Here is a 70,000-nt window from a genome sequence, read left to right as displayed (position 1 = left end):
CTGTAGACCAGGCTGGCCTCAAACCTCCTGATTATTGGGATTAAAGGTGTATGCCACCACAGTTGGGTGTCTGAAACACAAAGACATGAAATTTTTACAGACAGTATTTCTCCAGATCAAACATGCATTTGATAGGAGGAGCTAGAACTTAGCCCCTAGACTTTGGGCCCCCTGCCCCGGCCTTTCATACATATGCTGTTTTGTATTTGTGAAACTGCTCCCTACTCTCTTTGATATGACTGTGTCCTGTATTGACAGTTTGGGTGCCCCAAGAACAATCAGCATTCACCAGAGGAGTCACCCAGATACTAGCATGAGTGTTTGCCCAAGCATCCATCCATGTCACCTCGACATAAGAATGCTTCTCTCCGGGTTGGGGATTTAGCTCAGTGGTAGACCACTTGCCTAGCAAGCTCAAGGCCCTGGGTTCAGTCCCCAGCTCTGAAAAAAAGAAAAAAAAAGTGCTTCTCTCACATGGTTGCTGACAACCTGGCATTTGCCTCAGAACATTTGTTTACTTCAGTGCCTTTGGTCTGGACATTTCTTTGATAGTGTTGGCCTTTTTTTTTTTTTTTTTTTTTTTTTTTTTTTTTTTGGTTTTCCTCATGCCGAGCCTGCAATATCTAACTACATGGTTTTCCTGCATCCTTTCATACTCATTAAAAATGCCTCTTAGTTTAAAAGTTCTACGAGTGAAGAATCATGAAGAGGAGCATGTTGAGAGGTAGAGGTAGGGTGAAGGTGTCAGGGGGAGCTCCTCAGGACATGCAGTGGCTGTGTAGGGAAATCCAAGACAGCATATCTATTCCATTTACATTGAAAGAAACCTTATTTCCTTACCTTGGAAGATATAAGAGTTGCTTACCCAGTGTCCTGACCGTTTGTGTTCTCAGAACTGTGTGGAATAAATCCAAAATGCAACAGGAGAAACCAACCTTGCAGTGACCCTGATGGCAGTTACATAAGCAGTATATAAATCTGATCCAAAACACGGATCTTAGCTAACACAGAAGGTTGCGATTTTCAGGACAAAAGAGAAAAGAGAAAAACATTAAAATAGGGACTGGAGAGATGACTCAGCGGTTAAGAGCACTGACTGCTCTTCCAGAGGTCCTGAGTTCAATTCCCAGCAACCACGTGGTGAGTCACAACCATCTGTAATGGGATCCGATGCCCTCTTCTGGTGTGTCTGAAGACAGGGACAGTGTACTCACATACATTAAATAAATAAATAAATAAATCTTTTTAAAAAATTACACTAGGAAACCAAAATTCAGGGAAGAATGAAATGTTTGGAGAATAACTGCCATTTGGTTTCCCAGGTTTTTTTTATTCCTAATAACTATGATAATTTAACTTGTATTTTTTAAAAGTTGTGAACATTCCCAGATAGTGTACGTGTACACATGTGCATGCATGTGTGTGTATGTACGTGTGTGTATGCATGTGTGTATGCATATGTGTATGTGTGTGTGTGTGTGTATATTCACACACCCTTGCACTAAGCTAGATGTCCTGAGCAATAGAATTAAATACTGTAGAAGAGTAGTCTACTTCAGTTGCATGTAAGAAAAAAGTAATAAAGTTTCTAATTTTCAAGGAATTTTGAGAGTCAGAGAGAAGAGTCTTGCCATGTGTTCCAGGGCCTCAAAGACTGCATGCTGTGGCCTTCCCTCAAAAACAATACAAAATGAACAGAGGCTAATTTGGAGATTGTGGCAAGTGTTTTGAAGAGATCTGTTAAAGAAAAGCAAATTCGGGCTGGGGATTTAGCTCAGTGGTAGAGCGCTTACCTAGGAAGCGCAAGGCCCTGGGTTCGGTCCCCAGCTCCGGAAAAAAAAAAAAAAAGAAAAGAAAAGCAAATTCATTTATAAATTTAGAGAGTGTGTCAGAACTAAAACTGAATTCTGAGCAACCTAAGTTACTCTCATCTCCTTCAGTCTTGCTCCTCCTCTCCTCCTGCTCTCTGCTCCTGGGGATAAACGCTGGGTCAGAGTGCAAAGCTGTGGGGCTGGAGAAATGGCTTTGCCAGTAAAGGCTCCTCGACCAAGCCTGATGACCTCAGTCCAGTTCCCAGGGTCCACATGGTGGAAGGCAAGATCTCACCTCTACATGCACACCATGACATGTGCATGTTCCGTTCACACATGCAATCGTTAAACAAACAAACAAACATCATTTTTAAAAGAGAAGGATATTGGTGTAGCCTTTTTTATAGTTCAGTCATGAAGGGGCTAGAGAAATGACTCGTTGGTTAAGAGCATCACTGCTCTTCCAAAGAACTCAGGTTCAATTCCCAGCACCCACTCAATTCCCTGTAACCAGATCCAGAGTATCAGGTGTCAGTCTTCTGGCCTCTGTGGGTATCAGGCACACACATGGTACTCACACATACATGACACATGCATGTAGGCAAAGTGCCTGTCTCAGGGTTACTATACTGTGCTGAAGCATCATGACCAAGAGCTAGCTGGGGAGAAAGACTTTATTTTGCTCACACTTCTGGGTAACAATTTGCTTGTGGGTAATCAGGACAAGAACTCAAATGGGGCAGGAACTCGGAGGAGGCATTTCTACTAAATTACATAAGTATGGAACTCATTTTGCTGGGCAAAAGAAAAAAATTGGGGCTATTGTACAATATTCTTGTGTCCACAGTGATCTTTAGTTCTCTAGATTGGTGGTTAAGTGAACATATAGTAGCTTAAAAAATCAGTTGCTCTGTGCCATGGCTGGTTGACATCCATGGGAGGCCTGCCCTTTTCTGAAGAGAAATGGAGGAGAAGTGGAGAGGTGGGGGGAGGCAGGAGAAAAAACTGTGGTAAGGATGTTAAAAAAAAAATCAGTTGCTAAAATTAATTAAAGCTCTCGTCTTCCTTAGCCAAAAACGCCCATTAATTCTAAATCTAATAATTACTTCTTTTGGAAAACATCAATTATCTCCTTGTAAAATAATTAATGCATGTACTGGTTAGTTTTTATTGTCAATTTGACATGAGGTAAAAAACACCTGGAGGAGGTGTTCATTCTCAAATGAAGAATTACATGGATCAGAATGGCCTGTGGATTGGTCTATGGAATATTTTCCTGCTAGCTGATGGATGTAGAAGAGCCCATCCCTACACTTTGGGTGGCACCATCCCTAGGCACGTAGTTTTGACAAGTATTCAGCCAGTCAGCAACAGTCCTCTGTGGTTTCTGCTTCAGTGCCTGTCTGGCCCTCCCTGGTTGTAATCTGGAAGCGTAAGATGAAATAAATCCCTTTCTATCTGAAGTTGCTTTTGGTCATGGTGTTTATCCATAGAAACAGAAACTATTGCCCAAAGGGAACCATTGCACATTAGAAGGGACTGTTAAAATAATACCTATGGGCTGGAGAAATGGCTCAGCAGTTAAGAGTCCTGGGTGGTCTTCCAGAGGTCCTGAGTGATTCCCATCAACCACATGGTGGCTGATGACCAACTATAACAGGTCCAGTGTACTCTTCTGGCATATAGATAGATAGATAGATAGATAGATAGATAGATAGAGTTTTATGTGTATGAATGTGTGCCTGTGCACCATGTACTTGTATGCCTTTGAAGGCTATAATTGTATTAGATATCCTGGAACTGGAGTTACAGGAAGTTGTGAACCACCATGTGGATATTAGAAATGGAACCCAGGTCCTCCAGAAGGGCATCAATTGCTCTTAGTCACTGAGCCATTTCTTTAGCCTTCTAGAGTGCCTGTATTTTAACTGGCACTCCTAGAACCAAAAATAAACTTCTCTCTCCACACCTCTGCAGAAAAACAAAACAACAAAACAAAAACCCTTACAAACAGAAAAGAATATTAGCTAGATCTGACCAGTTGGATCATTATGCTAGTATTGATTTGGGAAATGTTAAGATACAACAAATTCTTTTTGGTCAGTGTGTTATAGCTGCCTGTATTTCCTGTCACAGCATGATTTATCCTGATTATCACCTGCATGATAAATGTGGCTACACCCGCCACGGTCTGGGTGCTAACCTTACCTATCAAACACACAAGCTCTAATTTATATGAGTGACTTAGTGAACTCAAATCCTAGATGCTATACAGGTCTGGATGCGAATCAAGACCGGAATGTTGAGGAAGCCCTCTGGCATATTAAGACTTTGCATTGGGGTTGGAGATTTGGCTCAGTGGTAGAGCGCCTGCCTAGCAAGTGCAAGGCCCTGTGTTTGGTCCCCAGCTCTGAAAAAAAAGAAAAAAAAAAAAAAAAAAGACTTTGCGTTGGTTCAGATGCCTGCTTCCTTCATCTGCTACCTTTATTCCCTTAGGACATGGAACATTCCTGATTATTTAACTTCAGATATAATAGCTCCTATCATATATTCATGTACACGTTATGTTGGATACAAAGGACAGAAAATGAGACCCAGATCACAGCAATTAACTATGTTAAAACAATTCATCAACTTCTTCCACAAGGCTGTTTCCCTTCCTAAAGACTGCCTTCTTGCCCATCTGTGTGATTTTTATGACAGCCTAGGAGTGAGCCATCCCGCTCTGCAAAGTGTAAAAAAAAACCAAAACCAACAAACAACAAAACCCCAATGCTTTTGCAGGTACAAGATGTGAAGCAACACCAAAAACTGACTAACCAGCCCTCCTCCCCCACAACTTCTCCAACTCCCAAAGCAGGAACTATGTTAAAAATTCCACAAGGTAGACTGGCTGATTAGAACTTTGTTACAGATAGCGAAAATGTTACAGAGCCGATTTGTCTTGAACTACTTTTAGTTCCCTAAGCCTTGATGTAACTCTCAACATTCAGGTGCAGCCTATCAGGTGAAACCTGTAACAAATACCTTAAGAGACCGCTGACTTGCACCAACCCAAAAGCTAACAACATCATCAGGTAGCATCTGAGCCCATTCCTAGCACCTATGTCAGACCGCCCACAGCTGCATGTAACTCAGCTCCAGGGCGTTCAAGACCCCCTTCTGGACTTAGCAGGCTCTGCCTCCCATGTGCAATGCCTTGCCTCTCCCCGCCAGCACCTCTCTCCTAATTTAAAACAATGTACATGTAACTACTTTCACCATGAAGCCTGCTTTTCAAGGCAACCTAAATCTGAGTCCCCAGTCAGTGAGTAGAATCTCATATTTAGCTGAGAGTAAACTACCTCTTCTTCCCTTTGGGGTTGTAGCTGTGTTTTCGCTATATTCAGAATTGAGCTCTCTCTCTCTCTCTCTCTCTCTCTCTCTCTCTCTCTCTCTCTCTCTCTCTCTCTCTCTCTCTCTCTCTGGAAGTGCAACAGTTTTTGTCACCTCTTGCTACTATCCCTAATGCCTTCCTTGTGGTTGTAACACAAGTGTCAGCATGCCTTTCATCAAGGAGGTTGAGTTGGAGGCATCCAAAGAAGACATGGGCAGATTCTGGACTACTAGAAATATGAGGTAACGTCTGTTGTTTTAAACACTTACGTTTTTATCTGACTTCTTACACCAAAAGCTAGGGTGCTGCCCAGGGTATGCTGGGTGGTGGGCACACAGCCGAGCTTCTCTCCAGCACTGCTGTTGCACACTGCCATGAGTATCTAGCAGTCTTTCTCCAGTTATTGCCTGTAGTAAAGAAGCTACCTGACCCCTCCTCCAAGGACTTCTGCCAAGCACTAGTCCATGCAGGAGTATAAAGGCCCCCACTTAGCTTCTGTTGTGGGCAGATCTGAGGGTTATTTCATTGCAACTGTGTCATGGTTTTGGCACACCTTTCCTCCACTGTTAAATCTTTCTCACTTCCCTGGGTACTACTACCAAGGACAATCCCAACACACCAGCTAAACACAGATGACTGCCTGTGAGCCTCTGTGAGCTCTCTCTGGGAAACGTGGCCCAAGTCAGCATCGGAAAAGTGAACAAACACTCCATATCTTAGTTACTTCTGTCTACAAAAGAAGTGCCTTTGTTGTGAAGACTAAGTGAATTTAGGTCCTTGACAGCGTGCCTACCAGACTGACAGCCCACATCAATATTTACCATTGTTATTAGTAATATCTACAGAAATGGTAAGTCAAGCCTTCCTGGACAGCCATCCCCTAAAAGACAGTATGTGCAACCCAGTAAGAATGGCCTGGGAGAGAGTGGTTATGGCCCAAGGAGCACACTGAGAGAGCTGACAAATGCCAGCAGAGCCTGTGAGACCCGCAGATCCGCTGAGATCACTGGGAGAGTGATTGGCAGATTAGATACAAAGGGGGAAGAACAGAGAAGTTAAGGAGGCAGTAGGCTTGGGTTTAAGAAAAATAGGTTATTTGGCAACATTATTTGTTGAAATAAGGAAGGGAAGGTTTGATATGTGAGGTAGAGCTCACTTAGTAACAAGCCACATTTGAAATATCCATGACATCTGAGAGACCAAGTCAGCCACTGGATGTGTATGTTGGTCCTCTTGACTACTTCCTGTTGCATAAAAAAGTTGGGAGGCTCTGACGCAGTCTGACCCAAGTTAGGGAGTTAGCTGAGTGGACAGAGTGCTTACGTAGCATGCCAGAAGCGCTGGTTCAACTCTCAGTACTGCATAAAACAGGTATGGTGGCACACGTCTTTAATCCCAGCACTTGTGAGGTAGAGGAAGGGAGGTCAAAAGTTCAAGGCCAGCCTCAGCTGTATAGCAAATTTATCTAATTAAAATAGTATTACTCTTTTATTCTTCTTATAGATACTACTGTAATGGATTGCATGTACCACCAAGAGAGTACGGGGCCAGATCCATAGGTTCTCCATGGCTCGTGACTTGTATTGAGCATTTCAGTGTGCACAAACATCTTAGCCAGGGCATAGGAAGGAAACTGCCACAAACAAGCTTACTCTGTCCATGAGCTCAGGCATCGGTGGCTTCAGAGCACATTGTCCAGCACCTGATACCCCATACATACATAGCCCAGGCCAATGTCCTTCTACAGAGCTCAAATGGGACAACCACTGGATTTGCACAGCTTCCAAGATGCTGTGAGGGTTCAGCTATCAACTTTTGCCTCCACCAGAATCCTGGACCAGGATTTCCAGGAGGTGGGAAAGCTTTCTGTCCTAGGCATCCTTTCTTCAGAATAGTCATCACTCTCCCATTTACAAACAATGTCAGCCATGTTTAGAATGACTCCATAGATCTGTCTGATTTGATCCATAGCTTCAGAAGGTGTATGTGACTGCCCTCACTTTTCAGACCAGGCAGAAAGAGAAATACCTGGAGATACCTCTGCAGCTCCTGTTCTCCTCTAGGTCGGCCCTTTCTGGAAGCTTCCTTAGAAGTTTGCGACATGAGCTCTATAGCTGTACTGCGACTCCTGGCTGGAATTCTTAGGCCATTTGTATTAGTCTCTTTTTTGATGCTAAAAGCACCGCTGGCTAAGTTATAAAGAAAATGAGTGAGCTTGTCTCAAGGGTCTTTCTGGCTGGGTACCCCATGGCAAGAAACATGTTACCAAAGCACCATCCAAGAGCTGAGTAGGGTAGTTGATGTAGGCACTTGGAAGGCTGAGGCAGGAGGATTAACACAATGCCAAAGCTAGCCTGGCCTACATAGTGTTTTCTGGGCCAGCCTGGAGTAAGAACCAGTTTAAAACAAACAAGCATTCATGTTAATCTTAAATTCAAATGCTAGAAGCTTCTTTGTACTCTAGCTTGCATATGCTTCATTTGGCTACTTTATTTCTATTTCTCAAATTAGTTCTGCCCTTACTTTGTGGCATGGAGAATATCCTGCCTACAACATAGCATGCAAAATCTCCAATTTTCTTAGGCTCCATATTAGTAAGAAGAGAATTATTGAACCAGAATCTAAGTACACGACAGTAGTGTCACAGAGTAGATTCAGAATCTGCTGTTCTGACTGATAACTGAAACAGTCAAGCACGTTTCAAGGTTTAAGATGTTTTTCCCCATTGATAGAATTTATGGCAGCTTGGTCTTAGAAGCTGACCAAGAAAGTGAGGTCATTTGTGTGATTTACTGCATCTGTCTATCTGTCTGTCTGTCTGTCTGTCTGTCTGTCTGTCTGTCTGTCTATCTATCCATCCAGTGAGAAGTCTCCAGATCAGTGATTCTCAATCTTACTAATACTGTGATGAACCTTTAGTACAGAGTCAGGGACAGCCCGCCACCTCCTTCCCCCATTTAGGATTCGAACAAGAACAGCAAGCTACTCAGCCGTAACATATATGTAGAGGACCTAGGTCAGACCCCTACAAGTGCCCCGATCTTGGCCAGCCCCCTTGAGTCCCATTCAGTTGGCTCTGTGGCTGTGTTCTGGTATCCCTGATGCCTGGCTCCTCTGATCCTTCCTCGACTTCCCCTTGGGCAGGACTCCCCAAGCTCCCCCTAATGTTTGGCTGTAGAACTCTGCATCTACTCCTATTAGCTGCTGAAGTCTCTCTGGACTCTCGTTCCAATCCCTCCACTTGAGGCCTTGCCCATTGCAGAAGGTTGCTGACCCGTTTAGGCCCCGACATCACAGGAACTTTAAGAGACTTCAGCCTGCCGTGAGGAGCAGCAGAGATGTAGCACTGGAGAGACAAAGATGGATAAGGTGCCTGTGAGGGTTTTACTGCATAGCAACAGGTGACAGCAACCGGTAAATATCAGCCAGTTCCTCTAGACATGTAATGGCCACCTCAGTGTGACTTTTCCCCTGAACCTGTTCTTTCTCTTCTGCCTTCCTTACTTGATAAAGTAATATGACCATCTACCCAGCTGCTTCGAGCAGATATCTAGGACTTCTCATTCTATTGGCAAATCCAGCCAACTCTGTTGTCATAGTTTCACTTCTGTTGCTGGGATAAAGCACCTGACAAAGATACTTTCAAGGGGACATCAGGTGTATTTGGGTCACAGCTCTAAGCTATAATCCATTATTTCAAGGAAGTTGAGGCAGGAATGTAAAACCACTAGCCCACCTCAATCTCAAACAGAGAAAGAACCAGTGTATGCATGTGTTACTTGGCTCCCTTTCAAGTCTTACACAGTTCATGACTCAGACCCAGGGAATGGTGTCAACTCTTTTTAAGTCAGGTCAGTCCTCCCATAGACTTACCCATGGGTCAGTTTTGATCTAGACAATTTCTAATTGAAAATCTCTTCCCAAGGTGATTCTAAATTGTGTCAAGTTGACAATTAAAGCTAACCACGGTATTACCTACACAAGATAGAAATAACCATTTCAAGCCAGCATTCCATCCTGGTACAATTGCCCTCACCCTCACCTCCACCATGTCCTACCATCACCCACTCCTGAAATGCCTCTGGTTCTTTTTCCCAAAGCAGCCAGATTGAGTTGCAAGTATCAGACCATGATGTTGGCTTAGTTAACACTTAGAATAAAATGAAAGGCCAGCCCTTGAAGGCCATGTGTTTGTAGTCTCTATATTTCTGAGTTCCATGAGAACCTCCGAGCTACTGAGCTTAGCTGGTCCCTCTATACACGTTCACTTCCTGGATCTTGGCAGAGCTCTCCTATAATCTTGCAGAATGCCTCCAAAATTTCATGCTTGGGCCTGCCTTCCCGGGGCAGTCTACCCTGATCCATAGCCACACAGTGCTATCTTCTCATCCCTTACACTTCTTTTTTTTCTGATTAAAAAAACCTTTCTCCATGGGGCCTAGGGAGATGGCTCAGCAGTTAAGAGCACTGGCTATTCTTCCAGAGGTCCTGAGTTCAATTCCCAGCAACTACATGGTGGTTCACAACCATCTGTAATGGGATCTGATACGCTCTTCTGGTGCACAGGAGTGCATGCAGACACACCATTCGTATACATAAAACAATTCTTTAAAAAAAATCTCTCCCCTTTAAGCAAAACTTTATTCAGTGTGATAGTTAATCTTGATTGTCAACCTGACTACATCTGGAATCAACTAAAACCCAAGCAGCTGGGCACACCTGTAAGGGACTTTTCTTAACTACTTTTGATCATTTGTTTTTGTTTTTGTTTTTTCAGAAGGGCTCTCTTCACTGTCTTGGCTGTCATGAAGCTTGCTATGTAGACTAGGCTGTCCTCAAACTGATAGAGATTCCCCTGCCTCTGCCTCCTTAGTGCTGTAATTAAAGGTGTGCCCCACTGTCTTAGGGTTTCCAGTGCTGGGAAGAGACACCATGGCCAAGAACTCTTAAAAAGATAACATGCAATTGGGGCTGGCGTACAGGTTCAGAGGTTCAATACATTATCATCAAGGCAGGAGCACGACAGCATCCAGGCAGGCATGGTGCAGAAGGAACTGAGTTCTACATCTTCATCTGAAGGCCACTGGAAGACTAGCTTCCATGTGGAGAGAAGGACGGTCTCTTAAAGCCCATGCCCAGTGACACACTTCCTCCAACAAGGCCACAACTCCTAATACTACCACTCCCTGGGCCAAGTATATTCAAACCACCACAACCACCATTTCTGAGATTTGATTGGATCATCTGAGGTGATATGACCCATCCTAAATCTGGACCTTCTGTTAGCAGCCCACATAAAAGAACATAGAGGAAGGAAACTTCTTTGCCTGCTTGCCTTTACTCTTTGTGGAAAATTCATCTATCCTGTTCTTGGGACATTCCTTCAATGATGTTAGAACCTACTTTTGGGGATTCCAACATATTCTGAAGACTGGCAGCTTTCTAGGACATCCCTGGGACTCCAGCACCAGAGTGGGACTACTGAGACATTCAGCCTCAGGGACTGAACAATTACTGGATCCTTGGTCTTTCCATCAGGAGACAGCCATTGTTGGTGTACTCAGACCACAGCCTGTAAGCCCCTCTATACACCTCCTTTTAATATACGCAAGCTCACTGGCTAACCCCAGAACCTTCCACTCTTTCCTCCTTAGTCCAATCTGAGGAGCCCGATAAATGTTTTAGTTTCTTTGTATTTTTTAGGACTTTGGAATTCATGCTTTTTTAATGCATAGAGTTGGTGCGTTTTCAGTCAGTGGCTGTTACTAGAAGCAAGGGATGCACAGTTACATTGGCAGTTATATTTAGAGGGCACACCCTAGGGGATGTTATGCAGTAGGTATAAAGCTAGAAAAAGTAGCAAATGCAATAGAAATATTAAGACAAGAGCTGCTACAGGACAGATGAACAATCTGATTAAGGTAACCAAAGCTATGCCTGTGTATGCCCCATTTAGAATAACAATGCATGCAGAAAGGTTTTGCCCGTGAGACCTCCAGGAAATAAGTTGGACTGTTTGACACAAAAAAGGTATATAACTTAGTTTAATTATCTCCTCTACACGCTTTTGGTATGTGTATCTGTGTGTTGTGTAGTGTATGTATCAGTGTGGGTATGTGCACATGCGTGCACAAGTATGTATGCACATGTGTTGCTCATGCAAGTTGGAGGCCAGAAATCAGTGTCATGCCTCCCTCTCTTGGTACCCACTTTTACCTTTTGGGACAGAGTCTCTGACTGAAGCTGAAGGCCATTGATCTGGCCAGGCTGGCCGGCTAAGGAGCTTCCTACATCCATTTGTTGCTCTTGGCCCCGGTTCTGAAGTTACAGGTCCACGCTGGCATGGCAGGACTTTTTCCTTTTCTAATGTGGATGCTAGGGATTCAAATTCAGGTCCTCAAACTTCACAGCAGGGACCATCTGTCTGCTCCATCTTCCCATCCTTTTTCTCTTTTCTCTTTCTTTTTGATACAGTTTTATGTAGCCCAAGGTGGCCAATAAGCTATGTAGCTGAGGGTGAATTCTTTTTTTTTTTTTTCTTTTTTCTTTTTTTCGGAGCTGGGGACCGAATTTCGGAGCTGGGGACCGAGAGGGTGAATTCTTAACTCTTGATCCCCCTGCTTCTACCTCCTGTGTGCCAACATACCTGGTTTATTGTAGTTCTTCAATGTATGCTGCTTGCAATAGAATTCTAAAATTAAGGAATGCCTTGCTGGGCATTGGGACCTGGACATGTGATCCTAGTAATTTGAAGGTGGAAGCAGCAGGTCAGGAGTTCAAGCACAGCCTCAAGCACTGTATCAAGTTCAAGACCAACATGGACCATATGAGACCCTGTCTCCAAAAAAATGTATGCAGATAACCTTATTTGGCAGAAATACCTGCCAGATGCTGTAAGAGACAAAGCTATGGTTGTATAAAGAGAGTACTGAGAGAAATTTAGTCCACCAGAGTGTGCCTCTAGTTCTCATAAAAACAATTTGTTTTGCTAAGAATGACATATACTTATGGGCCTATGTGGTTTTATTTATCAGTAGTGATACATTTTATGGTTAGAGACAAATGCATTGTCAGGAATAAATTTCACAACTATAATTTTTATATAAAAATCCATTAGTAATTAAAAATTGAATCGATACTGTTAATAAAGTTTACTGCTTTTGTGTCTTAAAAAAACTAAAAAAAAATTTGAAAAATTCAGCAGTTGTATTGGGAATCTGCTATTACTGTAACAAAAAATAGAAGTCAAAATAATAATTCTTAACAACACTAAAAAAAATCCTGGTTTCCACACCAGTGAGTCATTACAATGAACATTTGCAAGTAAAGAAAAGTGTGGACAAAAGGGTACACTGTGGGACACCCTGTGACACACTAGAGCTTCCACAAAAAGATTTGTTTTTCTTTTGAGAAGGAGATTGAAAAAATGGAGGGTGGGTCTGAGGGGGTGGGGCGATGAGTGGATGTGAAAAGGTTTGAGAGATAGGCAGGCAGGCAGACAGACAGACAGAAAGACAGATCCTGGTTTCTATGTACCTGAAAAAAAAAATGAAGCCAGGCATGGTAGCACACACCTGTAACCCCAGCACTGGGGATCCTGAAGCAAAAGGATTTCTGTGTGTTTGAGGTTAGCTGAGCTGCAACAAACTAACAAAAACAAACAAATGCTATGTTTTTTGTAAAAGAACTTGTTTGTAAAGCAAGGGTTTATTCAGAACATTTTAGTTGACTTTTCTGAAATTGTAATTAAAACTTTTGGGAAAAAAAAACCTTTGTGACTCACAGAGGTCTCAGAAGAAAACGACCTGTAGATATATTATTATATCCTAACTGCCGGTCATTAAGAGAGAGTGTATTAGATTGTATCCTATCTTGCTTCTTATTGCTGGATAAAAACAAACAAAAACCCCAACAAGACCAAAAGCAACTTGAGGAAGGAAGGGTTTATTTGGCCTACACTTCCCCTGTCACAGTCCATGATCAAAGGAAGCCAGAGAAGGAACTGGAGCAGAGACCAGTGTGATTGTCTAGCTCAGCCTGCGTTCTTACACACCCAGGACCGGCTGCCCACCAGTGGCATTGTCAGCAGCGGGCTGGTCCCTCCCATATCAATCACTAATCAAGAGGATGAATTATAGACTTGCCTACAAGCCAATCTAATGGGGCATGTTCTCAGGTGAGGGCCACTGTCCCTGACGGCTGTTCTTGCCATTATTTTGTCAAGTTGACAGAAAATTACCCAGGATGGACTGCCACCTGCTAGCTGCAGTCTGTTAGTACCTGGAACTGCACACCCTGGATAGTCTTATCAATCAGATCATCCAGAAATCCCAATCCTGGGTGTTCCCATTGATCTCCACAATGAGTCTTCATTATAAATCCCCACTTTTCCTTTAGGGACTCAGAGTTAAGTCCAATCTCCCAATGTCCTTCCTTTGCAAGCCACAATTACAGTGACTCCTACAATTATTGCCATGACCCCACCTTGAATCTCGAATCCCCACAATCTGTCTTACCATCTTTTTAAAAATAACTTTAAAGGGGTTGGGGATTTAGCTCAGTGGTAGAGCGCTTGCCTAGAAAGCGAGAGGCCCTGGGTTCGGTCCCCAGCTCCGAAAAAAAGAAAAGAAAAAAAAACTTTAAAATTTTTTGAGATTATGCTATAATTACATCATTTCCCTCTTCCTTTTCTCCCTCTAAACCCTCCCATGAACTCTTCTCTTTCAAATGTATGGCCTCTTTTTCTCTAATTGTTGGTGCATGTGTAGATATGTGTAGGTATATATTCCTAAGTGTATAAATACAATCTACATTGTCCATATAATGTATAATATGCATACATACTTGTGTGTATATGTTTTCAAAGTCGACCATTTGGTACTGAATAAGCAATTGGTGAGCCTTTCCCTACGGAAGACTGTGGCCCCCACTCTCTTTGTCTAGGGTAGAAGCCTCGTGGACGTCCCCACTCCATGTTAGAGCATCTGTGGCTATCCTCATTCAGCCCACGTTTAGGCAGCCATGTTGGTGAGGGTGGAGCCTCTGACAAATCTTGGAGACACAATCTCACAGCAAACTGTTCTTCCGGCTCTAATAGGCTTTCTGCCCCCTCTTCTAATGATCCCTGGCCCTTGGGTGCAAGTGTTGTGTTATAGATGTATCAGTTGGGACTGTTGCTTGCCATTTAAAAAAAATTTCTTTGGTAATTTCATGCACGTAGGCAACGTGTTTCCATCATAGCCTTCACAACCTCCATTACTTGCCATCTTTAACAAGTGGCATGGATAATTTTTGACAATTATGGTGCCATGGTTCAAACAAGATCTGATCCATCACTCAATCCCACAACCCCGACTGTGAATCTTTGAAGACTTTGGCTTCATTCTTGATGATTGATTGGTGTATTGGTTAATCTACATGACTGAATTTAGAATCACCTGGAAGGCAACCCCCTGAGCATGTCTGTCAAGGCATCTCCAGAGAGGATTGAGTGACATGGGAAGGCCTTCCTTAAGTTGGGCAGTGCCATCCTGGAGACTGAGGTAACAGACGTGGGGGTGGGGAGCCAGCTATGTTCCAGCCGTGATACCTGACTGTGGATGCAATGTGACCAGCTCACATACTCCTATCACCAAATTTCTGCCACTAAAAGACTGTACTCTTCAACTGTGAATCAAAACAAATCCTCCCTTCCTCCTTCCCTCCCTCCCTCCCTCCCTCCCTCCCTTCTTTCCTTCCTTCCTTAAGTTGATTTTGTTAGGTGATTGTCACAGCAGTACAAAGAGTGACAATCAAGAACTTAAGAGACTTTGAACAGCAGCTGGTAAGGAGCTACCATGAGTCTTAAGATCCTGAGGGCAGTTTCCGAAGCAGCCGCAGAGTGCTAAACTCCCTTTGAGAGGCACCTGTGGGCAGGGAGGTCTCTCTGAGCCTCTTTCCTGAGTGGAGAGTAAGTCCTCACTGGCTCTGTGTGAGGCCTTTCTGTTCTCTCCATTTATTCTTCAGCTCCCAAGGGAACTTCTTCTGCTGGATGACCTTCTTAGGTCCCTTCTTGTTGAGCAGTTCTGTGTCCTGCCAGACTTCTCTTTCTCCCAGTCCAGAACTCCAGTCATTTGAGCTTTAGGTCCCACTGCTTTTGAAAGACACAGGAGTCCCTGAGAGACTAATTACAAAGAGACTGAATCTTTATCTGTTCAGCTGTGCTTTGGAGGTGGTGTCCATACAGCCACCACTTCATCCCAGTCATTCACCTAAATGAAGTCTAAGGCCTCTATAAAACTGACTGCTATAAGACAAATATAACTTAAAACTCCTTTTATTTCTATCCTAAAAATAAAACGCCAAAGCCAAAAAAAAAAAAAAAACAGCAAAAGCAAGTGGACAAAATAAAACACAAATTTAGAAAGCAAACAAGGGTCTTGGAGTGTATCTCAGGTGTCAAGTGTTTGCTGAGAATGAATAAGGTCTCTCACACACACATGCAAAGAGGCACATAGGCACATTCATTGAGCATAAGAAAACCAACCTACTTCTTCTGTGTTTTAAGATATAAATCTTCTACCTCATCATCTCTAGGACCTGAGGGGTATCCTGAGGAATTCAGGATTCAGGAAGAATAGACGGCGGGTTGAATAAAAGGGGGGACCTTCCAAAACAGAACAAACGTTTTTAAATCTTCCAAGTTTTCCCCATAGGTCCTTGAAAGAAACTCTCTTCTTTGGATAACCTTAACTTAGTCCACCTGTCAGGACCATGGCTTTGATCTAAGTGTTCTGTAACGGTGAGTTTAGTACACTTACTCCTGCCTAAAGGCTGAAGCTTTTGAGTAAGAGCTCTGTGATGTCTGTTTGCATCTGTCAATGTGTTTATAGATTTCGCATGCTATCCTATCTCCTAAAAACCTTATAGGAGAACTCTATTGAATTAGCTTAGAACAAATAAGCTCTTATGTAATTAGGTATTCCTAAAAGTCTCAAGAAAGGAGAACTGACCCAAAACTGTACGATTTTGAGTAATCTTTCTTAAAAACATTGTTGGATTAGGGGAGAGATTTTGCACTTGGGTGTGGTAGTGCATACTTGACCTCTGCTCTAAGAAGGCTAAACCAGAGAATCACAGGTTCAAAAGTAGCCTGGAGCACATAGTGAGTTCCAAGCCAGCCTGAGCTACCAATCATGGCTTTATTTCAGAAAGAAAACAAAAATAAGCAAAGGTAAAATAGGGGGAAAAAAAGGATTTCATTTCAGAGCTGTCAGTATTAAAAATAATCCAGACATATGACTTTGATCCTGTTTAGTTTTCCTAAACGGTAAATCCGTGTATTTTCAATCATGGAGTTTATAGGAATAAGACTGTAAGGCTCAAAATGAGTCTTAACAACCGGGAGACCCCCCACAAGTGAGACTCGAGAACGGAGTTCGATGCAAACACAAGAGGTTTATTTTCTGGCGCATCGGGGTTGACCTTCAATCAGCCCCTCATGTCGAGTGATGGGAAGGCAACCCCGAATGGCTATAACAAGCAGACTTTTTATACTTTTTAGGGGTACAGGTTACATCAGCAAGATTATAGTTTAAACTTATTGGCTAAGCATATTGACCTTTGAATCTATTGGCTAGCAAGCATATGACATGCATTCAAACTCTATCTGGGACCAGAGGACCATGTGACTATCAGTACATTCTGTGGTTTTTCAAGAATGTCCCTGCTCCTCCCGAGAACTGTGGGTGGAGAATGGAACTTGGCCTAGCCTTGACCCGAGGCAGAAAGCTGGTACTTGGCTTAATTGTGACCTAGGCGGTGGGCGTAAGGCTGACAAAAGCCCCTACGGTCCTTCACAGGAACTCCATAACCTTCCTACTTTCTACCAGGCCAAGTCTCTTAATAGCTCTTACACTTCAGTAAGAACTAGGGTCCTTCAAGATGATTTTTTTTTTTATTTTTTAATATATATATATTCACTATAGCTATATCTTCAGACACCAGAAGAGGGCATCAGATCCCATTACAGATGGTTATGAGCCACCATGTGGTTGCTGGGAATTGAACTCAGGACCTCTGGAAGAGCAGTCAGTGCTCTTAACCGCTGAGCCATCTCTCCAGCCCAAGATGATTTTTAAGTGATTGATATCTCTGGACTTTTATTGGTAAACCAACTACAATTGTTACGAACAAGTGAATGATTAGACTAAGTACATGTGGTACAACATGTCTACCTACAAATCATTTCCTACACTGGGTTTGGTGGCTCACACTGCAGGCTGTTTCCTATTGAGAGACTGAAGGACGTAGTCTAAAAACAGACAAAACCTAAAATGATATAGAGAGTTGTAGAGAGAGAAAAAGAGATCAAACTCAGCTTAAATGCACTTAGTATGCTTCACTTAAATAAACTTCATTCTAAAAGTACATCGATACAAACGTAAGATTTGGTCTCATTTCTGTCGTGATGACAACGTTCCCTGCAGAGTTAAGGGACTCAGATGGAGGAGTACTAGCCCCTGACAAAACTACTGAAAAATGTTCCCAGCCTCGCAGTTAAGTAAGAACGTCACTTTCTGGCACTCCTAAAAACTTGGGACTATCTGGAGATCCCCCAAGGCAGAAGAATTCAGCCAAATCAAGGTCTGACATCGAAGATGGCTTGTCTTCCTATTCTTAGGGCTTTCAAAGTTCCTTCTGTGACCTGGGAGATTGCTCAGTTAATAGAGACTTTATCTCGCCTGAGGCCCTGGATTATACAGACACACACACACACACACAGACACACAGACACACAGACACACACACACACACACACACACACACACACCTAGTCTCACATTCCATATGAAAAATTCCAGCAAATACAGTGAGTATTTACAGTGACATTGACAGGTCACCACTCTTGCTACATTTCTGTCAACAGTCAGGCCACATTTAGTCTTACCTAATTATCTTTAGAAATGGGGGAGACTGGTGTGCAAGGCCCTGGGTTCAATTTCAACTCCAGTAACACACACAAAGCTATTCCATCAAACTACACTCCTGTATCTGTAATCTATGTGTTTGGGGCAAAAATGTTGGCTTTTGCATCTCCACTCCACTAGTTCAGTCCATCAGGGATCTCAATTTACCCAACAAAGAGACAAATGAAGAAGGAGCTGGAGGTAGGGACAGGGAGAAAAAGGAGGAGGAGGAAGAGGAAGAGGAAGAGGAGGAGGAGGAAGAGGAGGAGGAAGAGGAAGAGGAAGAGGAGGAGGAGGAAGAGGAGGAGGAAGAGGAAGAGGAGGAAGAGGAGGAGGAAGAGGAAGATTACGACGACGACGATGACAACGACGACAACAACAACAAAACACAAAGATTTCGTTGATGTGCATTCCAGAAAGAGAAACATATAAAGGGTTTACTGTCTTTGGGGGAACTTACAAGAGCTTTAGGATTAAATAGAAGCACTGAGTTTGGGGTGAGGTAGGAATAATCAAGCCAACCTGGTCAGGTGTGGTCTGAATGATCATCCTCTTACGGGTGGCTTTACGAGAAGGTTGAAGTCCTTTTTGCTTGAGGGGACAAGCTGTTTCTCAGGAGGATTCTTTCTATTCCAGGGTGCACATGCCATGACAGAAAGAGCTGTCATCTGGAGATGCTCTGTCCTGTGAGGCTTTGCCACTCCTGATGACTAGAGGGTTGAAGCCAGCGACCGAGAATCTTTCACGTGCTTCTTGGGGAGGAAGGTTTCTGGAAGAGGACATTGTACAAACATCTTGGTTACTCCTATGTGTTTGGCACTCAGACATGAAGGAGAATGAGGTGTGATGCCAGTTTTTCGAGAATTGCTCCTTGAGTGAATATAGGGTGAGCAGGTAACTCAGAGAAAATGAGACAGCTACAAAATGAAGGCAGAAAAGCAAGGAGTTAATGCTTTCTAGCAAGGGTCATTTCTAAGAGATTATTAAACATACTCCACTTACCCCATGAGTTCTGTTATATTTTCATTTTCTGTTTTATTTATTCATTTCTCTCCTCCCATGTGAATGAAAACTCCACGAAGACTAGAATTCTAGTTTTGCTCATTATTATGTCCTTAAAGTATTTGTCAGTGGTTTGGGGACAGATACAAGTCCATACTGTCACCCTCAGCCCCACAAGGAATTCCCCTAATCCTTTAGGGACATCAACTCAGGCCAAACCAGAATCCAAATTTGGATTTTTGACTGTGTATGTGGTTTTTGTTTGTTTGTCTTTTGCCTGCGTCTATATCTTTGCACTATGTGTATGCCTCAAACCAGAACTTGTGTCTTGGAATTTCAAGCTTATCCATTCTGAAGCAGAGTTGGGACTTGTAGTAAAGATAATCTAACATAGCCTTTAGGCATGAGGGTTAGAAGAAAGGTGCTAAAAGGAAGGGAAGTAAGACATCCTAGAGTGTGGGGATCACCTCCCTAAGGGAGACTTTTCAGTTAGTATTAGCCATACACACCTTTTGGTGGTTCTCAAGTTATAAGGCTAAGAAATCCCAATTCCACTCCTGTGCATTTTGTCTCTTTTGATAAGTGAGATTATGAACGTGGCTCTAGAGGTACCTTGGATAGAATTATAATCTGATAAAGTAAAACCAGGAGTCCCTAGGGTTGCACAGGCGTTTCTTATATAAAGTCCTAGACTTTTCAGTTGGAAGGTGGGGGAAAAGCCACAACCAGTAGTTAATTGTACAGAAATTCTTTGCTAGTAAAACTCTTCAACTAGACCCATGAGTAAGGGATTCCTTTCTCTACTGATGTCTCCCTAATTTCCCCTTTCATCCTGCCTCACCTTGAACAGGGAGGGCCATTAAGTCTCACAGATAAAAAGACATCTAAAGGGGTTCCTGTGAGCCCAACCGCACGCCTCTGGCTTAGCTCCACAGGAAGGAGGGGAGGAGAAACTAAATGACAAAGAAGGGAAAGACCTCGGGAGGTGATTGGCAGCTGCGGCTTTCAACACACGCAGCCACACTGAATATGGCGATTGGGGAAATTTCCTGGAGGAAATCACGCGAGAGTTGCTTGACGGAGGCCATCCGCGAATTGAGCCGGGGGTGTGGAGCAGCCAAGATGGAGCCGGCAGCCGCCGGTCCCGGCCCTCTGATTGTGAACAACAAGCAACCCCAGCCGCCACCTCCGCCGCCGCCAGCTACCGCACAGCCTCCTCCTGGGGCGCCGAGGGCCGCCGGAGGCCTCCTGCCGGCGGGCAAAGCCCGCGAGTTCAACCGCAACCAACGCAAAGACTCGGAGGTCAGAGCTACAGGGGGGCGAGGCTGGCATCGGGCGGGTGGCAGAGGGGGTCCCGGGGCGGCATCCGAGACCAGCCGGACTTCCGGGTGGCATGACAGGGGGCTTACGAGCTGTCACTTGACTGAGAACCGTGCACTTATCGAGGCTGGCAGCCGCCACGGCCCCGGGGAGGAAAGCCGGGAGCCGTGTCACAAACTCTGCTGCGGCCCGGGGAGAAGATCCTGAAGCCGGGGACCGCGGGTCTGCCCTCGGGGGCGTGGCCTGAGGCACAGCCCTCCTGGGATGCAAAGTCGGTGGTCTGCTGGATTGTTAGCCCCTCATCGTTTCCGGCCTCTAATCTTAGGAGGGTGGTGGGCGACGCCGGGGACCCAGGAGAGCTTAGCCGGCGCTTAGGACAGAGCAGCTTCTCTCTCTGTGCTGCTCGGCCCCAGGTTATGAGAGGAGCCGAGAGAGCACACTGGCTTTCCCTCCGAATTTTAGTCAATGCAGGATCAAACCGCGGCCAGACGTTGCAAAGCATATTTAGTATGCCCAGTGAGCCCAGTGCTGAGCTGTTAAGGATTAGAAGTACACAAAGGGCGCAGGATTTCTCCTTCTTGCTAGTGAGCTGTGATTCCCTTTGCCCGCGCAGTCTGGAGCTATTCGCCTCACCCCAAGTTAAAATTCCTCCCACTGCTTCCGTTTGCAGAATTCATGAATGAACACACACCCCATCGTCGTCGCAGCATTTCAGGGCTTCTTAATCAGCACATTCATTCCCAGAGCGCTTACTATGCAATCTCCTCCACCTGAGACAATTTCCAGTGTGATGAGCAGCCAGGCACTTACTGAGAAGGAATTCCTCAAATTCAAATTTGATGCTCCAGCTCGTACCAGAGACTAAAGATACTGTCTTTAATCCTCTGAAATCAGTTCCTTTCAAGCATTTTGTTGTTGTTGCAGGCTCAACTTCTGATAAAACATGTCACAAATGAACAGAGTAGAGAGGATGAGCTTAGAGTGGCCTTTTTGAAAAAGATGAACCTTTTAGGAATCTTTTATTGTGGAATGGTGGAGGATCAGTGGTTACTTTCAGTGATCTCTCGAATATGGAGGAGTATCAAAGTTAAGTTTCTGAGACCTTTAATGGCCAGACTTGTTCAATTTTTTTAAAGAGGACCCTGAGAATTGAGCTACACCCTCAACTTTTTTTTTTTAAAGATTTATTTTATGTACACTGTCGCTGACCTCAGACACACCAGAAGAGGGCATCGGAGCCCATTACAGATGGTTGTGAGCCACCATGTGGTTGCTGAGACTTAAACTCGGGACCTCTGGGAGAGCAGTCAGTGCTCTTAACTGCTGAGCCATCTCTCCAGTCACCCAACTTTCTTTTTTAAACGTTTGAGTGGGCTGGAGAGATAGTTTAGTGGTTTAAAGCACTTGCTGCTCTCTCAGAGGATCCCACCAGCCATGTTGGGCGGCTCACAATTCCAGCTCGTAAGGATTCAGTACCCCACTTCTGACCTCCATGGGCACTTGTACACACACATGCAGTAACACAGATAGACAAATACATTTTTAAAAAAGTGTTTTAGGGATGGCTCAGCAGGTAAAAATAAATTTTAATTTTCCTATTGGTTTTTTTGTTTGTTTTTGTTTTAGACAGGATTTCTCTGTGTAGTTTTGGCTATCCTAGAACTCTGTTCTATGGATGGGGCTGGCCTCAAACTCACGGAGCAGCTCCATTTGCCTCTGCCTCTTGAGTGCTAGGGTTAAAGGTGTGGCCAACACTGCCCTGCCTTATTACTACTATTCTGTGTGCAAGGTAGGCAAACACTGTACTGCTGAGGTGCAACCCTAGCTTCCATCATGCATTTTAATTTCTTTCTGCCCTCTAATCTCACTGGATTCGACATCTGGAAGGCTCATCAAATCGATCTGCCTCCTTGCATAGGAGGTGCTGATGCTGCCCACTTCTACTGGTGACAGCTGAAGTCAGTAGTTTGGGAATCTGGTCAGTGTCTAGAGGACAAGGAGGCTGACATTGGAGGAGAGCCCAGTATGTGCTACATAAACTTTATTAATCCTCAAAAGTAGCCAAGGCAGCTAAGCATGTTCCAGTCACAACACGCATCCAGTCTCAACGTGCAAGAAGCTGAGGAAGGAGGATCAGAGTTCAAGGCCAGCCTGGGCTGCATAGTAAAACCTTGTCTTTACCTAAATACACTGGAGGGACTAAGAAATGGTAATGGATTTGTCGGTGAATAACATCATAATATTGTGTAATGGGTATGAAACTGTCACAGAAAAGAAAGAAAGAAAGAAAGAAAGAAAGAAAGAAAGAAAGGTCTTAAAGTTCCAAGCAGATTTTTGTCATTCCTGTTCTGTAAATGAAACTCAACCTCAACCTCAACCTCAGTAATGTGTGCATCTGTTGATTTTATTTGTGTTTTAGTGGTACTGGGACTTGAACCCAGAACCCTACGTATGTTAGGGAATCATTTGACCACTGAGCTATATCTCTAGCCTATGTTCAGTAGCTTATGAAGGTGTCCATTAGTATCCATGAATAAGGAGTACAGTTAGCATTTGTGGGTGTATTATGTCATTTTGTGAGGGGTCATTTTCTATTATAAGGTTTTCCCCTGACTCCACCCTCCATCTACTCACCCCACCCATATGCTGAGGATTAAGCCCAGGGTCTATCGCATACGAGGCAAGGTACCCTACGCTGGACTGTGCCCGGGTCCTCCAAGTACATTTTAGTCAGGACTGGGCTTATCCTTTGGATCTTGATGCTCCTCTTGTCCCATTGCAAGACTCCCAAGATGGCGTGTTCTCAGGAATCACCTATCCCTAACAGATTCTCATCACATTCTCTCCTGTGTGTGGGAAGGAGGCCAATCTGTTCCATTTCTGCTTTCTCTGTCAGAGATGGGGCAGGGTGGGTGAGCGTTTCAATGCTCATTTTATCCTTAGCTGTTTATAGTCCACAGTTCAGAAAGAAGTGAAACTCCTAGATATGCAGTACTATATGGAGTGGTCAGTTACTGCACAACATAGAAAGAAGTTTAGTGTTTATTGTCGAGCAGGTATGTAATGGATATCAGTGAAACAGTTTCTGTTTCGAGGAGCTTGCTGTCTCACGGAAATAAGATGAAAAAAAAAAAAAAAGAAATCCAGTGAATAACTAATGCAGAGTGGGTGCTTCGAAGGTGAAATACAGTGTGCTGGACAGGGCGAAAAGGGGACTTCATTAGTCTAGGAGACAAAATATTGTGATACGACATCAAAAAAGAAAAAAAAAGTCGAGTCATTGATGTCACACAGTGCAGCCTCTGAAGTGTGTGTGTTTGCCCTTAAACACTCAGGAGGATCTTTACGTGACATTATTTCTATTCACCAGGGCTATTCTGAGTCACCAGACCTGGAGTTTGAGTATGCCGACACAGACAAGTGGGCTGCAGAGCTCGCAGGTAAAGACGAACAGGCCTTTGTGGTATTTGACAGGAGTTTTGACTGGGTTCCTAAGAAAATTAAGACTGGCTGTTTTCCTAGTTATTCCTATAAATGATATCTGAAACATGAATTAGTTATTTAACTTGGACCATGTATTTGGGATTGTCCTATATTTCCGGGAAGACTCTGGTTTGGAGTCAGCTGACTGCCCAGTTCCATGTAAGGCAGTTAGTGGTACTCATGATGCAGCAACTGGACAGTGATCTCTCACACACGAGTGAGCCACAGGAATGCTAGCAACTGAGCTTGAATCTTGGCACATCTATGGCTACTAATTGTTGTTGATGGAGAATGTGAGGTCAGCATGAGCTGCTTCTCCAGCCTTCATAATCCTTATTCAGGACGTGACACTAAAGACACCATTCAGGGTGATGGTCAGCACAGTCTGATGTAAGTCTTACAGGAAATGCCCAGGTTTATGTTCCACTGACAGTGCAGTGGCCGGAGTTATCTCTTCTAGCACATCAGAACACCAAGGCCTTCCCCACTCAGTAGTTAGAAAGAGTGGTCTGAGAATCACTGTGACTCAGGCAGGAATAGAGTTGGGGCTGGAAAGGAAAGCCTAAAGTCTCTGCTGCATGTGAGACCTGATGTGGAGCATGGTGATAGGATTTTTTGCTCTTGACAGAGCTTTACAGCTATACAGAAGGACCAGAATTCCTGATGAATCGAAAATGCTTTGAGGAGGACTTCCGGATCCATGGTAAGATCATTCCCCTCACCTCTTGGTTCCCTGTTCCATCAGGACAGCACAGGACTTCTCTTCATTGTCTAACTGATCTAAGCCATCTAGGAACATGAAAAATTGTTGTGCTACTCTTTAAAGACCAGACTTGACATGTAGAGTGGGCCTTCTGGGCATTCTGATGGGGATTCCAGTTTACAGAACAGCAGTGTGACCTTATCCCTTATGAAGGAGTAACTTGTCCTTCTGGTCCTGTGACTGTCCTGACATTCCATTGTGAGGAATTGTGTGGGCTCAATTATAAGTGTCCCCTCCCCCTCAGTGACAGACAAGAAGTGGACTGAGCTGGATACCAACCAGCACCGTACCCATGCCATGAGGCTTCTGGATGGCTTGGAAGTCACTGCCCGAGAGAAGAGACTCAAGGTGGCCCGAGCAATTCTCTATGTTGCCCAAGGTGAGGATGGCCCCTGGCACCTCTGTCAGGGATAACGCCTGGATAATGTGTGGAGGGCTCGGTAAGCTCCGCCCTGTGTTTACAGGAACCTTTGGAGAGTGCAGCTCCGAGGCAGAAGTGCAGTTCTGGATGCGCTACAACATCTTTCTGCTCCTGGAGGTGGGCACGTTCAATGCCTTGGTGGAGCTTCTGAACATGGAAATAGAGTGAGCACTTCTACTGAGGGGCTTACGTGGGGAAGGGAGCAGTGGGAGGTGGGCCCGGGCTTATAGAACTAACATTCGAGACACGTAAGGGCTGTTTGGAATATACAGGGTTGAATAATGGAGAGCCTACTTAATGATTCCTTGGAAAATAGTATGGGGAGGAGAGGGAGGGATGGATGGAGGCGGGGAGGAGAGAATTATAGAGAAGGGTGAGAGGTCCCCATGCTGATAGAAATACTGAGGGGTTCTTATGCTGGCTCTACACACTCTATAGTGCTGGACCATTGTTACCTGGGCAAATCCTGCCCAGGCCCAAAACACCCCCAAAGGAAGCTTCTCATCTTGAACTGTGGGCCCCTCTGCATATTCCCTTCAGCAGGACACCAAGGTCAGCTCTGACCTGTGGGCAGCAAAGCGTTTACCTCTGGCCCTTTGTCTCATGGGCAGGTCAGCTACTGCTCATTTAAGGATAATAGCCATTGTAAATACAGAAGATTGCTACAAGTCAGAGGCCAGCCTGGTCTAAATAGTGAATTTTAGGGTAGTCAGAGCTATTTAGTGAGACCATATCCAAAACCAAACAACAAAATTAAATGAAAATAAATACAGTAGTAAGTAAAAGCACACACTGAGTACTGCGTCTTCGGGCGGTGCTCAGCACTGTTTCCGGGATTACATTTCCAACTCATGTTAATGATGCAAGTGCTGTCATCATCCTGAGTTTGTAGATGAGGCAACTAGACACAGGGAAGCTGGTTCCACTTTGCCCACATACGTGTAACGGGTAAATGTTAGAGCCAGGGTTCACATTTTGAGACTTGACAGTCTGGTCCAGGGCTTGAGTTCTTAACCAGCGTGGTGTGCTAAGGTGTCGTGTAGAGCCTAAACACACGCAGTGTCATGTTGCCTGATGGGACAGGGCTGTCAAGGGTGTCACTTACCTCGAGCTGATCCAGATCTCTCCTGCAGTAACAGTGCCGCATGCAGCAGTGCGGTGAGGAAGCCTGCCATCTCCCTGGCTGACAGCACAGACCTGAGGTGAGATGAGCTACAAGCCTGGTTGGCACCCTGAGCCGGAAAGTGAGCCCAGAGCGAGGCTGAGCATGTCTTAGCTGTGCGTGTATCACTTTGCACACATTAGTCAGCTCGAGCGATAGGCTCACTGAGAGTCATTAGGCCTTGACGAGGTCTTGGGTGGGTGGGGGGCAGCCTGGAAAATCCAAAGGAAATCTAGGATCGAGCCTCTTAACAGATCTGCTAAGAAGCTGACTGTAGAGTACCTTCTATGTGGACAAAACCCAGGACCGTGCTCTCGGGCTCCCAGCACCCACTGCACACAGTGTTATCCCCACCCACACTGGGTTATCCTGACTGCCTCATGGCTGCACAGGAGGAACAAACGCTAAACAATGGGGTCATCTTTCCATATCTTAGGGTTGAATCTGTTCTTGGAGTTTGAACTGTGGTTCTCCTCACTCTAGTCAGGGTCTCTGCATTTCACCTCCTGTTTTCCACTCTATCTGGTCGGCTCTGTCTTCCTTTCTGTAATCCTGCCCTGCTTTGACCTTAGTAACTTACTCTTAAGTAATGTTGTTTTGTTTTTCTTTCCCTGAGGCTTATGGCAGTGAGTTCTTTAGGCCATTCTTGTTCATATTTGTCAGCTTTGAGTAAGCTCCTTTTAGACGCTGAGAGAATAGAATGAGTTATAGTCTGGGAAGAAAGATTAAAATACTCCTCTGCTCTTCAGGGTTTCGGGTGTGATTTCTTTTCTCGGGTGTCTCTGTATTACAGCTATCCCTACCCCATGCACAGATGTTTACATCTAAGTCAGGGAGTTAGAAAGCCCAAGGGCTCCTCCCTCACATTTTTCTTTGTTTGAGACTGTCTTCATACATGACCTAGGCTAGCTTTGAGCTCACTATGTAGCCCAGGCTGACCTGAAACTCGAGACCCTCCTGCCTCAGCTTTCTAAGACCTGGTGTAACAGGCATGCCCTTGGTCCCCGTCTTACTCTCACAAGCTGGTTCTTGTGCTCAGGGTCCTGCTGAACATCATGTACCTGATTGTGGAGACTGTTCACCAGGATTGCGATGGTGACAAGGCCGAGTGGAGAACGATGCGACAGACCTTCAGAGCTGAGCTGGGTAGGACCCTGGGGCTCCTCCCTTAAGGCCTTGCTTGGGAGCTGAGTCCGAAGGGCTTTGGGTGGGTCCTGTTGCTGCTTGGGGTCCTAATACCTTTGAGTCACTTCCAGGTTCCCCTCTGTACAACAACGAGCCATTTGCCATCATGCTATTTGGGATGGTGACCAAGTTTTGCAGTGGCCATGCCCCCCACTTCCCCATGAAGAAAGTTCTCTTGCTGCTCTGGAAGACTGTATTGGTGAGCACCCTCTTGGGGGCACTCGGATGCTAGGACACTGGGCGGGAAAGAGACTCTTTATACAGTTGGCCTCTGTACCTGTAGATTCACATCCATGAGTTATAGTCTGAGGTTGTAGAATGAGTTTTGCAGCATTGGTCTTGACTGTAAGGACCTTGTTATTACTCCCTAACTACTATACCAATAATTCATGTACCACTAGGTATTAGAAATAATCTAGGGATGATTCACGCTTGCAGAAGGTTGTGCATAGGTTAAACACAAGTACCATTCCATCAAATGAGGGATGTGCTATCTACCATGGGAGAGAGGTGAGGGGAAATTCCCAGAGCCAGTCTCCCGTGGGTGATGATGAATGAATGTCTACATTTCTTTTGAGTACTGAATATGTAGCTACTTGGTTTTAGAAATGTTTAGTGGCGCTTCAGACTGAACCCAGGACCTTGCTGTGCATGCTAGGCAATCAGACTTCACTGAGCTACATCACTGGAGCGCTTTGTTTTGTTTTATTTATTTTATTTTATATGTACTAGTGTTTTCTGTGTGAAGATACCAGATCCCGTGGAGTTACACATAGGTGTGAGCTGCTATGTGGTTGCTGGGAATTGAACTCAGGTCCTCTGGAAGAACAGCCAGTTGCTGAGCCATCTCTCCAGCTCACCCATTGGCACTCTTTTTGACTTTTTATTTGTATATGTATATTTGGTATATGTGTGGTATATACACACACTTGTATATATATATATGTGTGTGTGTGGTATATGCACACACTTGTGTATTTATGTGTGGTATTGCACACACTTGTATATTTATGTGTGGTATATGCACACACTTGTATATTTATGTGTGGTATATGCACACACTTGTGTATATATGTGTGTGTGGTATATGCACACACTTGTGTATATATGTGTGGTATGTGCATACACTTGTATATTTATGTGTGGTATATGCACACACTTGTATATATATGTGTGTGTGGTATATGCACACACTTGTATATATATGTGTGTGGTATATGCACACACTTGTGTATTTATGTGTGATATATGCACACACTTGTATATATATGTGTGTGTGGTATATGCACACACTTGTATGGCTGCATACACCCTTGTGCAGAGACCAGAGGCGACATCACTTTCCTGCTCTATCCAGCTCTCTCATTCTTGGTTGTATTCCCATGGGACAGGGTCTCTAATGGAACCTGGTTCTAGGCTGGTATCCAGCAAGCAGTGCTGCCCCCAGAAGTGTTACTGTTTCTACCACCTCTGTTGGGGTTACAATCTCACATGCAGCTGTCTGGCTTTTTACATGAACACTGGGGATTCAACCTCATATCCTCATTCATCTTTTGCAAACAAGTGCTATTACCCATGGAGCCATTCTCAGTTGTTTACTTTTTATTTTGACAGAAGGTCTGGCCTTACACTTGAAGTATTCCTGCCTCAGCCTTGTCAGTATCTGCTGCCTGACTCAGTTTAAAAAAAAAAATTCCAGGGGCTGGAGATATGGCTCAGCGGTTAAGAGCACTGACTGCTCTTCCAGAGGTTCTGAGTTCAATTCCCAGCAACCACATGGTGGCTCACAACTATCTGTAATGGGATCTGTTGCCCTCTTCTGGTGTGTCTGAAGACAGCTACAGTGTACTCATATAAACATAATAATAAATAAATTTAAAAAAAAAATTCCAGGAAAGAGATGAAAAAGAAATATAGGACATGGTGGTCCACACCTTGAGTCTCAGCACTCAGGAGGCTGAGGCAGGCGGATCGCTGAGTCTGAGGAGGCTGAGGCAGGCAGATCGCTGAGTCTGAGGCCAGCAAAGGCTCCATGGTAATAAGACCCCTTCTCTAAACAACCTGGGGGTTGGTGCAGGCCTTCAGGTGACACTAGATTGACTCCCTAGCTTTTCTTAAAGCTGTTTTCTCAGTCATACAAGAACTTCACCCTCAGACAAGATGCCTCTTTGGAGACCACTCCCAAACCTGTATTTGTTAAGTGGTTTGGGGCAATGAAAATCTACTGGGCAGATGACTTCTGTATTATGTGCCTAGCCTTGAACATCCGAACTCTCTCTCCACCCACCAAGATGTCTTTTAAAGGAAGCAAGAGTGAGCCTCTAGGTTGTGTGTTTCCGAGGATATGTTGTGAAATGGACTCTGTTTCCACCTGGGGAGAGGATGGATACTGGGTGGACTGGCCATCACACTTAGGATGGGGACATTGTCAGAAACCAAGCCCTGGGCAAGCAAGAAGCCCTCTCTCCAGGATGCTCTGCCACCAGAGCTTAGTGAGTTTAAGACCTCGTAATGTGTGTATAAGCTTTATCTTGACCAGACCTGCTGGTTCCTCAGGAAGCCCCACTCAGGCTGAGAGGAAGGCTAAGTTACTTGGGGTCAGTGGCACTGAGCAGCCAGAGCCTGGGCCTCTGTGAGGGCTTTGGACAGCTTTCTATTTTGTTTTAATTTATCATTTTATCTGAGCTGTGCACAGTGTGTTTCAGTCATTGGAAGATTGACATGTGTGGTTTTGAAGCATTAATCTGCTGACCTTGGAAAGAACTGGCTCTACTTTGTCTTGTTTGGTTGGTTGTTTGGTTGGTTGTTTGGTCAGTTGGTTTAAAAACATGGTCTCTATGTAGCCTCGGCTAGCGTGCTCAACCTGCTTCTTTTTAAAATTAGAGACTGTATTACCCCTACAGAGCTGTGTGTACCATGCTCCAGCTTCCGTCAGCCAGTGTTTCTTTCCTTTCTCCCTTTTCTCTTGTCCCTTATAGAGAGAGAGTGTTGGACTCTGGTCTAGGCTTTAGTTTTTATGCAAGTGGCTGTGCTGTGTGGGTCTCTACAAAGGCCTGGGTTCTCATGATGTCATCTGTGCTTTTAGCATAATGATGTCAAAAGGAACTTGGCAGCCTAAGCTCTGCAACCCCATTTTACACAGTGCACGCTGGGCGGCTTCGAGGAGCTGCAGAGCATGAAGGCTGAGAAGCGCACTCTCCTGGGCCTTCCCCCCCTGCCTGAGGACAGCATCAAGGTGATCCGGAACATGAGGGCTGCCTCCCCACCAGCCTCTGCCTCGGACCTGATTGAGCAGCAGCAGAAGCGGGGCCGACGAGAGCACAAGGTGAGGCAACCCAGGGCCCCAGGCCTCCTGAGAGATCTGAGTCCATACTCAGGGATGGGGTGGGGTGCATGATCCCTGGGGCCAGTGGGTTATTAGGAGTCAGCTCTGCTCAAGCTGCCCAGGAGGAGTGCCTCCACAGCAGGGATACTGTCTCCAGCCTCAGGTCCAGTGTGCAGTGGGTACTTACATCATGGTCGCAACTTGTCACTTCATTCTAGCCCTAACTCCTTCACCATATTCTCCGCTGTTCTCAGTCTCCATCTGGGACACATGAGTTCCATTTGAATCTGTCCCTCAGCCACCATCTCGTTGGTTGGCTGCTTTTCTCAGCTCTCCCCTGTGCTTTCAGGCTCTGATAAAGCAGGACAATCTAGATGCCTTCAATGAGCGGGATCCCTATAAGGCTGACGACTCTCGGGAGGAGGAAGAGGAGAATGATGACGACAACAGCCTGGAGGGGGAGGCTTTTCCCCTGGAGCGAGATGAGGTGATGCCTCCCCCACTACAGCACCCTCCGACTGACAGACTCACCTGCCCAAAAGGACTCCCTTGGGCTCCCAAGGTTAGGTGAGTCTCAGAGTTCTAGAATGCACTTGAACTGAGAGCCCTGGTATCCTCAGGCCAGTGCTGGCCTGGGGTCCTCTGCAAGACTAAGATGATCTTACATTACTCTGTGCTGTCCTGGGTACTTCTGTGAGGGTGGCCTTGCTGATGTCACACAGAATAACCCTTGTGTGTGGTTCCTGTGTCAGTAATTTGAACTGGTCAAACTTGAAATGATAGATGAAGAGTTTTAAAAATATCCCAATGTGGGCTGGAGAGATGGCTCAGTGGTTAAGAGTACCCGACTGCTCTTCCAGAGGTCCTGAGTTCAATTCCCAGCAACCACATGGTGGCTCACAACCATCTGTAAAGAGATCTGATGCCCTCTTCTGGTGTATCTGAAGACAGCTACAGTACTTATATATAATAAATGAATAAATCTTTAAAAAAAAAAAAAATCCCAATGTTCTAAACAATATATTTGGGTGAGTTAATAGGTGAGAAGGTAGCTGGAAATGTTAAAATGGTGTATCTTAGCTGGGCATGATAACACATGCTTTTAATCCTAGCACTCAGGAGGCAGAGGCAGGTGGGTCTCTGAATTCGAGGCCAGCGTGGTCTACAAAGCAAGTTCAGGATAGCCAGGGCTACACAGAGAAACCCTATCTTGAAAACAAACAAAAATAAAAAGTGTATACTTGATAGGCAGCAGCTTAATGAAGAGACGTGTGTATGAACCGATATAAAAGAGGCTTGTCCTCGGCTTTCTGTGTTGTGTGAGAAGAATGGGTCATCCCCAAAGCCAAGGGGGTTCTGTTGAGACAAGAAAATGACCTGTTTAAAGTTAGTAGCTTGTATCTCTTACACTTCTTGGTGTTTAAAAGTGTTAAATGTTACTATTACTTGAATAAGCTGTGCTTTTAAGTTTTACATATCTCCCTAATTTGAGTCAGCTGGCCATGCATATTATAGAAATATAAACGTACTTTAAATTTATGAACCCAACAAAATTACGTAAGAAACAAAGTAGCCAGAATTCAGATTTTCCCCCTTACTGTAAGATACCTTTACCTGTCTGGGAGTAAACATCTGGAGAAGCTTTGCCTATTAGAACAGAGGCCTGTGACTGGTACACCTTGAAACAGTGCTTGATAAAATCTGCCCCTCTTTCTTGCTTGGTAGAGAGAAAGACATTGAGATGTTCCTTGAATCCAGCCGCAGCAAGTTCATAGGCTACACTCTGGGAAGGTGAGTGTGACCTGAGGTCCTTTGGAAGTTCACTGGCCTGGCCTTGGGGCAGAGGACTGGTGAGTGGCTGTCTGGGCTCAGCATAAGGCCTTCTTTATTCTCCAGTGACACCGACACAGTGGTGGGGCTGCCAAGGCCAATCCACGAAAGCATCAAGACACTGAAACAAGTAAGTGGTGCTAAGGGAACCTTTGGCTTTGTTTGGTCCCAGGAGAATAGAGTGAGCCTGGGCCAAGGGAGAGGCCTTTCAGGGCTATTGTCTGCCAGCAAGAGCCTGGGGAGTGTCTCTTCATGAGTATGCATCGTCTACAGATATGTACACATCAGTCTTTAGACTGCACGGAGCCCGCGAGTAGCCTTCCCTTTTCCTTAGCCAAGTTCTAAGACAATTGAGGGGCGTTGGCAAGTGGATATGATGCCGTCAGCTTCGGTGTTCATAGAATAGCTGGAGAGCAAGGCCTAAGAGCACCATGGTGGTGTGCTACTAGCATACTCTAGAAACCGTGCGGGCTCAGTTACCTAGTCCCAGACAGAGCTGGAGGGCAGGCAGGACCCAGGCACTCAGCACACAGGCAGGTAGAGTCTCAGACTATCTTGTTTTTCTCTCGTGCTCGCCTCTGAGGAAGCTGAGGGAACTGTGGGTGTAAGGATTAGCAGGGAGAAGACACGAAGGGTCAGGAGAGCATCTCCAATGTGTCTGAGCTGTGATATTTTTAAGTCCAGTTTTGAAATTGGTAGTCCTAGGTGGTCTGCAGCTAGGCTTCTGAGTATACAGTTAGTTTTGCCTCTGATGTCTTCTCCTGTCATTTTTGCCTCTGGAAGTCCTTTCCACTTTGCTTTGCTTTTTGCTAACTACTATGAGTTTTTCACACAGGTTGTCAGAAGTAGTTTTAAGTTAGGAATCTTGTTGTGACTTAGCCCTCTTTCAGAAGACCAAAATAAAATCTTGGGTCTTTGCCAGGTGAGGGGGGGTGTCTGGCCAGAGTTTTTCTCGCAGCACCTTCTTTCCTGCCTTTCTCCTTAGCACAAATATACATCGATTGCAGAGGTCCAGGCACAGATGGAGGAGGAATACCTTCGCTCTCCTCTCTCAGGGGTGAGTTAAGAGGCACAAAGTCCCCAACTGCTCTCAGTCTCTGAACTGGGCCTGGCCCACAAGGCTGCTCCGGGAGTCAGCCTCTCCTTGAAGAGATTCCCATCCATGTCTTTCTCTCAGTCTGTGAATGGCACCTTGAGCATGAAACTTGATCTCTCTGAGCTTTGTTTCCTACCTGTAAAAGACCAGTGTTAGACTAGTGCCTTCTCTCTTCGTTATCTAGTGTCTGTTGAGGTAACATCTATCTGTAGCCCAGATGGCCTCAAACACCTTTGTCAGCCTTTTTGGTGCTGGGTTACAGGTGTTTGCTAACGTGCACAACTGTGGTGCCTTACGCAGTATTAACCTATTCCAAGTGACATTCTTGGGATGTTTTAGAGCCTCCTGTCAGTGTCACCAGCGTCTTCACTTTGATGCTTAGAGACTCTATTCTAGCCAGCTAGTAAATGGGCTCAGGACTGTATCCTGAGCATAGGTTTTGTTTTAAAGGGAGAAGAGGAAGTTGAACAAGTTCCTGCAGAAACCCTCTATCAAGGCTTGCTCCCTAGCCTGCCTCAGTATATGGTGAGTGCTCTCTCAGTAAGCACCCGTGGTGAGGCCCTGAAGGAGCACGGCTGCTCTCCTTCACCCTACAAGGCTCCTGCCGCCTGAGGACCCTCAGGAGTCCCACTTCTCAGGGCTTCATTATGGTCCTAGGCTCTGATTCTCATCTGGGTGGTCTGTTTTTCCCAGATTGCTCTCCTGAAGATCCTGTTGGCTGCAGCTCCCACGTCAAAAGCCAAGACAGACTCCATCAACATCTTGGCAGATGTCCTGCCTGAGGAGATGCCGTGAGTATCAGTGCTGTGATGGAGGGTGGAGGGTGGACCAGGAGTCTTCAGGTGGGCTTCTTTGCTTGGCCCCGCTTTGCTGCAGGTGAAGTTTAGGGAATTTCTAGTTCAGACAAAGGTATTGATTGGACAGATTTCACTAGGTAGGGAGATGGCTTGGCCTGAATCCCAACACAGACTGTCACTGACTGAACTTGAAATGAATTAGGATGCCAGTTTTCCTTTGTAAAATAGATGAGCAGTAGGCTTTCTCAGAGTCCTTCTTCTAGAGCCGTGTGGTTGGCATATCCTGCATGGGACGGGTAGCTCCTGGTCAGTTTGCCAGCTACCACTGAGCCTGTACCTGTGTGGAGTTCTCCTACTGGCCAGTCAACTGGCAGGCAGAACTCTGGCAAATGACTCAAGAGGAGAGAGTGAAACTCTTAGCTATTCTTCCTCTCTGGCTGACAGGTCTTTTCCTGCAAGAGAACAGCCTGAGGTCATATTCTGCATTGAGAAAAGACCCAGGCCCACACCTGACCTGCTTGCTTGCCAGGGCTGCCTTGTTCTGAGCTGACCCGCAGGTCTGGTGGTGGTGGTGGCCAGGTGAGCAAGAGACAGAGATTGGCTCATACCAGAATGGGGTTCACAGAGCAGTAGGCCATCTTGATAATCCTAAGAAATATGATCAAATATTGAATTTCTTCTGAAGATTTGCAATGAGAAGTCCTGAATTAAGAAATATATAATTTAGTGCTCCCTAAATGTGTCTAACTTCAACATCCCCCACCACGCCACTGTAGAGTGAAATTTCCCACCTACTGGCATGCCACAGAACATACTTTGGGGACTCAAGTTAACAGAGTGGCCAAAGCTTAGGGAGAGTTTGGAAAAGAAGTTCAGTTTTAGAGGAGAAGCAGAGAGAAGACTGAGTGTGCATTGGAGGGAGAAGGAGGAGAAGCAGAGAGAGGACTAATTGTGCATTGGAGGGAGCTAGAAGTTGTTCCCAGTTGGGTCTCTTGGGAGCTAGAACCCTCAGGCTGACCTCTGAGAAGTTTGAGGATTGTGGGCCTTTTCCAGAGGACTCTGGAGTCTGTCTCCTCCATGGACACCTCAGAAGGACGTGCTGTGTGCTGGTGACTCACCCAGGCACTTGTGTTTCTAGCACCACAGTGTTGCAGAGCATGAAGCTGGGGGTGGATGTGAACCGCCACAAAGAGGTCATCGTTAAGGCCATTTCTGCTGTGCTGCTGCTGCTGCTCAAGCACTTCAAGTTGAACCACATCTACCAGGTACCTGTAGGGTCTGTCTGCCTTCCTATGGGCTGGGCAGGGCCTAAGCTCCCCTATCCCCTAAGTGTAGGCTTCACTTCTGAGCCCACTTGAACTTTGTGTGAGCATTCTAACATGAGGCCCTCCAGCCAAGGCCTTTTATGTGTAGAGAAAAGAGAACAAGAGGTATGCTTGATTTTCTTCTGTTGGTTTCAGTTTGAGTACATGGCCCAGCACCTGGTATTTGCCAACTGCATCCCTTTGATCCTGAAGTTCTTCAATCAAAACATCATGTCCTACATCACTGCCAAGAACAGGTAATAAGGATCAGAGACCAGAAAGGGTGGTGTAGCCAGGTGGCAGCACTTCCTGCTGTCTCCACTGAGACTTCTCAGCAGGCTTTTTCATTAAGCTTCTATGGGTTAACATTTTGCCAGGCCTGGGGAGTCAAAATGAATGACAGTGTGTCAGTTATAGGATTAGCTACTCTAGTGACTTTGTGTTTGACCAAGAGGCTCTCATCCTAGGTTCTAGAATTGTCACTTCTATCCTCCTCCCTTTCCCCTCCAGTTCTTCATACAGAGCTTGGCCTTGTGCACTATAAATCCTTGTCTGATGATTCTTGTATACACCCACCTCGTGCCCACTGTTCCCCATAGCACCTGCTTGTCAGTATGAGGCATCACATGGGAACTGTCCAGATAGCCGTGGCCTCTAAGAGGGCTTGGCATAAATCACTTGCCTTGATTCATGGTAAGGGAAAAGCTGCAATAGATGCTCCACGTCCCCTTACAGTTACTGATTACATTACAGACTCAGTCAGTCACAGAGAGACTGTACGTACTGAAGTTTATTTCTTCATCTTATAGCCAGGGAAATCAGGTTAGAACAGGCGAGGTGGATTGTTACTTCTGCTTCAACTCAATCACGGCTGCTCTGGCAGACCCAGCCTTTGCTCACAGCGAGCATCTGGGTCTTTTTGCATTCTGTAGCATTTCTGTCTTGGATTACCCTCACTGCGTGGTGAACGAGCTTCCAGAGCTAACCGCAGAGAGTCTGGTGAGTGGCTCAGATCTCCCTGGCTATCCCTTTGGTATGAGCGTTACCTCCCCCAACACAAAGGTGTCTTCCAGAAGAGGTCACCTTTGGCTTTTAAAGTACCAGAAATGGTCATAGAGTCAGGGAGAGGGCTGTTGTGGAGCAGAATGATTGGGGGTTGGGTATATGGTTATTGGGGCATGTTCTGCAGGGGCTGCTGACCTAGAACTTGCCCACTCAAGCTGTCTACACCTTCCCACTGAAGTCTGGGGCCCTGCTGCCTAGTTTTGTAGCTCATGTTTCCTGCAGGAAGAGTCTTGAATCCTGGACGCTCTGTCAACTTGTGGGTGGAGTTCCCCTTTGGCTGTTAGATGGGCATTCTAGAATCATTGAAGTCAGTCAGGCCTTTGGACATTGCACTGAGCAGCCAGTGAACAGCCTGCAGCCGTGACAGCTGTGTTTGTGTCTGGCCTTTCCCTGTAGGAAGCTGGTGACAACAACCAGTTTTGCTGGAGGAATCTCTTTTCTTGCATCAATCTGCTTCGGATCTTGAACAAGCTAACGAAGTGGAAACACTCAAGGACTATGGTGAGTGGTGAGCAACCAGCCTGGGATGTGCTGTGTCCCCTCCACCTGGGACAGGTTCTCAGGTGCGGCTTGCCTGGCAGCATTGTCCTCATTCAGGTCTGCAGACTTCTGGTTTTTTGATGAGTACAAGCAGAAGCTGGAAGAGACTCTCAGTCATGACCTCAAACAAACCTCCTGGATGGAGACACTTTGTCCTCCTCATCCTGGGTGGGAAATGATAGCCAGGAGTCAGGAACCACCTTAACCCTGGGTTGCCCATGGAACAAGGAAGGTCCATGAGTTCTCAGAAACCAGATTACAGAGTGGCCCGTAACTAGGGTGACCAACCTTTGTGGTTCGCCTATAGCTCTGCTAGTTGTAGTGCTTAAAGCTCCAGATGCCAGCAGACTAGTGAGTTCAAGAGAAACTGCATGGCTTGTCATCCCGTTTGCTACCCCAGAAGTGCTAAGGGACCGTGCAGTGGCACTCACACTTACTGCTTTCTCACCATGGCTGCCACCATGGCCGCCCAGATGCTGGTGGTGTTCAAGTCGGCGCCCATCCTGAAGCGGGCCCTGAAGGTGAAACAGGCCATGATGCAGCTCTATGTGCTGAAGCTGCTCAAGGTGCAGACCAAGTATTTGGGACGACAGTGGCGCAAGAGCAACATGAAGACGATGTCTGCCATCTACCAGAAGGTGCGGCACCGGCTGAACGACGACTGGGCTTACGGCAATGGTGAGGCCACCTGCGGCGCGGGCGGGAGAGGGTAGGGCAGGGGACGCCTTGGACTCCTTGCCTGTGGTACCTTCATTTTCTCTGCCCTTAGGCATTGAGCAGGGCCTGTATCTAGTTTTTGTGGCTCTGGGCAAGACTTTGGGAAGCTGCTGAGAATCTGCATTCATCTGTTTCTCTGTCCCTCCACTCTAAATTCCATCTTTTCTAGAATTTGCCGTAAGATTCTGCCCACTCCTCATCTCTGCTGCAGCCTCCTGGCCTACTACCTCCTGGCCTACTACCTCCTGGCTGCCTGAGTGCAGTAGATCCTCACTGGCTCTGCTCTAGCTTCTCCTCCCACTGTCGGCCTCAGATTTGGCTCCTGTAATCTTTTCAACATACGCATCCTGTACTGTTGCCTCCTGAGTAAAATTCCTGATTAGCTTTCTAATTCCCTTAGGAATGAAATCAAACGTTAAGACAGGGACGGGTGCTCACTCACTCACTCGCCTGGTCCCATAGTCTGTGGCTTTCTTTTCTGTCACACCCAAGTCTCTGTCACACCCAAGACTCCAGACAGAGTATGACCCTCAGTACCTGCTGAGCATTGCTCCCAGGAGCGCTGCAGATCCCAGCAGCCACAGATAGCCACGCTCTCCAGTGTCCTGCTGAGCCTGCAGACAGACTGCACAGGGGCAGGGGAAACCATCCTTAGTCCCTGAGCGTTAGCAGTGTTCTTCCTGCTTCTGGGCCTCTGTAGACTGCTGGCTGTCTACAGCGTCTTCTCCCAGTCTGCTGTTGTCTGTGTGGGTGTTGCTGTGTTACATCTCTCTGTAACTCTATACCTGGCATCTGGGCTCAAGGTGGTGCATGACGTTTGTCATGGAGGTGAGAGAATGAGCAGATGAGGGACTGTAGGGTTATGTGTCTGTCCTCTGGAGCCAAGGGGAGGCTGTGCTTAATAAAGAGTTTGGTTCCCCCTCCTGGAGGGGCAGGAGGCTTTCCCATCTATCTGCAAGTTTCTTTTTCAGCGTTAAGGATTGTCTCCTTAGATTTGACCGTACTTCTGGGAAAGAATTTCTATTCAGCTTTCTGAGGGTTTGGGAGTGATCCTTTTGGTTAAAATCATGAGGAGCTATATAGGGCTGAATCCTAACTGGGTTTTCCTGCTTTTCCCAGATCTCGATGCCCGGCCATGGGACTTCCAAGCAGAGGAGTGTGCTCTCCGTGCCAACATTGAACGCTTCAATGCCCGGCGCTATGACCGGACCCACAGCAACCCTGACTTCTTGCCAGTGGACAATTGCCTGCAGAGCGTCTTGGGCCAACGGGTAGATCTTCCTGAGGACTTCCAGATGAACTATGACCTATGGCTAGAAAGGGAGGTCTTCTCTAAGCCCATTTCCTGGGAAGAGCTGCTGCAGTGAGGAGGGATGAAAAAGACTGTGATCTGTCTCATACCCGAGGGACTGTCCTTGCCATTGCTGCAGTGCTCCTGTTGCCCTCCAGGTGGCAGCACAACTCCATTGAGTCCTCCAGAACCAGTCCTGGGCCCGTGAGTGAACCCAGGTTAGCCTCTGGTTGATTCCCAGCATCCTACTCAGGAGCAGTCATCTCCAAGCTGGGATCTACTCTTCCTCCACTTCCCCAGTTTCTACCCTCCTCCCTTGGATTGACTGCGTGAAACTCATTTCACAAGTAGCCCCAGGCTGGGAAAAGCTGAGAAGGGCCTTGTGTCCCTTCTCATCGGCAGCTGTGTCTTGAGGCCATGCTGACTCCTGAGCTGCTTTGGCACGTCAGTTGGTCAAGAAGGAGGGGTGGCATGAGGGCCAGGAACAGAGTCAGCGCCTTGGTTGTGCTCTGGGGGTATCTCGTGTCATTCCGGTATCCTGCTGAGTTTTGTCCAGAAGTGATAGATACCACAGCCTCTGCACCCTGGTTTTGGATGTGGTCAAAAGTGGAGTGAGGCTTCCTGAAGCCAGAGGTGCTGGTTTCTTCTTGATTGTCATGGCCTGTAAATATACAAAACTCTGTGTGGTCTCATGTCATGGTGGGGTTTTTAATGTGTTTGTGTATTCTGTTTACATTAAAAGAAAGCAAAACTGTCCCTGTCGCCTTGTCTGTAGATGCAGGTTCTGGGGACTGGGGATGTAGCACAGGTGATCGAGTGCTTACTTAGCAGGTAAGAAGCCCTGGGTTCCATCCGCACACAGCACCACATAGGACAGGCATAGCAGTGCACACACTTGTAATCTCAGCACTTGAGAGGGGGAAGCAGGCGAATCAGAAGTTCTAGGTCAGCTTTGGCTAAATAGTTCAAGTTCAGTCTAGGCTGTGTAAGGTTCTCTCATAGAAATGTCTGAAAATTGTCAGTTTTCAAAAGTATCTCTTCCTCCGCCCAGCTAAGTGCTTGCCTGTCTTCCTGCCTTTCCTACTAGTGTACAGGGAAGGAGGACGTGGTACTTTGGTCATCTACCCACGTCAGTCTGGATTACTTTAAGGTTCTGGGTTTGCTGGGGATCAGTGTTCCTGACTCCTGGGCTTGCTATAGTTTCAGTAGAAACTTCAGATTTCTCAGGATGACATTCCTTAGCTGCCCTCACACAAGCCAGTTAGTGCTAGGTTTAAGTGAAGTCACTTGGTTCGGTCTTCACTGGGACAGAGGTGTTTGGGACAAGGAGGAGAGTTAGTTGTGTGTATCAAAGGAATCAGTTTCATGTGGGAGAGCAATGGAGAGAGCAGGTGTCCTATGGCTAAGGGAGAAACAAGGGGAACAGGACCGTTTAAGTCCTAGAACCTCACTTGGCTCAGATATCAGCCTCAGCCTCTTTTTCTTCAGACTTAACCCCCTCGTGATTTTAGTGACAGACTGCTCTTTCTCATAATTCCTAGACGCTCCCTGTAGGCAACATGTATGCGGTCTTAAGTCTCTAGGGGGAGAGCCTTGACTGATAGAGGAAATGTTCCAGGGCAAGTCTGTTTGGTTGGTATTTAGATACAGTGCCTGCTGGGTCTGCGACCTGCTGAGCCCCAGGATGTGCTTTAATGTGGTGGCATAGTTAATAATAGCCAGGTGGAAGGGTCAGAACATGAAAGTCACAAAGCCTTATGGGCTGGAAAGTCCCTATGACTAGCTCTTTTCCCCCCAAAGCAACTTGCATAGGACAATGGAGTCTCATCGTTCTTGTTTGCATGGTGGGTCTGCTGTTTGCGTGCTAGAACAAGGAAGTATAGATGTGGAAATACCTGAGAAACGTGGGTTTCACGTTCTTAATCCAACATGCATCTAGCTCTCTGAAATCGCTTAGCCTGGTGCTTTGACTTCCCCTGCTCCTCTTTGCAGACATCCCAGGCTCTCTTCTTCCTTAAAGAAGAGAACAAAAACCATAAACCATAAGGCAATGAGCCAGGGCAGATGAATCCCTTCATCTTTAGATTCAGGTGCCGGCCCCAAGAAAGAGCAAAGCAGCTTCTCTGACTGGCATGTTACTGTCATGTTGCCTTTAAAACCCAGGTCCTTGTGTGTAAACATCTTGGAGACACCTAATTTCGGGCTATTTCATCTGGGTAATGAGAGGAACATGAAGACGCTCTGAAAATGGTTGAGTTACACAGAAGGGTCCAGTTCTCCTTAATGTACCAAGGAATAGATTACTGTGTGACTGTGGACCATGCCAGGAGACTTAGTAAGGGCACCCAGGTGCCCGCCTGAGACAGTAGGCAGCTCCCTGTTCCCTCTAGATTCCTGCCCAGAACACGTGCCATGCTTCCACATGGGACACTGAAGTTCTGGGCTGTTGCACCATAGGTCATGTGGCCCAGAACAAAGTTCTCCGTGTTAATGAGGTATCTAAAGGCCCTGGGGGTTTAGCTAATAAGCTTCCCTTCCCAGATTCCTTCCTGCAAAAAGTATTTAATCTCTGGTCCACCCTTAGGAGCTGGTACACATCTGTTTTCCAGGATGAACAGTCAGTAAACAATGTGGATAAACATGGACTGTCTCATCGAGAACTGCAATGGCGAGCATGAACAATGCCTTCGACTACCAAGCCGCTGCCCGAGTCTCCCACAGAAGGCCTCTCTGTGTTCCCAGACAACCATGGCTAAGCTAAGGACTTTCACTGATGAGCTAAGGCTGAGATCCCCATTCCCATGGGCCCCGGAATAGTCCTCAGCCCAAGGGCCCTCAACTCCCTTCTGACTCCTCTGTGTGATACCCCAGCAGTGACTGTATGCCCAGAAGTCATGGAACCCCAGCTTCAGCCCCCCACATCCTAGGCTGCATTTCCCTCCCCCAGAGTGGTGCTTCTTAAAGCCCAGCACCTAGTGCTCCCACTTTTCGCCTCCCCAGTGTTGCTTCCATACCAACCTACATTTCCCCTAGGCTAGTATCATCTCAGAAGATCCACAGGGACCCGACACTGTAAGGTGTCTGTTAGTCGAATTCTCCACATAGTGGTTAGCAATAAACAACTTGTGTCACAATAGCCCCGTGTGATGGTTCCTCTTCACTATCAACTTGACTGGATTTAGAAATCACCTGAAAAAGACACTTCAGTATGTGTGTCTGTGGGGACATTTCCAGAGAGGTTTAATGGAGGAAGGAAGGCTTACCCTAAATGTGGGAGGCCCCACTGCATAGGCTGAATAAAGGAAAAAGTGAGAAAGTGTATTGAGCACTGGTGTTCATCTGTTTTCTGTGAACAGACAGAATGTGACCAGCCACCCCACACTCCTTTCACCATGGCTCCTCCATGATGGCTGTATCCCCTATAACTAGGAGCCAAACAAGCCCTTCTTTAAGTTGCCTTTGCCAGATATGTTGCCATAGCAACAAGAGAAGGAGCGACTGTACCGTGAAAGTAAATGCCACCATGGACCCCATTTTGCAGATGTGCAAACTGGCACAGAAAGGGTAAAGAACTTGCCCAAGGGCATAAGAAATAAGGGATAGAGCTAGGATTCAAACGCAGTCTCCACAGTAAACATGTGCTCCCTGCCCCCACCTTCTTAACCATTGTCATCCCTGGGCACTCAGGGCCACTGCTCAGTTATTCATTTGTAAGCCATACTTGCTTGGTATTGGCTCTGACATGGTCCCTAGTGCAGAAGATTCATGGCAAATGTCCCTTGCTTTAGGCCCTAACTGGGCCACCCAGGCTTAGCCTTGTCTTAGCTATTGGCTAACCCTGAGTGTACCCTCAAAGGAACTTGAATTATTGTGGTGGGGTGTGTGTGTGTGTGTGTGTGTGTGTGTGTGTGTGTGTGTGTGTGTGCGCGCGCGCGCTTTGGTTTTGTTTTGTTTGACACATTAGTGGTTGCATCCAGGGCTTTATACACACTAGGCGAGCGCTCTGCCGCTGGGATACAGCCTAAGCACTCTCTAGTTTTTATTTTGAGGCAAGGTCTCAGTAAACCTACCCAGACTGGTCTTGAACTAGCTTGTAACTCAGCAAGACCTTGATAATGTAATCCTCCTGCTTCGGCCTTCCAAATAACTGATCTTACAGGTCTGTGCCATTTAGTCCAGCTTTGAGCCTCAGTACCTTTCCTGGTCTTAGAGGACTCCTGTGTTAGCTACCTTTGCTGTACATGTTCAGTTTATCTCTTGGGAGGCTGTTTTCCTGCCTGTTGTGTAATAAACTGATTAGCGTCACAGTAGCTGCTATCTTCATTCAACACTTGGCACAGTCAGCCTTAGGCTGCTGCTCTCAAGAGAGGTTCACTCCCTTGGAAGTCAGACAACCTTGACTCTTGTTCTGCCTTCTGAGACAGGGTCTCACCATGTAGATGATCTCACTGTGTCGTCCTGGTGGCCTGGAGCTAACATCATAGCTCGACTATGCCTCTCAAGTGCTGGATGCAAACTGTGTGGTACCACACCCAGCTAGCCCTGACATTAACCTGAGTCTTTACCTTTACTCACTGGCTTATCTGTAATGTCTGCCTTAATGACAGACAACCCTGTTGCAAGGGCTGAATAAGGTATCCGAGTATTAGAGTCTCAGACCTGACTGACAAGGGACCACTATAAATGGGTAATCATTAGCATTGCTGATGCCCTTCTAATTCTAACCTGTGAATTTGCATACACTTCCTGTGTCTCCTAGAACAAAAATCCTCTAAGGTCAGAACCTCCTGTTCTGGGCCAGGTGCTGTGCTAGGTGGCTTGAAGGTCCAGGCGAAGAGGGTATCACAGTCTACCACTTCCATCCACAGGGCCCACCATGGACCCCAGAGTTCCAGTCTACACCTTCCTCTTGAACAAGAGACTGGGCTGGGGGATCCTCCAGTCATGGAGTGGGAAGGGAACCAAGGAAGCTGGGGTGAGGGTAAGGTATATGCTTCCTCTGTTGGGTCAGGGAAATGTCTACTCAAGTCTTTCCTCCTCTGGGCTCTACTTCTGCCTGCGGCTGCAGAGGGTCTGCACGTTGGGTTGTAATTCAGGTTGATGCGTTGCTGGCTGGGGAAGGTGGGGAAGGAGAACTAAATGCCTGTGATGGGAAACAGTCTCTACTGCTGACTGAGGTAGAAGCCTGGACTAATAAATCACCCTGGCCAGGGCCCTGCAATTCTTCTGTGGAGTCAACATGCATGCCACAACTGAGATTTAAATATAGAATCTAAATATAGACGTTTCTACCTCTGTCTCTTTAACATGCCCTGCTGGTGTATAGCACCACAACCAGCATAAGGCTTGAATCTGTGGGTGACTCTCATAGGACCTAGAAGGGCCTCAGCAAAGACACTGTGTGCAACTTCCCTGAAATTGGAAGGTCAGGTGGAGCCCAGCCCAGGAGTGAGCAGAACCCCAGCCTGACCTTGGTAAAACTACAGGATCTAGCTGGGGGTCTAGGATAACCTCTACAGTGAACTTGGAGGGAGGGTATCTGGAGACCTGGGGGCTGTGTCTTAAAGGCACGGAGGGGGGGGCATGGCTAATGGGAAGCAGGTGAGGGGCTGTCTGTGCCCCAACCAGGGGACAGGCTGGCTGGGATGACCCAGTCAGTGGGAGGATCTGTCAGCTCACAGATAATCCCATGAGACAGGCTCCGGGGTGCCCATTCGTATTCATTATGTGTGAAGTGGCGGTTGTAAAGCTAGCTTTCTCTTCATTTAGTTGTCACTGGACGGAAAAATATGAGCTGTGGGCAGATGCACCTGGAAGGGAGCCAGCAGCCAGCATCCAGTCTCCCTGTGCCCTTGCCACAGTCCCTTTTCGGCTGATGCCCATGGCCTTTGTGGAATCTACCATGCTTGCTGGCTTGATCTTGGACCCAATGTTATTTTCCTCTTTCTGCTCCCATCCTTATTTCAGACCCCTTTGCTTGGGCTTTACAGAGTCTCTCCTTCCATCTCTCTATCTTTCTAAACTAGGAGATAAGAAATTGTGTGTTTCTGGACATTGCTGTCTCTGGCACAGCACAATGCCCACCCAGCTCAGAGGAAGACTTTACCACATTTCTGTAATAAACCAACCTCTTTCAGCATCTGTGGCCAGTACCATCCCACAGGCTGGAGTCCAAGACTGAAAAGAAGAAAAGCAGGCTGAGCGGCAGAATGTGTCTGCCTTCCTGACTGTGAGTGAACCCCGTGTGACCAGCTGCCTCGTGTTCTGCTGTTACCATGTGTCCACTAGCACGGTGAACTGTGCCTTCAGAAACTGTGCCACGAGCCACAATACATCCTTCCTTCCTTAAGTTGCTTTCTGCTGTGTGTTCAGTCACCAACAAGAGAACCATACAAGTGGTCCTCTGGCTTTTGTAGGACATAGGGGTAACATTTCCCTGCCCATTCCGTGGGTGAAGAAATGTCTAAGGAACTGGTATATACTCTGGAATTAGAGATAGGGACTTGAGCCCCAATCCCCTTACAGACCAGCAGGTAAATGTCTAGGTGGCTCATCAGCGGGCGTTCTAGACAGTAATCTCTGTCTACCAGGGTCAAGATAGAGAAGAAAGAAGTTGGGGCTGGGGATTTAGCTCAGTGGTAGAGCGCTTACCTAGGAAGCGCAAGGCCCTGGGTTCGGTCCCCAGCTCCGAGAAAAAAAAAAAAGAACCAAAAAAAAAAAAAAAAAAAAAAAAAAAAGAAGTTGCCAGTGGCTTTCTCTTCACCAGTTTGGGAAAAGAAGGAAGAAGGAAGGTACTAGCTTCTACGGGGATCCATGACCACCTCACAGTGACTGTCTTGGCCAGGAAATTTGATGGAGGACGTAGTCCCTGCTTGGGAACCTTGTGTCTTTTCGTGCTTAAGTTTCTCTGTGCCTGAAGGATGAGGCATGGGGTGGGGGATGGCTGGGCTGAACTGACAGGAATTTTTCTGAGCAATGTGGTTGTGTTTACTGGGAGGGTGGGAGGGCCAGGCCTGTTTTTTTCCTGCCTTCCAGGCTCCAGAGATAAGGCAGAAAGTGGGGATGAGGGAGAGAATGGGTAATACTCTAAAACCACAAGAAAGAGTTCTGGCTTTTGTCTCTGCCCCACAGCTCAGACATGCTCTCTGGGGCATCTGGCAGCTGTCCCGCCCCCAGCACTTGGGGGCCCAGCCCACAGGCACCCAAAACCTCCATATGATCCCTGTACCTTCATTCTCTACGTGGTCACTTCAACCACAAGCTCACTCTTATTGCCACCTCTAAATTTCCCTGCCAAAGAAGCCCCACCCTAGAGGCTCTCAGGACCTGCCAAGGCCAAGGAGCTCATGCAGGTGACAGAGCCAGGCACAGCATACTTTGACCTTGAGGGTTCTGTGCTGACTCTACACCTTTTATTATAGGCTCCTGGATTCTCGCTGTTCCCACAGCAGATCTTGGCCCAACCTAGATCCTATATGCAGCTCAACCCTAAAGCAACTGAGGATCACACCCCGGGGATAGACAGCCTAGAGTGAAAAACACCACTGTGTTTATTACCATGCTGAGCAGCACACTACAACAAAGCTAAAGTATCTTTACAAAAATTGGTGTCTGGCTCTCAAGGGCTCAGAGACTGGGTGAGAGTAATCACAGATTTTTAATTTTGATTGATGTCCAATATGGTTGTCATGACATATCCCTGATTCCATGAAAGCAAATATTTAATGTTGGGTGGAATTCTTCCCCCTGCTTGGAGAAAATGACTTTATACTATCTCTGTAGATTGGAGGTGAGAGATGTTTGGAACAGAGGAGACCCCCACCTATTATTAAACTGACCTTCACCTTCTGGGGCTCCTGTCAGTCCCAGCATCTGGGCGTACCGCCCTCTGGTGGTAAGAAGGCAAAAGTGAGGCCAGACCTAAGAACCACAGAGAGCTCCTCCCTGTTCAGTCTCTACATCCTCCACCCATTTTCCTGGACTCCCTGGACTTAGAAACAGTCTTTGGAAAACGGGGGTATCTGTCACCTTTTCTCCAGTCCAATTTAAATGAGGGGACTCATTTTTTAAAGAAGAGTCCTGCATGCTTTGAAGTCCCTTTCTCATAGGCAGCCCTACCTATTTTAAGAGATAAGACCCTGTAGCCTGTTCCCTGCAGGAGGCTGAGGGTCCCAGCTTCTCTCCCAAGCTTCTGAAACCACCCAGGTTAGGAGGTAAAAGGGTTTGCTGTTTGGTGTCCAGGTAGAGATGGATTAGGAGCAGGCCAGCGCAGGAAGAGAAGTGGGCAGCTCAGTCTGTGTCCATGTAACCCATCACGTGGTCCAGTTCAGCAGGCTGGGGGGCTCTTTGGGCTTCATCCTGAGTGAGACGAGGCTTGGGGACTTGTAGTCGCCATCTGGAGAAGGCTCAAAGCTGTGCCCTCCCAGGGCAGGAGGAAAGCCATGGATGGAGTAGATGCCAGGGTGGGCTGCAGGGGAGGCTGGTACTCCCATGAAGCCAGCCACATTTCCGTGGGAGTGGGAGTATGGGGACATACATGGAGAGGGGATGCCCTCTGGAGGCATGAGACAGGGCCCTCCTGGGCTCCCAGATCCTGGACTGGACCACAGGGAGTTCTGCAGCTGAAAAGAGAGGGGGGAAGAAAGGGTATGAGCTACTTGTCCAGAAGCTGTTTGCCTTACCCTGGTGGCTCTCTTGTTCTCGAAGCCTCAAAAGCTTTCTAGAAATCTCCACTTGGTCCAGACACATCTCCCCTACCCACTCTGGCATCCGGGGTGTCCCAGCCACTATATATTCTTCATACGGTCTCCTCTCCTCCTCCAGAATGTTCTCACTGGCAACCCCACGAGTCAGGGGCAGGCCTTGATGAAGGGTGGAATGAAAGGTCTCACCTGAGGATGGCTGTCAGTTCTGGGCAGCACAGAGATGTCATAGGCAGTAGTAAAGGGGTTCCGCCCCTCCTGTATCTTCCCATAACGCTCACGCTTCCGCCACTTGGCTCTTCGGTTCTGGAACCAGACCTGGGGACCATTGGGAAGGGTTAAGGGGTACGGGAGCGGCCCTGAGACCTGAGGCCTAATGGGTGACAGTAATCACAGAGCCCTTTCCTAGGATCTAGATCCAAGCTGCAGAATGAATTCTAATTGGCAGGAGCTTAGAAATCCACACTGTTCTCAGGGCCAAGGGAGCCTGAGAAAGGCCCAATCCCAGAGCAGTATTACTGGCCTCCAGAGTCTCCAGCAACCATTCCCTAGGCTGAGTCACTCTCTTCATCTCCAACATAGCTAGATCTTTACACAATGTTGTACGGGAAGGGGGCCTGTGGGCCTTAGGGACCCAGGATACATCTTAGGTGTCCCAGTGTGGGGGTGAGTCTTGTTCTATTGGCTTCTCTGGTTGATCCACCTTATAGCATCCTATTCAAGTTGAGGTCCTATTTAACCCCTCAGTGGATCCCTGGAACACTAGGCCTAGAGCCCAGTTCCTAGCAAGGCTGCTTAGATCTGGCCCCCACCCTCATTACAATCTCATGTCCAGTCAGGCAACAGCACTTGGTTCTTCCTAGGTGACTCCCAAACTCCCACCCATGTCTCTTTTAAGACACCTGCCTGTGAGTAAGCTTCCATTTCCTGGGCTTCCCATCTCTTCAACATCCAGGCTGGGTTCTTCCACTGGACCTCTATAATGTCCATTTCTCAGTGCACTCATCCCATTCTGTGCCCATGATCTCTTGAGAGCCTACTTCTCAATCATTTATGAGCTCTTGGCAGGTTGGTCTGGGTGGTGTGTGTGTGTGTGTGTGTGTGTGTGTGTGTGTGTGTGTAATGTATTTTATACACATATGAACATATATGTGATGAATTTGGCATATACCAAATCCAATTTAATTTATTTGTGTTGGTATATATGGTTTTATTTCTTTCATTTAAAAAAAGACTGTGACAGATGTTAGGAATATCAAAACCAAGCCAAGGTGGGTGTGATGATGCATGTTTGTAATCCCAGAACTTGGCAAGTGGAGGCTAGAGGATCAGGTGTTCAAGGCCAGCTTCAGCCACGTACTGAGTTTGAAGCCAGCCTAAGACACATGTAACCCTGCCAATTCCAAAACCGAAGCCCACACCAACTACCCACAAAACGACCATACCAACCACACACAAACCAGACACTGTTTTCTAGAGATCCAGGTAGAAATAAGAATGGAAAAAGCCGTTCGTGTGTTTATATGTGTGTAAGACTCTCCTACCTGTCTGGGCTGAGACACCTCAAACCTCACCTATTCTTTCTCCATGCTCCCCTCCACTCCCCTAGGTCAGTAACTTGAGAGCTAAGAGGCTAAGCATCCTCCTAGCCTCCAGGTTGGTGTGATAGCAAGGCAGGCCTGGCCAAGGTCAAGAAAGTCCACCACAAATGCTTCCCTCTGCCCTGCCTGCGTTCTTACCTCCCCTCTCCCAGCTCCTCCGGCTGACAGGCCTTTATTGGGAGTTACTTTCCTGTCACCCCCATTCCCCCTGGAACCTTTCCACTGTGGCTCTCTTCCTGGGCTTGGGACTTGCCCTCTCCATTGTCCCATGTGTGGTCTTAATTAGTCCTCTTCATGGGGTGGAGTTTATGGTGAGCATCATGATCCTGTCAAAGAAAAACCTCCCTACTCTCTAGGGCCTTGGCGGTTGGGGAGGCTTCTAAACTGGTTTTGGGAGCCCATGACCACTATTCTTCCAGGGTTGAAAAGGTCTAGGAGCTGGGCCTGGTGTCTCATGCCTTTATAATGTGTTCATGCCAGTCCTCAGGGGGCTAACGAGGGAGGATCTCTAGTTTGAGATCAGCCTGGGTGTCGAATGAATCCTGGAACAGCCTAGGTTCTAGACAGAATGAGATCCCTGTACCCCCTCCTCAATTAAAATAAAAAGAAAAGGGGAAAGGTGGGGAGGAATTATGAGAGGACGGGGGTGGGGTAGGGTGTGGCTAGGGAAGGAGAGGGAGGGTCTAGGAGAAGAGGGAGAGGGCCTAGGAGAGGAGTGAGAAAAGTGTGCACCCCCAAAACACAGACTCATCTTGCATTTCCACAGGGCAGAGCAATTCAGACACCATCCCAACATAACATTCCTGAGACTCCCTGTTCTGAACTCCCTTGGCTTATAAAATCTGGGGTTGTTCCCATGGCTCAGAGAACCATGATAGACAGTCATAGAGGACAGTTTTAGCTGCCACCTAGATAGAACAGGAAAGCAGGGCACCGCAGAGGAGAGGAAACAGTCAAAGCTCCTCTGGTCTTATTTTGGATCTGGCTGTCAGGCCTGCTTTGATCAATGGTTCTGGCTTCTGTAGAGTGGTCTGTGGGGTCCCGTGGTCTGCTAGTGCTAGCCTCCAGCCTAGCATCTTCTCAAGAGTCTCTGGAAGGGGCCCCTCAGGGAGCGGCTAACAGGAGCTTCACCTCTCCTCTTACCTCAGAGAAGGAGCATCGGGTTCCTCTGTCAAGGCAGCCCCTCACCTTTCTCTAGAAGAACCCCAAACACCCCTTCCAGTGAGTGCCTCCTTTTCTGCAACTGGGGAGCCTGTTCTGACGAAACCATGATCCAAGCAAGGCCACAAACGTTCGGTCTTTCTCTTGCCTCTCCATCACAGTCTTGCTTGCCACATTCATGATCAACATTGCTTCTAACATGGTTGGTCATGGCTTTCCTTCTCTTTTCCTGACCATCAACCCACCCTTCTCCCTCCCTTCCCAATAGCCGTGACCCCACTACATGAAGCCGTGACCATAGCCAAAGACCTTAAGGGTTGCTCTCAGTCAGAAGGACCTGCTGGAGTAGGGAATGGTTCCTGGTCAAGTTCTCCTAACTAGGAGCTTCTCATTGGCTCATAAGGAGCCTCACATGCCCTTCAGTGACCCTCCCGTTCTAGTCAGCCACCTTGGAAGTAGCACATTAAACACTCACTTCTTCCAAAATGCTGCCCAGGATTCTCTGGCTTGCTACTGGTACCCCCTTTCCAAATGTAGGCAACAGAAATCCATTGGTTAGCTAGTAAATAGTAGAGGGTCCCCATACAGATATTTGGACGCCAAGAGGCTATCGCCAGCAAGCCTGTACCTAAGCCCTGATCCAGTGCTGTACTTTGTTAGGAATATAGAAAAGGCTGTGACCAACAGCAGTGCTGAACCTGAAGGATGAGCCCCCAAAGGCCAGGTGCCAGCAGCTTTGTAGGACACTAGTGCCCACCTCTCCTATCTCTTCCTTGATCAGGTCTCTGATCTGAGTGGCTGTGGCACCCAGAGAATCTGGTGCCTACCATGCCCTCACCTGTACCCTGGCCTCAGTCAGGTCCGTTCGTAAGGCCAGCTGCTCCCGAGCGTACACATCAGGGTAGTGGGTTTTCTGAAAGACTTTCTCCAGTTCTTCCAGCTGGAATGTGCTGAAGGTTGTCCGGTTCCGGCGCTTCTTGCTCTTGCTCTTGGCCAACTCCATGGAGTCAGGGAGTCCCGGGGAAAGAGGGACACTCAGGCTGGCCAGGCAAGGGCCCGGGGAACCTTGCACATTGGAGGGTCCGTCTCTAGGACCCCCTCGGCAATCCACTGGCAGCTGGGGGAAGCTAGCAGCTTTGGAGGCCTTCTCCTCAGCTGCAATGGAAACACAGAAAGGAGGATGGAAACCTCACAGAGGTTTTTGTGGGTGGGATAGAGGGAGGGAAAGAGCATTGAAGCTTCAGTCTCCGCCTCCTCCTCCTCCTTCCCCTTCCCTTCCTCCTGGCAGCCACCCTCCCTTGGAGCCTGGCATTCAGAGGCCTGACTGCTGAGCCTCCAGCTGGGGAGGGGGCCCTAGGGAACCATGTGCTCTGTGGTCTGGGAAGATCTGGTGGGGCCAGTGGAGAGGTTCATTTCGGGGAAGTGCTCTGTGGTGGTGCGTCCCACAGGGTATGGAGGTGCCAGGATTGGCGCCACAGCAGGGACTGCCACCCTGGCAGGGCCAAGAGTGGGGGCAGGGGTTAAGGATGGCATGGTTGACATCTCCCACCCCTTCTAGAGTGCTCTCTTGTTCTGACTGTGCTGAACTTGGTTCCCAGGCCCTCAGGCTCATGTCTCTGCTACCAGATCTAGGCAGGCATGGACAGAGAGATGCATAGACCATCTCTGGCGGCTTTCCCTGCGCCTCATTCTTTGAAGCCAAGTCTCACATCAGTGATAATTTCCCCAACTCTGAGGCAGAAGAGTAAGCCAGAATGACAGGATTCCATAAGGAATCGTCTGTCCTCATCCATCCAAAAGTTGTGACATCTGGGCAAGAACTCAAGCTCCAGCATAAAAGTGGAAGCCAGGTAGACTGGGCATTGGAGGAGTTAATAAGGGCAGTACCACAGCTCCCCTACCCCACTAAACTCGTCTTGTCTGTCCCTCCCACCTCAGCAGTTTCTGATTGCTTCCTCATCACCTCCATTAGCTGTCAGGGACAGTCCCCAGCAGCCTCACTCTGATATGCTGTCACTCAGGAACCCCATATGACCTAGCTGGCCTGGTGAAACATAGGTCCCCATGATCATCCCCCACCTTTCCCTCTGGAAAGGACCCCCAGCAGTGTCCCCATAAAGTTCCTCTTTAACCGGGATGGAAGACACTAAGCCACAAAGATGCCCTGCTGACTCAGAGGGCCCCTTCTTTGGCCCCAGGCCCATCTCCAATGGAAGCCTGGCCCCTGGGAGGTCTAGCTAGCTGGCACCAAAGCAGTTTCCTCCTGGGGACTTAATGTCAGGATTGCAGCTCTCTCTCTCTCTCTCTCTCTCTCTCTCTCTCTCTCTCTCTCTGTGTGTGTGTGTGTGTGTGTGTGTGTGTAGGGGTACACGGATGAGGCCCTGTCTGAAGGGCAAGTTGGTAGTCTTTTTCAGCTAGAAAGTGGCCAGTGAACTTTCTGGGTCTCCCAGACTGTGAAATAAGCTTCCCGAAGACCTGGGAGAGTCTGGCAAGGCCTGGCCCCTGGCCACCCCAGTCTGTAGCAAGATCCTTCCTGACCCACCGGCAGCACAGGGAGGAACCTACTGCACCACTAGCAGTCTGTCCTCCATCACTACAGTTTGGTTGGAGAGGCAGCCCTGTCTGCTAGGACAGAGAGATTGATGATGTCAAACCAAACAAGAGAAAATTGTCAGAGAGAGAGAGAGAGAGAGAGAGAGAGAGACAGAGACAGAGACAGAGACAGAGACAGAGACAGAGACAGAGAGAGGCACACACACACACACACAGAGACAGAGAGAGACAGAGACAGAGACAGAGACAGAGCCTGGAACAGTTTACCTAGAGATAGCCCTCAAAATGGCCTGGTGGGGAAGAGCCCTGATATCCTGGATTCTCAGGGAGATGAAGAGGGACTTCAGGCAGAAATGGGTGAGAGGAACTCAGTCAGGGCAGGGGTTTAAGGGCACTAACCCACTACACAGAGCTACCCGTAGTCCAGACCCTTGTTTTCCAGGTCCTTACCCTTAATGTCTGTTCCCACAAGATCCAGCTCAGAAGGAACACTCAACTTAGGTTCCAAGCACTCGCTTTTCCTAACCTTGAGCCCATAAGCTGATAAAGTCAAGAGATCAAAACACAACACAGCAGATATCCCCCTCCAAAAGCCTCAGCCTGTTGCTCTCTCATGTCTGTCCTCTCCAAGGGACAGACAACTGCTTTCCTCTTTGTTAGTTTCCCTATAACCTCCCTGGTCTAGCTAGAGGACTTTGAGGACAGGGCCACTTTTCAGAGGCTCCCAAGCAGCCTCCTGAGTAGTGAGGCCCAGGGAGAGCAGAGACAAACGGAAGAAAGGAAGAAACGAGGCCAGCAGGCTAAGTTTAAGCTTGCCAGGGGTAGGTTGTTCTGTTGAGGAGGGCCCATTTGAGGTTTGAACTATTGTTATACACCGCTGGGGGTGGTCCAGAGAGTACTGAAGATGGTTGTTGGTCACTGGGAGCCTTTACAACCACAGGAATGCAATAAGCGCTCTGTAGGGTGAAATCCAGGTGCAAGGGCTGAGAGCTCTAACGTGCCAACAGGGGGCAGATTCTTTATCTTCGACCTTTCCCTCAAACCCGTGCATGCAGACGGGGAGAATCTCACCACAGCCCTATTGCACGTTGTCTCAAGCTTTGTCATTGAGCAGCTCCGCTCCTGGCTGCTTCAAAGCTCAGATCCGTGGCATCCACTGTTGTCGCAGAAATCAGGCACCTGGCTTTCAGTTTTCATGGAAGCCTTGCTCTAAGGTGTGCTGTTTTCTGCCGTAGTGCTGGGATCGCTGAATGAGTCAGAGTAGTCTCTGAAGCCTGGGCTTCCTCGGCTTTGACCGGGGCTTTAGTTGAAGACCTTAAGTCCATAAGGAGCGCCAAGCCCAGGGATGCTAGCACAGCGGCGGTGCTGTTTTCCTTAGAGGTTCTCAGCCTAAGGACTTAAATTCTCCGGGGTCTTAGGGCTATCCATCGCCACTGAGGTAGGTGGGCAGAACTCCAGCTGGAGTCTTTCGTTCCCTGTCAGACAACCAGCGTAGAGACAAACTGGTAGCCATGGAGGAGCCAGAAGGAACCATCCCTGCACACACAGGTATTGTGGAGGGTTCATAGGTGACCGGAAAGGAAACAAGGCCCTCTAAAGGAGAAGTGCAGGGCGCAAAGTACGGCCAGAGACAGCCGGATGCGGGCGGCAGACGAGAGAGAAGCGATTTGCGCCAGGCCCCGCGCAAAAACCGGGTCTCAGCACAGACCCGCCAACATTCTGAGACCGATATTCTAATGGCAGAGACATTGGGATGTAGGTGTGTGTATGGGGCATAGCTTTACTAAGAATCCCTCTTGCAACCAGGGATAGAGAAGCTGCAGCCGATGCATCAAGAGGGAGCAGCGGCCAGGATCCCAGTTTAGTCAAGAGCTCCTTCGGCTGCGCCTTCTTGGCCTTTGGCCTGTCCCCACACTGCCTGAATCGTTAATTTCCGTATTCTACTTATTCATACTTTGGTGTGCTCTATCCTTTTAGAAAATGCCCTCTTCCTTCGTTTGTTTCCCCGCCCTCCGCCTTGTCTTTTTCTTCCTCGTTTACCCGCTTCGTTCGATCTGCGGTTTGCTCTTTTCGTTCGTCCATTTACTCCCTTTCGTTCCTCTGCCCATTTCACCGACGAACTTCGTCTGCTACCTTTGTTCTTCAGTCTGTAATCCGTTGTTTTGTTCAATTTCCCCCTCTCCCTTTAGACTTTCTTTCGCCTGGTTTCGTTGCGACAACAGACTCACTGACCGCCCATTCAACCCCCCTGCTTTTCGTAGTGAGACCAGAGCCACGGTTGTCCAAGAACCCGAACAGTAGATGCAAGAGGGTGCACAGCGGCGGGGACACTAGACTGGGGTGGGGTGCTGCGGGGTGAGATACCGACTCAGACGGGTACCTGTCCCTGGCGGTGCTCTGGGCGCTGCACGGCTGCCGCCGTCTGGCAGGGATCAGAGGAGCCAGGCCAACTGCTTCTCATTAAGTCCCAACTGTGGTTTTTATCAGGAAAGCCTTTTTCAAACGGCATTAGACGCGAAGCTCCGCGGACTTGCTCATTTCCTCCGATGACCCCAACACACCTCCCGGGCCTCCCCTGCACACTCCCACCACCCGGACGGGACGAAGCGGGGAGCTGCTCGCTGCCCAGCTACTCTGAGGAGGCCCGCGAGGAGCAGGCGGTTGCGGCATTGGCGGATCTCCCGGGATCTAGTTTTGGGTCTAGGCTACGAAACGTGGCAGCATACAAGGGGTGAGCGTGGGTGCTCAGCCACTCGTGGGTCAGCGAGTATAGCGGGCGGCAAACCAGTCTTGGCAGGTCCTGTCATTCAGGCGCACATTCTCAGATAATGGCACCGTCCGACCCGCCTTAGCACACAGGACACTGTCGCAGGAGCGGGATGCGCCCTGGGATTTAGGACTGTTCAGGGCCACTTCCGACGGCTCAGCAGTGATGATTCGGTGTCGAAATGCCAACTGCAAGAAGGGCAGCCATCCCCGCGGCGTCGGGGAGGCCAAGTTAATCTGAGAAACAAGAACATAATTATTTGATCTTGAAGACAGTCCCGGTACTGAGGGGGAGCAGCCACTGCCACTCTGCGGAGCGTCTAACGGCACCAGAAAACCCTTTCTTCAGAGGCTGGGCCCGACAAGAGAACTGGGTAAGTCCAGGTCGCAGTCTTTCCTTCGCTGAGTCCAGCTTGGCCACTAAGTCGAGGCCCAGCCTCTACGCCCTCAGCGAGCGCTATGCACAAAAGCCTAGCTCTTCTCTCTCAGCTTTGGGGCCCAGTCAGGCTCTCGGGCCCTCGACCCAGTCCCCTCTTCTGGATCAGTGGCAGCAGAAGCTCGGCTCCGGATGAGCGTGATCTTTCCTCCCAGGTTCAATCGCCTTGGGGTCCGGAATGGGCCCGAGATCGTCCCTACTCCACCCTCCTTTGACCTCCCGCCTCCCATTGCCTCTGCCGGCCGGGGACACGAGCGATTCCGCCACCCCCAATGTCCTGGCCTTGCTCGCCCAGGCCAGCAGCGATCTAGCGAGGGAATCGTGGGAAATGCGAGACGGACCCAAAGTTAAGAAGCTGGAAAGCGGGAAAGAGAGTCCCGGAGACCAGGAAGGGCGGGGGGAGGGAACGACATGGGGTCCCTTGCGCGTTACCTTCCGAGGAGCCCTTGTAGAAGTGGCCGCCGTTGAGCACCGGGCCGGGCCCGAGGTCCTGCAGGTACTTAGCGGGCGGCTTGGCGGGCTCTGGGAGGTAGGGTTCCAGGGGCCCGCAGGCCGGGAAGCGGCTCAGGCGCGGACCGCGGGGTGGCGCGGGGCGCAGGTGAGGAGCAGCATCGGGAGTCCCCTGGGGGCCCGGAGCCTCGTCCCTTGCTGCCGCGTAAGGACCCGCTGCCGGCCCCACCGCGAAGGGCGCGCAGCGCTCGGGGTCCATGCCGGCTCCGGCTCATAGGCCGCCGGAGCTCCGGGGCTCCCGCTAACCCGCGCGGCCTGTGAGTGCCTGCCAAGGGGGAGGGACCTGGGCTCGGGGGCGCGGAGCCCCCGGGAGCGCCGCGCGCCGCGGGGGGTTGGGGGGCAGGAGAGGGGGCCGCGCCTCTGACTTAATGCTGGAACCATCCACGTCACGTGCGGCCCCGTGCGGGTTAACCCCTCGGAGCCCAGGAACACCCCCCCACACCCCACTCACCCCGATCCTGGTATCACAAGCAGTTGGAAGAGAAGAGAGGAAAGTTGTTTCCTTTCCTTTCGAGGGCAGGCTCCCTTTTGTCTTGCAGACCTGGTGAATCCTTGGCTCTGAGTTGCACCCTCAACTCCCGATGTCCATCTTAGTGGCTCTTGGCTCTGGGAAGGTGAGGCGGTGAGAGCAGACCACCCCCCACCGCCCCTCCGCCAACATACTCTTTGAGGCCTGATCGGACATCAGTCTGAGAGGAGAGGCCTCTGTTACTATCATTAATTATCTGTGTCTTGAACCCATCACTTAGTGTTTTCATCTAACTGTGGTCCTTCTACATATCTGCAGTGAGTTCCAAAGCCCAGGCAAGCCAGAGCAGACAGTAGACACAGAGAGAGGTTTCTAGATTTCACAGTGGTCTGCCCAGGTAGCTTTTTAGGTCAGGTATGGAAGAGCAGAAGGGTCATTGTCCTTCTGAGCAGCATGCAATGAATACCTTTCAGATTGTCCAGGGATCCACTGCAAATGGACTGCTTCAGGCCTGCTATTTTGGAATAGTGAGGCTAGGATTGCATCTCCGTAGAGGTGAGTCTCCCCAGCCCAAAGGAAGCCTAGGATTAAGGTATAGTCTAGTCTTTCTGAAATTGAACAATCCTTACTGTGCCTAAGATCTGGGAAGAAATACCAGAGGTCTTTTGGACCCCAGCTTTAAAGATCACTTAGGTCTGGGTTAAAACATTTATATATTTAGTACCCCTGGAGATTAGCGAGAGGGGTAGGGAGTCAAACGTCATTTGTATTCTATTTGAATTCTCATTTTTAAAAGGAATCTAAGAGGCCTGGTGTGAACACCTCCCTCTTCCGTTGCAGGCTTAGAGGAGGTTTCTTGGCTGTCCTCAGCCAGAGTTGGGCTGTAAATCAAGGCCAAACAGGAACCAGAAGCCTTGCATCTCACAAGGAGTCATTAAGCCATTATTAAACATACCGTAACTTTTCTGAAGCCTTATTGGCTTAAACACCACATTGGAGGCATTATGCCCATTAGGGCTAATCACAGACTGCAGGCTGGGCTGAGATGGGAGCACCTGGGGCTGATATTTCCAGCTAGAGAAGCTTGGCTTAAAATGAGTTTTTCCCCTCATGTCTGTACCAGAGGGGAGTCCCCTGGATCTCAGCTGTGGACACTGTTGAACTGATTATTAGTAAATGTTTTCCATAACTGTCAGTTAGGTAGTGCTGACCATCTAGAAGGTCGTAGCATTTCAGGACATCTAATCAACAAAGCTACCGAGGAGCTTAGTTTGGAAGATGAAAGTATGACACAAGAATGTCACCCACAGATCGAACAAGGCAGCTCGGATTAAACACTGAGCCTTTTGCTCCAGGTGCCTCAGTTTCCTTGTCATAAAAATGGGTCACACGTATAGACAGGGTATTTGAGAAGCATTTATATTTTGCCACACCGTGTTAATTTAATGACAATGGTGAAAATGGGAACCGAGATTTCGGAGTCCTACCACTGAATCTTTGGAAGTCTCCTGCCTCCAGATAGAATGGCCCTGACACTGGATCTTAACAAAGGACCCACCCACACCCCATTGCCAGCTTTAGAAATTCCTCCTGACATTCCTCTGTTCTGAACAGAGGCAACTTCCAGTTCATAATGATGTTATTAATTGGACTAAGGAGACAGGAGGGCCTAGATGACATCTGAGTTTAGTGGACTTGCCTCTTCTAGAAGGGTTTTGCTCTAGAACTGTGGAGAACAAAGAACCCAGAGGAGCCCGCTCTGATTCCCTTTACATCACCCATCCAAATTCAGGCCATAGTCTGTCCTTGGTGAGAGCAGTCTGGTGGAGCTGGTGGTAGGAAACACAGGAGACCTTCTGAGGCCTTACTTTCCTTCTTATGTGGGCTGAGAGTTGGGGGAGCACTGGGAGACCCAGGAAGCCTCACTTCACAGCTGTTTGCTTGTACATGGCATGCTGAACTTTTATGTCTCCAACATGCATGGATTTATTTTCTCTTCCCAACAACCCACAAAGTAGGCACAATTATCAGGCTGTTTTTACAGAATAAGAGCCGATTGTTCAATGTGGACATAATTAGTATCAGAACCAGAAACTGTTCTCCGATCCATCCTCCCCACCCTACAAGACTGTTCTTCAGCTAACAAAGCAAGGTAGACATCACTTTTACACACCCCATTTTCCCAATGGAAAACAGGGACTTGATCCCCAAAGGGAAGTTTAGACCAGATGGGGTTGGGGACAGTGGAAGCTTCAGGGGTCCTAAGTGGCCCCCAGCTGTGGTGGCCAGAAACAGGGAGGGAGGAGGGAGGGAGGAGGGAGGGATGACTTCTGCTAAACTGAGACCAAGCAAAACATCAGCTAACACCTGAGTGATTTTATGACTAATTTAGATGTGGGACAGGGTTTTAAGAGAATTCATGAATTCATTTCTCGTGTCATTTAATAACCACTAAATTAATAGCATTTGTCACTGGTCCATTCTCAACAGAGGTAAGAGATGAGTTCATAAGTGATCCAGAGAATTCTAGGTCCTGTAGTTAAAAAACAAACAAAAACACTATTAAAAAAAAGTCTTTCCATTTGCCAAGCAAAATAAGTTTTAAAGTAGAAATTGTGCTTTTATTGATGATTGTTTAATCCATTCATTTCCGGGGAGGGTCTGCTGATGACAGCTAAGACCAGGATACAGAGGGTACCTCGCCCCACCCCCCTCCTCTGCCTGTGGTGCTCATGCTTTGCTGAAGTGAAGGAGGCCATCTCTTGTATGGATGTCAGTTAGTGTGACTCAGTCCCAGCCCCTAGCCCGTGTTAGGTCAGCTCTCTGATTGGGGAAATAGCAGGTCCAGTTACTTTCTCCCCTTTATTTTCTACATCCCTCTGCCTCCACCACATGAAGGTGGATATCCTTCTGTGGGGATCCACGAGGAGCCAGAACCATGGTACAAATGTAGCCTTGAATTCGAGATTTTCTCAGTATATACACAACCGCCTTCCAGTCGCCTGCTTTTGCTGTGGAAGGGATGATAACCAGCATTGCCCTTGCTCTATTTAGACACCGAAATCCGAAGTTGATCCTTCTGAAAATTCTGGGTTGGGGAGCCCAAGTGGGTTGTTTCTCATTAGCTACATTCTTCCTGGAAGGTCAGGCTAAGGAATGGTAAATAAACCTTAAGATCCGGCGTTCCTAGCGCATGAATGATATTTTTAAGAAAGGTTTGTATTGTGGAAACCAGGATCCTCGACTAGGTTCTAACAATACAGGCTGAATCCTACGATTTAGGGTGGAATTTCTGGAAAGTTTAAGGACTGTTTTTCCTTTTCCTTCTCTATCAATTTGTTTGATTGAAAAGCCACGTAACCTCTCCATACTTAAGTTTCTATACTGGAAAAGTGTGAGGAATGGTTCTGTGGTCAGCTTTACCAAACTGAGGGAGCTAGTGTTTACACAGATGTTTATTAAACCTAGAACCACCTTTACACACACACACACACACACACACACACACACACACACACACATATGAATGAACCAGCAGCAAATGCTGTGTGTGTATGTATTATATGTATACACATATGTAGGAATATATATATGTATATATATACATACATATACTTTGAACACACAGTATATATATATATGTTATATATATTATATTATAGGTAGAGTGATGCCTGTAGTGTTCAGAACCTGAGACAGTACAGCAGACTGACTTGCTGTTTTTCTGTGAAAATATATGAATTCTCTAGCAAGTGCCCCTTGTGGACTATGTTGCCATGTTGTGGAGTTTTATGAACTTATTCTTGGTATAACGCCGACGTGGGTATTATTAGACTTTGCGGGAGGTCCTAACACCTTGATTAATCTTATGCAATGATGCAGAGTCATCAAACATTTGTTGAATGCCTGCCACATGGCAGAGAGAGGGACTGCACAGAGGATTCGGTCAGAGACAGTACCACTTACATCCGGGGCCTTTCCAAATGGCTAGGAGAAGGATGCAGAGCAACAGGCTTTTATCTCAAAGTGTGTGATTGTACTCAGGATGCTGTAAGGGACAAGACAAGGTGCCTAACCCAGTAATGGTGACAGCAGGAGGCAGGTGGTCATGAGGTACTCTAAGGTTGAATCTAAAAAGTAGAGTGGGGGTTGCCCAATTAAGTTAAATGGACGGGCGGGAAGAAAGAGTATCCCAGAAAGAGTAGCTCCTAGGTAAGAGAGGAAGCCATGGCAGGGCGCACTTAGATATAATAGATGTTGCTGGGTCTAGGTTGGGGGAGGAGGAGGAGAGTCTTCAGAACCTAGAGACATTCTAGAGAGCAGGAAATTAGTTCCAGGGAGATCAGTCTACACTCTAGTATCTCCTAAGTACAGCTTCCAGCATGGCCTTCACCTACGGGGGGAGGGGGTGGGGAGAGAAGAGAAAGCCCCAGTCCCTAGGAATTCCCTCTACTCCAAGAGGAGGGATGCCCCAGACCAATGCCCAGCAGGCACACATTAAGTCAGCAGAGAAGTAGCAATGATATGAAGGGTGAGAACCAAGAGCCAAAGCAGTTACAATGGAAGCCTTGAAGTGGAGAGAGGAGCAGAAGGGCTGAGTGTGTGGTGTGGGCTGGGCGGGACCTTCTGTGCAGCCTTCTGTAGCAGGATTTTGGCTCTTACTAAGAGTGCTGGCTAGGGCACCCCTTCAACTCATTTCAGCAGGAAATCCATTGGTTCCAGAGTGCAGATTCCAGATTTGTTATTTTACAGGGCTAATAAGTATGTAATTATCACATTTGGGGCCCTTGGAAAGAAACCCAAACATACACCCATGAACACCCTGAGACATGTGAGTGGACCTACCCAAGAATTCTTGAGGAAACTCATCACCATGGTTTAGGTACATCCACTCCTGACCAGGGTCTGCCAGGAATGAAGGGGGTGAGAGCTGAGACTGGGCCTGAACTTTAAAAGGAATTGAGAAGGGCACAGGATAGCAAGTAGGAAAGGCTGGGCCCAGCTTCCTTAGAGCTTCTGGAATCTTTGTCAAGGAGAGGAAGTGAATGGGGGATACTGTCCACATCCATTGTTTACAGAATGCCTGCCATGTGTCAGTCCGGCTTAATCTTTACAATGCTATAAACTTGGTGTTAACATTCCCATCTCACAAGTGGATAAAATGATTTAGAACTATATCCCACCGGTTATCTGTTGCTGCATAACAAAATATCTCAACACTTAGAGACTTAATAGTCAGTTCCAGAGGGGAACTGCGGGTACCGTGGGAGTCAGGAATGGTTTAAATGGTTGTGGTTCTAGCTGGGATTGCTCAGGGTCTCAACTCAAATTAAGTTTGGCTGTGGATAGGAGACATTTCCAAGTGGATTGCTCACAGGGTTGACAAGTTGGTGCTGGTTCACCTCATGGCTGGTTGAATGTCACCAAGCACAACCAGAGTGGCTTCCCCACATAGCAAATGGTCTGGGAGTCCATTGTGGCAGTGCAATTTGTGGCCTTGGAATTATCACACTTGTTTTCATCTTTTCTTTGTAACCCTCGTGTGTGTGTGTGTGTGTGTGTGTGTGTGCTCATGTGTGTTGCTCACGTGTGTTCATGTGTGTTTTGAGACAAGGTCTCCTGTAACCAAGGCAAGTCTTCAACTCTTGATTCTCCTCCTTCATCTACCTCCCAATTGCTGGGATTATACGTATGCACCACCATATGTAGCTTAATGCACCATGGCTTCTGCCCTGCCACTGGCTACTGGCTACCTAGGTCAGTCCCAATTTAGTGTAAACAAGGATTGCATGAGGTAGAGCTTCTTGAAGTCACTCAAGAGGCTGTCGGCAATAGACTGATTCAGAATACTGCCCGCATCCTACCGCGCCCCCCCCCCCCCATGCTACTAGGATACTCTTGGTGAGCTGCTGGTCCCACATGTTGAGTCTGAGGAATGACTGTATTGACGGTAGGTCAAGATGGCTGAAAAAGGCAGAAGGTGCTTGCCAGGCAAGTGTCAAAGCCTACTGGACGATAACTGTCTGTCTCTGAGGAAGCCTATGAGGTTCCAATAGCGGGGGAAAAGTGTGTACTGGTTTTCTCTCTGCTCTTGTGTCATGACAAGCAAGCCTCAAGCTAGATAGAGATTAGCACTCCTGATTACTGGGTCTGTAGATATGCAATACTCTGTCCATCTCCCCGTGGGTCTCTTAGTCCACATATGCAGAGGAAAGGAACAAGCTCATTTACAGAGGAGAATGAGAAGTGGGTTTGGATTTACACATTCTCTGCCGTAAACTGTGGAAGGGAGGCCAAGACAGTTGTACGGTAAGCTTGCACTGTCCCCAGCAGGCAGTGCTGTGAGAATCAGAATCGTCTCACACGCGTAGAAGCTATTCTCTCTTTGTAGACTGATCTGAGCATTCAGTGAGGTGGAGCCTGGACCAACAGAATGATGGGACTAAAATTATACCCTCATGTCATGGCCTGGCTGAATCCTTCTTGCCAGGAACTTTTTCCCCCTTGTGGGTAGAGAAGGTTTAGAATTATGAATGACTCCTTAGAAACATAGGATGTCAGCTAAATGTGAAAGCTTGCTCTTGATGAAAACTAGACAGAGTGGGGAGGGAGCTGGCATACCCCCAGGTGACTGACTGTCAGGTAGAGAAGGAAACCACCAGGTGGTCATGAAATGTTCCTGCACCCTCAGAAACTAGAGCAAAGGAGAGCCACCCCTTCTCCACACACTTCCCAAGAGAATCCTCAAAGAGTTTTGTGTTTCAGCCTGAGAAAACACGAAACTTTTTTGGGGTCTGATTTCATGTGTGAAAGGACATGCAGGGAGGGGGCAGGCAGGGAACTAGGTAGGATGAGCAGGGCATGAAGACTACCTGTTTTAAGACAACAGGGAGCCACTGAATAGAGCAGTGGGAGCAAGGCCTGCTCCACAGTTAGTGTTCAGCAGGCCTACCATTGCTGTCGTTCTTTTGCAGGTAGATGGGAGATGTGCTTTAGGAAGACAATTGGAAGCTCGGCCAGAACATTGATTATAAAGGTGAGACCTAATAGTTGTTGAACACTTGCTTATGAGCGAGACCCTTTCTGTGCTTTGCTGATTTAATCCCCACCTCCTTGTAAAGCAGGTCTCGTTTTACAGAGAAAGTAACTTTCCCAAGGTAGCTGGTGGGCATAAGCCAAGTAAATATACTCAGCAGGCAAAAGATTGGTCCAGGAAGGTGATGAGAAGGCCTGCACTGGTCTGTGGGTGAGGAAATGAGCTCGGATAACTAGGGGAAAGAAGTATTCATTGGAAGAAATGACAAGACTCATTAGAGAAAGTTCTCTCTTCCTCTCTCTTTCTCTCTCTCTCTCTCTCTCTCTCTCTCTCTCTTTCTCTCTCTCTCCCTCTCCCCCTCTCCCTCCCCGTGTGTGTGTGTGTGTGTGTGTGTGTGTGTGTGTGTGTGTGTGTGTGATGTGTGGTATGTATGGGGTTGTGCATGGTGTGTTAGAGAGGTGTAGCCAAAGGCCTGACCATAGGAGCCATAGAGCCCCTCTGGCATTAAAAGGAGGGAGAGCTGATTTTCCTAGGTTAGAGCACAGAAATGGGTCTTCAGGAGGACATTTTGAACCTCTAAGCCAGATTCAGGCAGGGAGGACTCCTGTCCCCAGTGTGCATCAAAAATAGTAAAGGCAAGGCATTTGTAAGGTCCAGGCTGAGTCTCTAGAATTTAGGAGTCCCCTTAAAGGGGACAGCTTAGATCAGCCTTACCATGCCTAGGATCAGTACCACCCAGCTACTGATGGGTTTAGCCCCTGGGGTTGACATGATTTCTGCAGTACAAGCAGGATATTGAGGGAGGAGGCAAAAGTCTGAGAGAGACCTGGCCTGTGGCTGTTTTGAGTTTCCTCGTGACTATGAAACACACATTCCCTTTAAAGGGGTGTAGAAAGCCCAAGTCTCGCCTGCATGGGATGGGGCTCTGTCCACAGAGATCCCCAAATTTTAGGCTGAGATATTAGTGATGATTTTAGGAGCAGCTCCTGCTGTTGGGGTGGGCACAGTGCCAGGATGGGGGTGTACAGAGAGGCCAGTCTGCCGTGGCACACGGAGCTTTCTAGTGGGTGAGAACATAGTGTGTGCATATGTGTCTGTGTGACCCTCTTCAGGAGAAGTCCTGAAGGCCTGCATCTGCTTTGGAGCCCCTCGCTGCAAGAAATGTGCAAACCCTGGACTGTGCAGGGTGGTCAGAGGGAAGCGGATCTGTGTCTACGCACAGACCCCAGGCCGTCTGGAGGAAAGCAGGTCTGTAGGCACATTCACACCAGATCCATGGGACAAAGAGACCGGATATTTTGCCGTTTGATAAACTTCATAAAACAGTGGAGCTGAGTGATTTTGCTGCTGTCTGAACCCATGCCAAGAAGAGAAATAAGACCGGAGCTCCAGGAGAGGAGCCGAAACAAATGTGCAGTGAGAGGTACAGCAAAGCCAAACTAGTTCTCTTGACTGGGGCTCCGTGTGTGGTGAAGTGTGTGTATATGTGAGCATGTGTGCACACAGGCCTGTGTGTGTGTGTGTGTGTGTGTGTGTGTGTGTGTGTGTGTGTGTGCTGGGCAACTGTTTGGCAGATACTAGGCCACACTGAGGGGCCTGGAAATGTACCCTGGGCTGTTACCAATTCTTCTGAAGGCTGTTGTCTGTATACCAGGTCTGCCCGGAACTTAGCTAGGGTTAGACTCAGCTTTGCAATGGCACAAAGGAAAACTGGTGTTGGCTATTGTTGGAATACTCAGGTCTACAATCAGCCAGATGAGGGGCGAATCAAACTGGGGAGCCTGCGGACCCCGTTGTTTTGTTAAGGACTTCCTTTTGCATGGATAGCAAGCGCTTCCAGCCTGGCATAAAACATCCATCTGCTCCCGTTTGGCTTCGAGTTCTCCAGGAACTCTTAGAGGAATACAGGGACACAGACTAGAAGAGAAGGTGAGACCTGGTTATGTTTAAATGTCATCTGATGCAAAGGTTCTCAGAATGTCATCCTCAGGGTAGCACCAACAGTATCAGGGAACATGTTAGAGACAAGGTGATTCATTAGGCCCTCCCTTACACTAAATAAAAATTCCCTGTTGCAGCATATTCTTCTATCACCTCCACCCACCCCATCCCCCACAGGTGATTCTGCTGCATTCTGAAGTTCTGAGAGCCACTGATCTAGTCTGTCCTCTTGACTTACAGGTTTGGAGGCCTAGAGAGGGGACTTTGGCTAACAGCACATAGCTAATTAGGTCACTGCCACTTTCCCCTCACCCATATGGTCTAGGCTTTTTAGTTTGCAAACTGAGGAGGGATTTTAATAAGTTTTTTTCTTAGAGGTAATTATTGTGTGCTTATATATTTTCCTTTTGTTAATAAACTATTTAGGTTGGTTGGATCACTGGTGCCCAAATTGTGTGTCTCCCACCTTATGGTGCTGGAAACGCAGGTCAGGGCCTTGTACGGGTAAGGCAAACACTCCAATGCGGTGCTACACATCCAGCTAAATGCTGGAGTTATTTGCTATAAAGTCCAGGCTCTGGGGAGGATACAAGGTCCCCTTCTACTTTAGCTCCAAGCCCAAGCACATGCCCTGTTTCCCTAGCTAGTTCCTAGGGCACCAATAGCATTCTCTTGTTGGCCAGATACTCTCTGTAACTAGTCCACAAGCCCAGGGTCTCACACTGCAGATGTTTTATTCCATAATCCCTCCCTTAGTCTCTTCTGGCCAAGAGAGGGTGGACTTAGTTTCACCCGCTGGCCTTTGCTGCTGTCCTGAGGAGAACAACTTCTCTTTCCGGCTCTCACAAGTGGGCCCAGCATGTTTCCAATATCACCCCAGTGTTTTCTTCAACAGAGTAACTCTGTAATGGGGCAGACTTGTTCTCTGTGTGGAAACATGTGGGTTCTTGTCAGAGGCCGTGAGAATGAGTAGAGTGAGCATGAGTGAGTTGCCCTCCACATCTGGCTTCCCTAGCTGAGCTCAGAAGGGCAGTTTCCTATAGCCTGTGTTATAAGGAGTGAGGGCCCCTCTGAGACTTTTGGGTGAGTAAGTCCCTTAAAGGAGTACACCCACCATAGACAGTGTTTTATGTCCACCCAGATTCTTAGGGAGCTATATAAAAATTCTCTTCAGCTTGAATTGTCTAGGAAACAGGGAAGAAACAAGTTTGCTTTGCCAAGTAAACTTTACTTTGTTGGAGGATTTTAAATGCTCTTAAGAAGAAATAGGGTCTTTCCTCCCCCAAAGGTTTGAAAAGAGATGGATGGCGTGGGTTTGAGGGCGGAATCCCAGTGTGGAACACAATTCCCATCCTTCTTGTCAGGATTCTTTCTTTGGCCCCATAGCTTAATAAACCAAGTCTCTGCCCTCCTGGGAATTTCTCTTGTTTTGTTTTTTGCCCCCCCCCAAAAAAAAACCCTTCAGGGCTTTCTGAAGAAGGCGCCCTTGCCTCACTAAGCTGAGGGAGCCTTGTTGGGCTCACTAACATTCAAGGGTCTGTATTTTGTGGCAAAGCAATTAGTATCGATTCAAGTTTCATTTTGAGGGACTCACAAAGCCCTCGAGATCAGCCAGGCCTCCTTGGAGCATTGCAAAAGCAGTTTTGGAAATGTCAGATGAAGAGAACTCTGGCCAGTGAATGACAGACAAAGGACACTCAACACAAGAGATGATGGAGCCTTTAGTTTCCATTGGTTCTGTCCGGGGTCGCTGGTTGGTGATCAAGCAGGCGTTGGTTTCTCATCAGAACTGAGACTGGAAAGAGAAAGTCTGCACCAGACAGAACACAAATCTCTCTGGGCCTCCTCACTCAGACAAGACAGGCATTATCCAAGAAGAGACACTCTACCCAAACTTTCTTTCCTGCCATCCCAAGTTACTAGACTCGAGGGAAGCCCCTGTTTATGATTTCAAAGTCGGCTGTTTTGATTCTGGCCCCTAAAACCTTGCCTCCTGCCCCTGAAGATTTATTTTATTAAGTGGTCCACACCTGAAAGTAATTGAGTCTTGGCGTGGGTGGGTGGGGGCTGCAGAGTGAAGGTTGCAGCGGCAGCTCATAGCATTTGGGGAACCACCCGGTGTCCAAGTCTCTCCGCTGCACCTCAACCTTGCATCTCCCAGAGCCAGTTATTATTTTGAGGGGAGGCAGCGGGCCGCATGTGGGGGAAGGAAGGGTATGTGGGGAAAAGTGGGAGCTTAGTGTGGATGTGGTGAAGCGACTGCTTCCAGAGCCGCTCCCGCGCCTCAATGCGGGAAGGCCGGATTGCGCTGTCCCCTCCCTAGTATCCAAGCGGGCCAGCAGGGGTTCATCCGCACCGGGCACAGTTCACCTCCAAAATGGGAAAAAGAGAGATTGAGATAGATAAAAAACTTTCGAAGTTTAATGTCAACTTCAAGCTTCCATAAAATCAGATCAAAGGGAATAGGCGCTTGGCTTTCTCCGGGATCGCCGTGGGGCTCCGGGCGCTCCCTAAATTCAGCCCGCGGGGCACTCTCTTCTCTCCAGCGGGGGCCAAGGACTCGGACAAGGGCGGCGACAGCTTGGGGCCCGAGTCCGGCTAGGAAGCACGCGATTGCTACTGGGAGCAGTGCCTGTGAACCGGGGGCCGCCGCAGGGTGCCATCGGACCTCCCGGCCGGCCCGAAACCGAGGCGGCGGAGAAGTTGAAACGCGCGAGCGGGGAACGCGGCAAGGAGTCCTCCCTCTACTAACTCACGGTCGGAAGGACCCTCGAGGGTGCGTGATTCCCGCACCGGGTCCCGCTGCCACTCATTCTGGACCCAGGCGGCAGCGAGGCTCCAATAGCCGGCAGCGAAGCTCTCAATCCCGTCGGTGGTTCGTGCTGGCGACGTGGGTTCCAGTGCTTTCCGGGGACTTCTGGGGCCCAGGCTGTACGTGCGCTTTCGGTTTTTCTCTTCTATCTTAATTGTACCCTTTGATAAACATTAGTGTGTGTGTGTGTGTGTGTGTGTGTGTGTGTGTGTGTGTGTATGTGTGTCCCCTTTCCCTTTTTCTTTCCAAAACTCTTCGGAAAATTCTCTAAGTTGGTGACAAAATGGAGGTGCAAGCAGTCATGCGGAAACTACACTCCTTTTAAAAACAAAAACTGTGAACCTACGATCTAAGGGAGCCTTCAAAGTTAAGGTGAGGAGAACCGCAAATGGAGAGAAACATATTTTAGGAATAAACATGGAGAATTTTATTAGTAGTAAAATTATAGTCTCTTACTCGCGCCTCATATAAAAAAGAATTATAAATCGTGGACTTCTTTGCCTGTATCAGTTTTATGCACTGTAGCACTCCACCCCTCCTGACATAAAATTCCACGCTGGCAGAGCTTGCTTATAGGT

General features: G+C 47.7%; 2 protein-coding genes, 1 long non-coding RNA gene and 1 other non-coding gene across 4 annotated transcripts; 2 read left to right on the top strand and 2 right to left on the bottom strand.

Moving 5' to 3' along the window:
* The first annotated feature begins 13,730 nt into the window (after window positions 1-13,730).
* On the top strand, window positions 13,731-13,805 carry Trnas-aga45 (transfer RNA serine (anticodon AGA) 45). The gene has a single exon. It is a non-coding gene; the product is annotated as a tRNA-Ser (tRNA).
* A 4,729-nt stretch (window positions 13,806-18,534) lies between these two features.
* LOC134485949 (uncharacterized) lies at window positions 18,535-20,434 on the bottom strand. Its single transcript, XR_010064385.1, has 2 exons — window positions 20,114-20,434; window positions 18,535-18,903 (listed from the first exon to the last, which is right to left on the bottom strand). It is a non-coding gene; the product is annotated as an uncharacterized LOC134485949 (long non-coding RNA).
* On the top strand, window positions 20,245-40,191 carry Strip1 (striatin interacting protein 1). The gene is made up of 21 exons (NM_001399218.1): window positions 20,245-20,438; window positions 23,827-23,896; window positions 24,568-24,642; window positions 24,947-25,081; window positions 25,167-25,287; window positions 26,257-26,325; window positions 27,325-27,431; window positions 27,542-27,669; window positions 30,613-30,795; window positions 31,145-31,362; window positions 32,521-32,586; window positions 32,692-32,755; window positions 33,611-33,682; window positions 34,172-34,246; window positions 34,415-34,512; window positions 35,657-35,783; window positions 35,979-36,079; window positions 36,755-36,821; window positions 37,284-37,388; window positions 37,901-38,105; window positions 39,264-40,191. The coding sequence occupies exons 1-21, from the start codon at window positions 20,259-20,261 to the stop codon at window positions 39,509-39,511; spliced, it is 2,514 nt and encodes an 837-aa protein (NP_001386147.1). The 5' UTR covers window positions 20,245-20,258; the 3' UTR covers window positions 39,512-40,191.
* A 6,773-nt stretch (window positions 40,192-46,964) lies between these two features.
* Window positions 46,965-57,379, bottom strand: Alx3 (ALX homeobox 3). The gene is made up of 4 exons (NM_001007012.2): window positions 57,087-57,379; window positions 51,738-52,054; window positions 48,327-48,455; window positions 46,965-48,056 (listed from the first exon to the last, which is right to left on the bottom strand). Exons 1-4 carry the CDS (start codon window positions 57,361-57,363, stop codon window positions 47,748-47,750), a joined length of 1,032 nt encoding a protein of 343 aa, NP_001007013.2. The 5' UTR covers window positions 57,364-57,379; the 3' UTR covers window positions 46,965-47,747.
* Window positions 57,380-70,000: the final 12,621 nt, after the last annotated feature.

This window comes from Rattus norvegicus, chromosome 2, assembly GCF_036323735.1.
Source record: "Rattus norvegicus strain BN/NHsdMcwi chromosome 2, GRCr8, whole genome shotgun sequence".
Classification (NCBI taxonomy): domain Eukaryota; kingdom Metazoa; phylum Chordata; class Mammalia; order Rodentia; family Muridae; genus Rattus; species Rattus norvegicus.
Note: the sequence above shows the minus strand (reverse complement) of the source record. Positions and strands in the feature narration are given on the sequence as shown.

What these genes read in the sequence shown, in the direction of transcription:
- Strip1 (NM_001399218.1), top strand. Translation starts at nt 20,259, where the DNA reads ATGGAGCCGGCAGCCGCCGGTCCCGGCCCTCTGATTGTGAACAACAAG. An exon ending in CTTCTGAACATGGAAATAGA is followed by an intron (nt 25,288 to 26,256) that starts GTGAGCACTTCT and finishes TCTCTCCTGCAG; the next exon opens with TAACAGTGCCGCATGCAGCA. An exon ending in GACCTTCAGAGCTGAGCTGG is followed by an intron (nt 27,432 to 27,541) that starts GTAGGACCCTGG and finishes AGTCACTTCCAG; the next exon opens with GTTCCCCTCTGTACAACAAC.
- Alx3 (NM_001007012.2), bottom strand. Translation starts at nt 57,363, where the DNA reads ATGGACCCCGAGCGCTGCGCGCCCTTCGCGGTGGGGCCGGCAGCGGGT. An exon ending in CTACAAGGGCTCCTCGGAAG is followed by an intron (nt 52,055 to 57,086) that starts GTAACGCGCAAG and finishes TTTCCATTGCAG; the next exon opens with CTGAGGAGAAGGCCTCCAAA. An exon ending in GAACTGACAGCCATCCTCAG is followed by an intron (nt 48,057 to 48,326) that starts GTGAGACCTTTC and finishes CTCTCTTTTCAG; the next exon opens with CTGCAGAACTCCCTGTGGTC.